This window comes from Triticum urartu, chromosome 7A (genome assembly GCF_056163025.1).
Source record: "Triticum urartu cultivar PI428250 chromosome 7A, HENAU_Tu73, whole genome shotgun sequence".
Lineage (NCBI taxonomy): Eukaryota > Viridiplantae > Streptophyta > Magnoliopsida > Poales > Poaceae > Triticum > Triticum urartu.
In genome coordinates, this window is record NC_141879.1 from 11,031,273 (window position 1) to 11,102,752 (window position 71,480).

Here is a 71,480-nt window from a genome sequence, read left to right on the forward strand (position 1 = left end):
GTGCACCGTTGCGACAGTTCGTTGTTTCGAAGCACCACGTGATGATCGGGTGTGATAGATTCCAACGTTCACATACAACGAGTGTAAGACAGATTTACACATGCAAACACTTAGGTTGACTTGACGAGCCTAGCATGTACAGACATGGCCTCGGAACACAGAAGACCGAAAGGTCGAGCATGAGTTGTATAGAAGATACGATCAACATGAAGATCTTCACCGACGTTGACTAGTCCGTCTCACGTGATGATCGGACACGGCCTAGTTAACTCGGATCATGTTATAGTTAGATGACTGGAGGGATGTCTATCTGAGTGGGAGTTCATTGAATAATTTGATTAGATGAACTTAATTATCATGAACTTAGTCTAAAATATTTACAATATGTCTTGTAGATCAAATGGCCAACGTTTTCCTCAACTTCAACGCGTTCCTAGAGAAAACCAAGCTGAAAGACGATGGTAGCAACTATACGGACTGGGTCTGGAACCTGAGGATCATCCTCATAGCTGCCAAGAAAGATTATGTCCTACAAGCACCGCTAGGTGAAGCACCTGTTCTCCCTGCTGAACAAGACGTTATGAACGCTTGGCAGACACGTTTCGATGATTACTCCCTCGTTCAGTACGGCATGCTTTACAGCTTAGAGCCGGGGCTCCAAAAGTGTTTTGAGAGACACGGAGCATATGAGATGTTCGAAGAGCTGAAAATGGTTTTTCAAGCTCATGCCTGGGTCGAGAGATATGAAGTCTCCGACAAGTTCTTCAGCTGTAAGATGGAGGAAAATAGTTCTGTCAGCGAGCACATACTCACTATGTCTGAGTTACATAACCGCCTGACTCAGCTGGGAGTTAATCTCCCGGATGACGCGGTCATTGACAGAATCCTCCAGTCGCTTCCACCGAGCTACAAGAGCTTTGTGATGAACTTCAATATGCAGGGGATGGAAAAAGACCATTCCTGAAGTATTTGCAATGCTGAAATCAGCAGAGGTAGAAGTCAAAAAGGAACATCAAGTGTTGATGGTGAATAAAACCACTAAGTTCAGGAAAGGCAAGGGTAAGAAAAACTTCAAGAAGGACGGCAAGGGAGTTGCCGCGCCCGGCAAGCAAGCTGCCGGGAAGAAGCCAAAGAATGGACCCAAGCCCGAGACTGAGTGTTTTTATTGCAAGGGAAGTGGTCAAAGCGGAACTGCCCCAAATACTTAGCGGACAAGAAGGCCGGCATCACGAAAGGTATATGTGATATACATGTAATTGATGTGTACCTTACCAGTACTCATAGTAGCTCTTGGGTATTTGATACCGGTGCAGTTGCTCATATTTGTAACTCAAAGCAGGAGCTGCGGAATAAGCGGAGACTAGCGAAGGACGAGGTGACGATGCACGTCGGGAATGGTTCCAAGGTCGATGTGATCGCCGTCGGCACGCTACCTCTACATTTACCTACGGGATTAGTTTTGAACCTCAATAATTGTTATTTGGTGCCAAGTTTGAGCATGAACATTGTATCAGGATCTCGTTTAATACGAGATGGCTACTCATTTAAATCTGAGAATAATGGTTGTTCTATTTATATGAGAGATATGTTTTATGTTCATGCTCCGATGGTGAATGGTTTATTCTTAATGAATCTCGAGCGTAATGCTACACATATTCATAGTGTGAATACCAAAAGATGTAAGATTGATAATGATAGTCCCACATACTTGTGGCACTGCCGCCTTGGTCACATAGGTGTCAAACGCATGAAGAAGCTCCATGCAGATGGACTTTTAGAGTCTCTTGATTACGAATCATTTGACACGTGCGAACCATGCCTCATGGGTAAAATGACCAAGACTCCGTTCTCAGGAACAATGGAGCGAGCAACCAACTTATTGGAAATCATACATACTGATGTGTGCGGTCCAATGAGTGTTGAGGCTCGCGGTGGCTATCATTATGTCCTCACCCTCACTGATGACTTGAGCAGGTATGGGTATATCTATTTAATGAAACACAAGTCTGAGACCTTTGAAAAGTTCAAGGAATTTCAGAGTGAGGTTGAGAATCAACGTGACAGGAAAATCAAGTTCTTGCGATCAGATCATGGAGGAGAATACTTGAGTCACGAATTTGGCACACACTTAAGAAAATGTGGAATAGTTTCACAACTAACGCCGCCTGGAACACCTCAGCGTAATGGTGTGTCCGAACATCGTAATCGCACTCTATTAGATATGGTGCGATCTATGATGTCTCTTACCGACTTATCGCTATCATTTTGGGGCTATGCTTTAGAGACTGCCGCATTCACTTTAAATAGGGCTCCGCCAAAATCCGTTGAGACGACACCGTATGAATTATGGTTTGGGAAGAAACCTAAGCTGTCATTTCTAAAAGTTTGGGGATGCGATGCTTATGTCAAGAAACTTCAACCTGAAAAGCTCGAACCCAAATCGGAAAAATGCGTCTTCATAGGATACCCTAAAGAAACTATTGGGTATACCTTCTACCTCAGATCCGAAGGCACGATCTTTGTTGCCAAGAATGGGTCCTTTCTAGAGAAAGAGTTTCTCTCGAAAGAAGTAAGTGGGAGGAAAGTAGAACTTGATGAAGTATTACCTCTTGAACCAGAAAATGGCGCAACTCAAGAAAATGTTCCTGAGGTGCCTGCACCGACTAGAGAGGAAATTAATGATGATGATCATGAAACTTCAGATCAAGTTGCTACTGAACTATGTAGGTCCACCAGGACACGTTCCGCACTAGAGTGGTACGGCAACCCTGTCTTGGAAATCATGTTGTTAGACAACGGTGAACCTTCGAACTATGAAGAAGCTATGGCGGGCCCGGATTCTGACAAATGGCTAGAAGCCATGAAATCCGAGATAGGATCCATATATGAAAATGAATTATGGACTTTGACTGACTTGCCCGTTGAGAGGCGAGCCATAGAAAATAAATGGATCTTTAAGAAGAAGACAGACGCGGATGGTAATGTGACCATCTATAAAGCTCGGCTTGTCGCTAAGGGTTATCGACAAGTTCAAGGGATTGACTACGATGAGACTTTCTCACCGGTAGCGAAGCTAAAGTCCGTCCGAATCATGTTAGCAATTGCCGCATTCTATGATTATGAGATATGGCAAATGGACGTCAAAACGGCATTCCTTAATGGTTTCCTTAAGGAAGAATTGTATATGATGCAGCCAGAAGGTTTTATCGATCCTAAGAATGCTGACAAGGTGCGCAAGCTCCAACGCTCGATTTATGGGCTGGTGCAAGCATCTCGGAGTTGGAACATTCGCTTTGATGAGATGATCAAAGTGTTTGGGTTTACGCAGACTTATGGAGAAGCCTGCGTTTACAAAAAAGTGAGTGGGAGCTCTGTAGAATTTCTCATATTATATGTAGATGACATACTTTTGACGGGAAATGATATAGAACTCTTGGACATCATTAAGGCCTACTTGAATAAGAGTTTTTCAATGAAGGACCTTGGAGAAGATGCATATATATTAGGCATCAAGATCTATAGAGATAGATCAAGACACCTCATAGGTCTTTCACAAAGCACATACCTTGATAAGATATTGAAGAAGTTCAATATGGATCAGTCTAAGAAGGGGTTCTTGCCTATGTTGCAAGGTGTGAAATTGAGCTCAGCTCAATGTCTGACCACGGCAGAAGATATAGAAGAGATGAGCGTCATCCCCTATGCCTCAGCCATAGGTTCTATTATGTATGCCATGCTGTGTACCAGACCTGATGTAAACCTTGCCGTAAGTTTGGTAGGTAGGTACCAAAGTAATCCCGGCAAGGAACACTGGACAGCGGTCAAGAATATCCTGAAGTACCTGAAAAGGACTAAGGAAATGTTTCTCGTTTATGGAGGTGACGAAGAGCTCGTCGTAAAGGGTTACGTCGACGCTAGCTTCGACACAGATCTGGATGACTCAAAGTCACAAACCGGATATGTGTATATTTTGAATGGTGGGGCAGTAAGCTGGTGCAGTTGCAAGCAAAGCGTCGTGGCGGGATCTACATGTGAAGCAGAGTACATGGAAGCCTCGGAGGTAGCACATGAAGCAATTTGGGTGAAGGAGTTCATCACCGACCTAGGAGTCATACCCAATGCGTCGGGGCCAATCAAACTCTTCTGTGACAACACTGGAGCTATTGCACTTGCCAAGGAGCCCAGGTTTCACAAGAAGACCAGGCACATCAAGCGTCGCTTCAACTCCATTCATGAAAATGTTCAAGATGGAGACATAGATATTTGTAATGTACATACGGACCTGAATGTAGCAGATCCGTTGACTAAACCTCTCCCTAGAGCAAAACATGATCAACACCAGAATTCCATGGGTGTTCGATTCATCACAATGTAACTAGATTATTGACTCTAGTGCAAGTGGGAGACTGTTGGAAATATGCCCTAGAGGCAATAATAAAAGCATTATTATTATGTTTCCTTGTTCATGATAATTGTCCTTTATTCATGCTATAATTGTGTTATCCGGAAATCGTAATACATGTGTGAATAAATAGACACCAACATGTCCCTAGTAAGCCTCTAGTTGACTAGCTCGTTGATCAACAGATAGTCGTGGTTTCCTGACTATGGACATTGGATGTCATTGATAACGAGATCACATCATTAGGAGAATGATGTGATGGACAAGACCCAATCCTAAACATAGCACAAGATCATATAGTTCATTTGCTAGAGTTTTTCCAATGTCAAGTATCCTTTCCTTAGACCATGAGATCGTGTAACTCCCGGACACCGTAGGAGTGCTTTGGGTGTACCAAACGTCTCAACGTAACTAGGTGACTATAAAGGTATACTACGGGTATCTCCGAAAGTGTCTGTTGGGTTGACACGGATCAAGACTAGGATTTGTCACTCCGTATGACGGAGAGGTATCTCTGGGCCCACTCGGTAATGCATGATCACAATGAGCTCAAAGTGACCAGGTGTTTGGTCACGGGATCATGCATTACGGTACGAGTAAAGTGACTTGCCGGTAACGAGATTGAACGAGGTATTGGGATACCGACGATCGAATCTCGGGCAAGTAACGTACCGATTGACAAAGGGAATTGTATACGGGGTTGCTTGAATCCTCGACATCGTGGTTCATCCGATGAGATCATCGAGGAGCATGTGGGAGCCAACATGGGTATCCAGATCCAGCTGTTGGTTATTGACCGGAGAGTCTTCTCGGTCATGTCTACATGTCTCCCGAACCCGTAGGGTCTACACACTTAAGGTTCGGTGACGCTAGGGTTGTTAGGAAGACTTGTATGTGATTACCGAATGTTCTTCGGAGTCTCGGATGAGATCCCGGACGTCATGAGGAGTTCCGGAATGGTCCGGAGGTAAAGATTTATATATGGGAAGTTATCATACGGTCGCCGGAAAGGTTCGGGGGCATATCGGTATTGTACCGGGGCCACCGGAGGGGTTCCGGGGGTCCACCGGGAGGGGCCACCTCTCCCGGAGGGCCTTATGGGCTGTATGAGGAAGGGATCCAGCCCAAAGTGGGCTGGGGCGCCACTTTCCCCTAGGGCCCATGCGCCTAGGGTGGGGAAACCCTAAAGGGGGCGCCCCCCTTGCTTGGGGGGCAAGCCCCCTCCCCTTGGCCGCCGCCCCCCCTAGGAGATTGCATCTCCTAGGGCCGGCGCCCCCCCTAGGCCCCCTATATATAGTGGGGGGAGGAAGGGCCTCACACCCTTGCCCCTGGCGCCTCCCTCTCCCCTCCAACACCTCCTCCTCCTCCATAGAGCTCGGCGAAGCCCTGTCGGAGTACTGCATCTCCACCATCACCACGCCGCCGTGCTGCTGCTGGAGCCATCTTCCATAACCTCTCCTTCCCCCTTGCTGGATCAAGAAGGAGGAGACGTCACGCTGACCGTACGTGTGTTGAACGCGGAGGTGCCGTCCGTTCGGTGCTAGGATCTCCGGTGATTTGGATCACGTCGAGTACGACTACCTCATCCCCGTTCTTTGAACGCTTCCGCTCGTGATCTACAAAGGTATGTAGATGCATCCAATCACTCGTTGCTAGATGAAGTCATAGATGGATCTTGGTGAAACCGTTGGAAAATTTGTGTTTTCTACAACGTTCCCCAACAATAGGTTTCTAGCAAGAACGTTTCTTACCTACGCCAAAACCACAACGTGAATTGCCAATTTCTATTTACCCTTCATAAGGACCCTGTTCATCGAATCCGATCCGACTAAAGTGGGAGAGACAGACACCCGCCAGCCACCTTATGCAACTAGTGCATGTCAGTCGGTGGAACCGGTCTCACGTAAGCGTACGTGTAAGGTTGGTCCGGGCCGCTTCATCCCACAATGCCGCTGAATCAACATAAGACTAGTAACGGCAAGTAAATTGACAAAATCGACGCCCACAACTACTTTGTGTTCTACTCGTGCATAGAAAATACGCGTAGACCTAGCTCATGATGGCACTGTTGGGGAACGTAGCAGAAATTCAAAATTTTCTACGCATCACCAAGATCAATCTATGGAGTAATCTAGCAACGAAGGGAAGGAGAGTGCATCTACATACCCTTGTAGATCGCTAAGCGGAAGCGTTCAAGTGAACGGGGTTGATGGAGTCGTACTCGTCGTGATCCAAATCACCGATGATCCTAGTGCCGAACGGACGGCACCTCCATGTTCAACACACGTACAGCCCGGTGACATCTCCTACGCCTTGATCCAGCAAGGGGAGAAGGAGAGGTTGGGGAAGACTCCATCCAGCAACAGCACGACGGCGTGGTGGTGGTGGAGGAGCGTGGTACTCTAGTAGGGCTTCGCCAAGCACCGCAAGAGACGAGGAGGGAGAGGGGTAGGGCTGCGCCAAGGAGATTGATTCGTCTCTATGGCAGCCCAAAACCTCAAGTATATATAGGGGAAGGGGAGGGGCTGCGCCCCCACCTAGGTTTCCACCCCTAGGGGTGGCGGCCAGCCCTAGATCCCATCTAGGGGGGCGGCCAAGGGGGGAGAGAGGGGGGCGCACCACTAGGTGGGCCTTAGGCCCATCTGAGCCTAGGGTTTGCCCCTTCCACTCTCCCTTGCGCCTTGGGCCTTGGTGGGGGCGCACTGAAGGAAATATGCCCTAGAGGCAATAATAAAGTTATTATTTATTTCCTTATAATCATGATAAATGTTTATTATTCATGCTAGAATTGTATTAACCGGAAACATAATACATGTGTGAATACATAGACAAACAAAGTGTCACTAGTATGCCTCTACTTGATTAGCTCGTTAATCAAAGATGGTTATGTTTCCTAACCATGAACAATGAGTTGTTATTTGATTAACGGGATCACATCATTAAGAGAATGATCTGATTGACGTGACCCATTCCATTAGCTTAGCACCCGATCGTTTAGTATGTTGCTATTGCTTTCTTCATGACTTATACATGTTCCTATAACTATGAGATTATGCAACTCCCGTTTACCGGAGGAACACTTTGGGTACTACCAAACGTCACAACGTAACTGGGTGATTATAAAGGAGTACTACAGGTGTCTCCAAAGGTACATGTTGGGTTGGCGTATTTCGAGATTAGGTTTTGTCACTCCGATTGTCGGAGAGGTATCTCTGGGCCCTCTCGGTAATGCACATCACATAAGCCTTGCAAGCATTGCAACTAATGAGTTAGTTGCGAGATGATGTATTACAGAACGAGTAAAGAGACTTGCCGGTAACGAGATTGAACTAGGTATTGGATACCGACGATCGAATCTCGGGCAAGTAACATACCGATGACAAAGGGAACAACGTATGTTGTTATGCGGTCTGACCGATAAAGATCTTCGTAGAATATGTAGGAGCCAATATGGGCATCCAGGTCCCACTATTGGTTATTGACCGGAGACGTGTCTCGGTCATGTCTACATTGTTCTCGAACCCGTAGGGTCCGCACGCTTAAGGTTACGATGACAGTTATATTATGAGTTTATGCATTTTGATGTGCCGAAGGTTGTTCGGAGTCCCGGATGTGATCACGGACATGACGAGGAGTCTCTAAATGGTCGAGACATAAATATTGATATATTGGAAGCCTATATTTGGACATCGGAAGTGTTCCGGGTGAAATCGGGATTTTACCGGAGTACCGGGAGGTTACCGGAACCCCCCGGGAGCCATATGGGCCTTAATGGGCTTTAGTGGAAAGGAGAAAGGGGCAGCCCAAGGTGGCCGCGTGCCTCCCCCCTCCCCTAGTCCTATTAGGACTAGGAGAGGTGGCCGGCCCCCCACTCCCTCTTTCCCCCTCGGGGAATCCTAGTCCAACTAGGATTGGGGGGGGAGTCCTACTCCTGGGAGGAGTAGGACTCCTCCTGCACCCACCTCCTGGCCGGCGGCCCCCTCCCCCTTGGCTCCTTTATATACTGAGGCAGAGGCACCCCAGAAACATACAAGTTGATCCATGTGATCTATTCCTTAGCCGTGTGCGGTGCCCCCTGCCACCATAGTCCTCGATAATACTGTAGCGGAGTTTAGGCGAAGCCCTGCTGCTGTAGTGCATCAAGATCGTCACCACGCCTTCGTGCTGACGGAACTCTTCCCCGACACTTTGCTGGATCGGAGTCCGGGGATCGTCATCGAGCTGAACGTGTGCTCGAACTCAGAGGTGTCGTAGTTTCGGTGCTTGATCGGTTGGATCGTGAAGACGTACGACTACTTCCTCTACGTCGTGTCAACGCTTCTGCAGTCGGTCTGCATGGTACGTAGACAGCACTCTCCCCTCTCGTTGCTATGCATCACATGATCTTGCGTGTGCGTAGGAATTTTTTTGAAATTACTACGAAACCCAACAGTGGCATCCGAGCCTAGGTTATTTATGTTGATGTTATATGCACGAGTAGAACACAAGTGAGTTGTGGGCGATATAAGTCATATTGCCTACCAGCATGTCATACTTTGGTTCGGCGGCATTGTTGGACGCGACGACCCGGACCAACATTACGCGTACGCTTACGCGAGACCGGTTCCCCCGACGTGCTTTGCACATAGGTGGCTTGCGGGCGACTGTCTCTCCAACTTTAGTTGAACCAAGTATGGCTACGCCCGGTCCTTGCGAAGGTTAAAACGGAGTCTATTTGACAAACTATCGTTGTGGTTTTGATGCGTAGGTGATATTGGTTCTTGCTTAAGCCCGTAGCAGCCACGTAAAACTTGCAACAACAAAGTAGAGGACGTCTAACTTGTTTTTGCAGGGCATGCTGTTATGTGATATGGTCAAGACGTGATGCTGAATTTTATTGTATGAGATGATCATGTTTTGTAACCGAGTTATCGGCAACTGGCAGGAGCCTTATGGTTGTCGTTTTATTGTATGCAATGCAATCGCGATGTAATGCTTTACTTTATTACTAAGCGGTAGTGATAGTCGTGGAAGCATAAGATTGGCGAGACGACAACGATGCTACGATGGAGATCAAGGTGTCGCGCCGGTGACGATGGTGATCACGACGGTGCTTCGAAGATGGAGATCACAAGCACAAGATGATGATGGCCATATCATATCACTTATATTGATTGCATGTGATGTTTATCTTTTATGCATCTTATCTTGCTTTGATTGACGGTAGCATTATAAGATGATCTCTCACTAAATTATCAAGAAGTGTTCTCCCTGAGTATGCACCATTGCCAAAGTTCGTCGTGCCCAGACACCACGTGATGATCGGGTGTGATAAGCTCTACGTCCATCTACAACGGGTGCAAGCCAGTTTTTGCACACGCAGAATACTCAGGTTAAACTTGACGAGCCTAGCATATGCAGATATGGCCTTGGAACACGGAGACCGAAAGATCGAGCGTGAATCATATAGAAGATATGATCAACATAACGATGTTCACCATTGAAAACTACTCCATCTCACGTGATGATCGGTTATGGTTTAGTTGATTTGGATCACGTGATCACTTAGAAGATTAGAGGGATGTCTATCTAAGTGGGAGTTCTTAAGTAATATGATTAATTGAACTTAAATTTATCATGAACTTAGTCCCTGATAGTATCTTGCTTGTTTATGTTGATTGTAGATAGATGGCTCGTGCTATTGTTCCGTTGAATTTTAATGCGTTCCTTGAGAAAGCAAAGTTGAAAGATGATGGTAGCAATTACACGGACTGGGTCCGTAACTTGAGGATTATCCTCATTGCTGCACAGAAGAATTACGTCCTGGAAAGCACCGCTGGGTGCCAGGCCTGCTGCTGGAGTAACACCAGATGTTATGAACGTCTGGCAGAGCAAAGCTGATGACTACTCGATAGTTCAGCGTGCCATGCTTTACGGCTTAGAATTGGGACTTCAACGACGTTTTGAACGTCATGGAGCATATGAGATGTTTCAGGAGTTGAAGTTAATATTTCAAGCAAATGCCCGGATTGAGAGATATGAAGTCTCCAATAAGTTCTATAGCTGCAAGATGGAGGAGAACAGTTCTGTCAGTGAGCATATCCTCAAAATGTCTGGGTATAATAATCACTTGATTCAATTGGGAGTTAATCTTCCAGATGATTGCGTCATTGACAGAATTCTCCAATCACTGCCACCAAGCTACAAGAGCTTCGTGATGAACTATAATATGCAAGGGATGAACAAGACTATTCCCAAGCTCTTCGCAATGCTGAAAGCTGCGGAGGTAGAAATCAAGAAGGAGCATCAAGTGTTGATGGTCAACAAGACCACTAGTTTCAAGAAAAAGGGCAAAGGGAAGAAGAAGGGGAACTTCAAGAAGAACAGCAAACAAGTTGCTGCTCAGGAGAAGAAACCCAAGTCTGGACCTAAGCCTGAAACTGAGTGCTTCTACTACAAGCAGACTGGTCACTAGAAGCGGAACTGCCCCAAGTATTTGGCGGATAAGAAGGATGGCAAGGTGAACAAAGGTATATGTGATATACATGTTATTGATGTGTACCTTACTAGAGCTCGCAGTAGCACCTGGGTATTTGATACTGGTTCTGTTGCTAATATTTGCAACTCGAAACAGGGACTACGAAATAAGCGGGCACTAGCAAAGGACGAGGTGACGATGCGCGTGGGAAACGGTTCCAAAGTCGACGTGATCGCGGTCGGCACGCTACCTCTACATCTACCTTCGGGATTAATATTAGACCTAAATAATTGTATTTGGTGCCAGCGTTGAGCATGAACATTATATCTGGATCTTGTTTGATGCGAGACGGTTATTCATTTAAATCAGAGAATAATGGTTGTTCTATTTATATGAGTAATATCTTTTATGGTCATGCACCTTTGAAAAGTGGTCTATTTTTGATGAATCTCGATAGTAGTGATACACATATTCATAATGTTGAAGCCAAAAGATGCAGAGTTAATAATGAAAGTGCAACTTATTTGTGGCACTGTCGTTTAGGTTATATCGGTGTAAAGCGCATGAAGAAACTCCATACTGATGGACTTTTGGAACCACTTGATTATGAATCACTTGGTACTTGCGAACCGTGCCTCATGGGCAAGATGACAAAAACACCATTCTCCGGAACTATGGAGAGAGCAACAGATTTGTTGGAGATCATACATACAGATGTATGTGGTCCGATGAATATTGAGGCTCGTGGCGGATATCGTTATTTTCTCACCTTCACAGATGACTTAAGCAGATATGGGTATATCTACTTAATGAAACACAAGTCTGAAACATTCAAAAAGTTCAAAGAATTTCAGAGTGAAGTTGAAAATCATCGTAACAAGAAAATAAAGTTTCTACGATCTGATCGTGGAGGAGAATATTTGAGTTACGAGTTTGGTGTACATTTGAAAAATTGTGGAATAGTTTCACAACTCACGCCACCCGGAACACCACAGCGTAATGGTGTGTCCGAACGTCGTAATCGTACTTTACTAGATATGGTGCGATCTATGATGTCTCTTACTGATTTACCGCTATCGTTTTGGGGATACGCTCTAGAGACGGCCACATTCACGTTAAATAGGGCACCATCAAAATCCGTTGAGACGACGCCTTATGAACTGTGGTTTGGCAAGAAACCAAAGTTGTCGTTTCTTAAAGTTTGGGGCTGCGATGCTTATGTGAAAAAGCTTCAACCTGATAAGCTCGAACCCAAATCGGAGAAATGTGTCTTCATAGGATACCCAAAGGAGACTGTTGGGTACACCTTCTATCACAGATCCGACGGCAAGACATTTGTTGCTAAGAATGGATCCTTTCTAGAGAAGGAGTTTCTCTCGAAAGAAGTGAGTGGGAGGAAAGTAGAACTTGACGAGGTAACTGTACCTGCTCCTTTATTGGAAAGTAGTACATCACAGAAAATTGTTTCTGCGACACCTACACCAATAAGTGAGGAAGCTAATGATGATAGTCATGAAACTTCAGATCAAGATACTACTGAACCTCGTAGATCAACCAGAGTAAGATCCGCGCCAGAGTGGTACGGTAATCCTGTTCTGGAAATCATGCTACTAGATCATAATGAACCTACGAACTATGAAGAAGCGATGGTGAGCCCAGATTCCGCAAAGTGGCTTGAAGCCATGAAATCTGAGATGGGATCCATGTATGAGAACAAAGTATGGACTTTGGTTGACTTGCCCGATGATCGGCAAGCAATTGAGAATAAATGGATCTTTAAGAAGAAGACTGACGCTGCTGGTAATGTTACTGTCTACAAAGCTCGACTTGTCGCGAAAGGTTTTCGGCAAGTTCAAGGGATTGACTACGATGAGACCTTCTCACCCGTAGCGATGCTTAAGTCCGTCCGAATCATGTTAGAGATTGCCGCATTTTATGATTATGAAATTTGGCAAATGGATGTCAAAACTGCATTCCTGAATGGATTTCTGGAAGAAGAGTTGTATATGATGCAACCAGAAGGTTTTGTCGATCCAAAAGGAGCTAACAAAGTGTGCAAGCTCCAGCGATCCATTTATGGACTGGTGCAAGCCTCTCGGAGTTGGAATAAACGCTTTGATAGTGTGATCAAAGCATTTGGTTTTATACAGACTTTCGGAGAAGCCTGTATTTACAAGAAAGTGAGTGGGAGCTCTGTAGCATTTCTGATATTATATGTGGATGACATATTACTGATTGGAAATGATATAGAATTTCTGGATAGCATAAAGGGATACTTGAATAAGAGTTTTTCAATGAAAGACCTCAGTGAAGCTGCTTACATATTAGGCATAAAGATCTATAGAGATAGATCAAGACGCTTAATTGGACTTTCACAAAGCACATACCTTGACAAGATTTTGAAGAAGTTCAAAATGGATCAAGCAAAGAAAGGGTTCTTGCCTGTGTTACAAGGTGTGAAGTTGAGTCAGACTCAATGCCCGACCACTGCAGAAGATAGAGAGAAAATGAAAGATGTTCCCTATGCTTCAGCCATAGGCTCTATCATGTATGCAATGCTGTGTACCAGACCTGATGTGTGCCTTGCTATAAGTTTAGCAGGGAGGTACCAAAGTAATCCAGGAGTGGATCACTTGACAGCGGTCAAGAACATCCTGAAGTACCTGAAAAGGACTAAGGATATGTTTCTCGTATATGGAGGTGACAAAGAGCTCATTGTAAACGGTTACGTTGATGCAAGCTTTGACACTGATCCGGACGATTCTAAATCGCAAACCGGATACGTGTTTACATTAAACGGTGGAGCTGTCAGTTGGTGCAGTTCTAAACAAAGCGTCGTGGCGGGATCTACATGTGAAGCGGAGCACATAGCTGCTTCGGAAGCAGCAAATGAAAGAGTCTGGATGAAGGAGTTCATATCCGATCTAGGTGTCATACCTAGTGCATCGGGTCCAATGAAAATCTTTTGTGACAATACTGGTGCAATTGCCTTGGCAAAGGAATCCAGATTTCACAAAAGAACGAAGCACATCAAGAGACGCTTCAATTCCATCCGGGATCTAGTCCAGGTGGGAGACATAGAGATTTGCAAGATACATACGGATCTGAATGTTGCAGACCCGTTGACTAAGCCTCTTCCACGAGCAAAACATGATCAGCACCAAGGCTCCATGGGTGTTAGAATCATTACGGTGTAATCTAGATTATTGACTCTAGTGCAAGTGGGAGACTGAAGGAAATATGCCCTAGAGGCAATAATAAAGTTATTATTTATTTCCTTATAATCATGATAAATGTTTATTATTCATGCTAGAATTGTATTAACCGGAAACATAATACATGTGTGAATACATAGACAAACAAAGTGTCACTAGTATGCCTCTACTTGACTAGCTCGTTAATCAAAGATGGTTATGTTTCCTAACCATGAACAATGAGTTGTTATTTGATTAACGGGATCACATCATTAAGAGAATGATCTGATTGACATGACCCATTCCATTAGCGTAGCACCCGATCGTTTAGTATGTTGCTATTGCTTTCTTCATGACTTATACATGTTCCTATAACTATGAGATTATGCAACTCCCGTTTACCGGAGGAACACTTTGGGTACTACCAAACGTCACAACGTAACTGGGTGATTATAAAGGAGTACTACAGGTGTCTCCAAAGGTACATGTTGGGTTGGCGTATTTCGAGATTAGGTTTTGTCACTCCGATTGTCGGAGAGGTATCTCTGGGCCCTCTCGGTAATGCACATCACATAAGCCTTGCAAGCATTGCAACTAATGAGTTAGTTGCGAGATGATGTATTACAGAACGAGTAAAGAGACTTGCCGGTAACGGGATTGAACTAGGTATTGGATACCGACGATCGAATCTCGGGCAAGTAACATACCGATGACAAAGGGAACAACGTATGTTGTTATGCGGTCTGACCGATAAAGATCTTCGTAGAATATGTAGGAGCCAATATGGGCATCCAGGTCCCGCTATTGGTTATTGACCGGAGACGTGTCTCGGTCATGTCTACATTGTTCTAGAACCCGTAGGGTCCGCACGCTTAAGGTTACGATGACAGTTATATTATGAGTTTATGCATTTTGATGTACCGAAGGTTGTTCGGAGTCCCGGATGTGATCACGGACATGACGAGGAGTCTCGAAATGGTCGAGACATAAAGATTGATATATTGGAAGCCTATATTTGGACATCGGAAGTGTTCCGGGTGAAATCGGGATTTTACCGGAGTACCGGGAGGTTACCGGAACCCCCCGGGAGCCATATGGGCCTTAATGGGCTTTAGTGGAAAGGAGAAAGGGGCAGCCCAAGGTGGCCGCGCGCCTCCCCCCTCCCCTAGTCCTATTAGGACTAGGAGAGGTGGCCGGGCCCCCTCTCCCTCTTTCCCCCTCGGGGAATCCTAGTCCAACTAGGATTGGGGGGGGAGTCCTACTCCCGGGAGGAGTAGGACTCCTCCTGCGCCCACCTCCTGGCCGGCGGCCCCCTCCCCCTTGGCTCCTTTATATACTGAGGCAGAGGCACCCCAGAAACACACAAGTTGATCCACGTGATCTATTCCTTAGCCGTGTGCGGTGCCCCCTGCCACCATAGTCCTCGATAATACTGTAGCGGAGTTTAGGCGAAGCCCTGCTGCTGTAGTGCATCAAGATCGTCACCACGCCATCGTGCTGACGGAACTCTTCCCCGACACTTTGCTGGATCGGAGTCCGGGGATCGTCATCGAGCTGAACGTGTGCTCGAACTCGGAGGTGCCGTAGTTTCGGTGCTTGATCGGTTGGATCGTGAAGACGTACGACTACTTCCTCTACGTCGTGTCAACGCTTCCGCAGTCGGTCTGCGTGGGTACGTAGACAGCACTCTCCCCTCTCGTTGCTATGCATCACATGATCTTGCGTGTGCGTAGGAAATTTTTTGAAATTACTACGAAACCCAACACGCACCAGCCCACCAAGGGCTGGTCCCCTCTCACACTTGGCCCATGCAGCCCTCCGGGGCTGGTGGCCCCACTTGGTGGACCACCGGGACCCTCCCGTTGGTCCCGGTACATTACCGATAAAACCCGAAACCTTTCCGGTGACCAAAACAGGACTTCCCATATATAAATCTTTACCTCTGGACCATTCCGGAACTCCTCGTGATGTCCGGGATCTCATCCAGGACTCCGAACAACATTCGGTAACCACGTATATCTATTCCATATAACCCTAGCGTCATCGAACCTTAAGTGTGTAGACCCTACGGGTTCGGGAACCATGCAGACATGACCGAGATAACTCTCCGGTCAATAACCAACAGCGGGATCTGGATACGCATGTTGGCTCCCACATGTTCCACGATGATCTCATCGGATGAACCACGATGTCAAGGACTTAATCAATCCCGTATACAATTCCCTTTGTCTAGCGGTACGATACTTGCCCAAGATTCGATCGTCGGTATCCCGATACCTTGTTCAATCTCGTTACCGGCAAGTCTCTTTTACTTGTTCCGTAACACATCATCCCGTGATCAACTCCTTGATCACATTGTGCACATTATGATGATGTCCTACCGAGTGGGCACAGAGATACCTCTCCATTTACACGGAGTGACAAATCCCAGTCTCGATTCGTGCCAACCCAAAAGACACTTTCGGAGATACCTGTAGTGTACCTTTATAGCCACCCAGTTACGTTGTGACGTTTGGCACACCCAAAGCAATCCTACGGTATCCGGGAGTTGCACAATCTCATGGTCTAAGGAAGTGATACTTGACATTAGAAAAGCTTCAGCATATGAACTACATGATCTTGTGCTAGGCTTAGGATTGGGTCTTGTCCATCACATCATTCTCCTAATGATGTGATCCCGTTATCAACGACATCCAATGTCCATGGTCAGGAAACCGTAACCATCTATTGATCAACGAGCTAGTCAACTAGAGGCTTACTAGGGACATGGTGTTGTCTGTGTATCCACACATGTATCTGAGTTTCCTATCAATACAATTCTAGCATGGATAATAAACGATTATCATGAACAAGGAAATATAATAATAACCAATTTATTATTGCCTCTAGGGCATATTTCCAACAGGAAGTAGATCACATTGTCTTCCCAACTAGCATGACTGGCTCAAAGCCAAAGGCCAGGTCAACCGCTTCAGAACTGAAGAAGACGAGGACTGCTGAGGCTGAAGCCAGAAAGAGGAAACATTTTGAAGCCTCTGATGCTGCTCCCTCCAAGAAGAAGCGGAAGACCAAGAAGGAACGGGTTGCTCCCACAGAGCCCTTAGTTGTTGAACCCATCTCCATGGTCCGCCCTGCCGCTGAACATCAAGAGCGCCAACTGACTGTCCATGAGCCTGCTTCCACAGAGGCTCATGAAGCTAAATACTTTCCAGCAGCTGATCCCACCGCTGCTGAAGACATTGGTCACCATGACCATGTTGAAGATGATGCACTTCTTCCTCAGATCGAGCACCAACAGGTATCATCGCCTGTGCTTACGCACAGCGAACTCATTAGCATTGGTCGTCCCTTGACGCCAATTGCTCAGGATACAACATGGGCTGATCACCCATAAGCACAAGAAGAACATGACTTTGAGGCCCAGCCAACTCTAACTCCACAGTCGTCGCCAGCGTTGCGCAGGCTTCGCAAAGGACCAAGGCCTCCAGTCTCCGAGTCTGAAGCTAAAGCTGCTGAAGACATTCCGGCTGCATCAACCGATGAAGAAGAAACCCCAAGAGTTGCTACACCCCCATCTCACCAAGAAGCTGTTCTTGAGGAGAACGTGACTGTGACCGACCCTCCAGCTCATCAAGTGGAGGGTGAGAATCTTGAGGCTGCCACCACCCAAACAAATGAAGCCACTGACGCTGTCATGGCTGAAGCAAATGTGGAGCCTCCACCAACCCAAGAACCAGAAGTCAGCGAAGCCAATGATGCTACTGCTTCTGTCCCTGCGCCTGCTGCTAGTCCTCAGTTTGACTATCATGTTGAGCATAGGCCTCAGGTACAGAAGCCAATTCCAAGGTTGCCTAGGTTTCCAGGTCTTGCATCCGCACCTGGATCCTTCAATGTCAACGGCTTCCAAGCAGACAACACTTTCTTCAATAGCTCCAAGAACCCCTACACAAGGGAAAGAATATCTTCTGATCGGTTCTGGAGCTATCCGCAGCGAAGCTATTACTCCTGCATTCCGTACAATCAAGGTCGCATCTTCCCACATAAGCGTTTTGACACCGAAGCAATAGCTGGTCTGCCCTATCTAGAAGAAGCTCTGGATTGCTTCAAAGAGGTTGGATTGTTGCCGTTTGTCACCGACCAAGAGCACTGGAATGAAGAGTTGCTGCTCCAATTCTATGCCACACTTCACATCCGTGGGTACAACAGAGATCCGAAGACTTGGGTCCTGGAGTGGATGACAGGAAATATTCATCACGAAGCCAAAGCCTTTGATATCATTGAGCTCACTGGTCTGCCCACTCCTGGCGATCTCTATGAACCTGGCTGTCAGCTTCACAGTGAAGCTATGGAGAGCATCTTTCAGAAGCCTGAACCAAACATGAGTCAGATGCTCAGTATGATGAAGCCCTTGCCACAAGATGCTGCATATCCTAAGGAGTTCTTTGTTGAAGACCTTGAGTATCTGCCAAGGACTATCTATCACATCATAAGGCGAACTCTCTGGCCCATCAAAAGACATTCCCCACATGCCAAGCTCGAAGGTGCAATGAAGACTTTGGTCTTCTATATTCTTCATGGCAAATGCTTCAATGCACAGGACTTCTTCATTCGCCAACTTGCTGCATCAGGCTCTGATCTTTTTGGCTTGAAGTTCTACGCTCCATGGATAATACGGCTGATTAAACTCCACTCCGCTATCTCATATCAGCCATCTGCTCGCAATCATCGGATCTTTCTGCCTGATGTGGATATGTCCATTGAAGCCATTTATCTTGAGCCTGCCAAGGAACCTCTTAGTCTTCAGAATGTGGAGCATCAAAGTTTCTCTCAGAACATTGAAGGAGTTGAAGCAGTCACTCGTGTTTATCCTCTGGCTGGAACTACCCGTGCACCACATCCTGCCCTTACTGAAGCCACCGAAAGCACAATTGCCCAACGACCCAAGAAGCGAACTCGTGTTCTCAATGACCGAGAGCTTCTAGTGGCTCTTCATCAGAAACAGGATAGACATCATGACTGGCTGAAGCGCCAAATGCAAAGCCTCTTGGTGGATGTCAACCGCATTCGCAATCTTGCCACCAAGAATGCCTTTGTTGCCCATGAAACCTCTCGACGCACATGGAAAGGGCTGACGCTTATGTGCTCTGAAGATGATCTTCAAGAGGATGGCTTCTCTGAACGCTTCAAGTTTGACTCCACACCTCCTCGAAGGGCTGTGCTGCGACGAACCCCATCTCTTGAAGACTCTGAGTTCTCTTCCTCTGCGGCAACCGTGAATGCCAGAGTGATTGAGGACGAAGACGATGCTACTTCACCGCCCCCTCCTTTAGCACGCTTCGACACTGCTCCAAGTTCTTCTGCACCGCCGAACACCACCGACGACCCTGCTGCTTCACCTACTCTTCATGGGAACGAGTAGATGCTCTATGTCTTCAAACCTTTTTGGTCCTTACTAACAAAAGGGGGAGAAGCATATGAGTTTGATAGTCTTCAAGCGGGTCCATATGGGCGGTTGCTTTATATTCTGCCTAGTGTTTACAACTCTCGTTTTGATACATTTGGTTCTTTGAGTTGTAACACTTAAACTCGATGGTCGTCTGCTACTTATTTGCTACCTTGTGATGCGAAGATAAATTCCGCATGTGCGACGATAAATTCCGCACTTAGATCATTTTGCAGACGTCCATTTTCCATTATGCATGTCATTATCTTCACATACCTTCACATGCATAATGGATTGTCATCATAAGTTGAAGAGGATCTCCACAAGTACAACCTGCCATATGCATTTGCATTCCAAAAGAAAATTACTTATATGCACATCTTCAGGGGGAGCCCTTACAACTTATGAAGACAATTCCTTATCCTTTACAATTTCACATATTGTATTCCCCGTTGAAAACTTCAACTAGTTTATCATCAATCACCAAAAAGGGGGAGATTGTAAGTGCATCTAGTGCCACCCCTAGTTGGTTTTGGAGTATTGACGACAAACCTAGTTGAGGGACTAATGTGTTTGTGAGAATTGCAGGATAACACAGGTAGAAGTCCCTCATTGATTCGGTTTTCCTACCAGAGATGACCCCTAAAAATGTATGAAGACATTGAAGTCAAAGGTGGTATGTGAAGATATTCACATTGAAGACTATGACAAGAGAAGACATCGCATGAAGCCTATGGAGCTCGAAGACTCAGATCTTTCGTAGTTCTTTTTCTTCTTTATTGAGTCATAGGAATCACCGTACTGTTAAGTGGGGTCCAAGAGAACCAGTCAGAATGACTGAAGTGATGCTTAACCAAAACCTATGTCTTCGAGTGAAGACTATGAGAGCGAATCTTGTCCAGAGTCGGACAAGTCAGCTTTGCTTGTAGCCCAAGTAAAGTTGCCGCATGTGTTTGAAATCTGACCATTGGAACACGTGTCAGTTCCTTAGTGACCCAGGATCATTTCGGACAAATCAGGTCGGGTTGCCTAGTAGGTATAAATAGCCCACCCCCTACAACCAGAAATGGTTGGCTGCTCAGAGTTAGAATACGGCTTTTGTCGTTTGAGAGCAACCCACCTCGAAGCCTTTGAGAGAGAATTCCTTGCGAGGATAAAGCCCTAACCACCCAGAGCCAAAGAGTGTTAGGCATCACTTAAGTCTTCTTGTCTGTGTGATCTGAAGACTTATTACACTTGAGGACTGTGAATCCTCCAGCCGGTTAGGCATCGCGTTCTGAGCATCCAAGAGCCATTGTGGATCGCCGGTGAACGAAGTCTGTGAAGGTTTGGGAGTCTACCTTGAAGACTTACCAGAGTGATTGAGCGAGGTCTGTGTGACCTTAGCTCAAGGGGTATACGGTGAGGACCGGGTGTCCTGAGCTGCGTGTTCAGGACTGGGTGTCCGGGACTGTGTGTCCTCAGGTTTAAATACCTAGCCGCCCTAACCAGACGTACAGTTGTCACAGCAACTGGAACTGGTCCAACAAATCATTGTCTTCAACGAGTCACTGGTTTCATCCTTCCCTTCCCTTTACTTACTGTTGCTCCTTGTGAAGTCATCATATGATTGCACTATCTTTTGTCTTCACTGAGTAACTGCTTGTTCTGATTGGCTTCATAATATCTTCCTACCTGATCCTTACTACCTAGCTGCTATTAGTCATTGTGATTTCACTTCATTGAATACTTGACTATGGTTTGCCTAGTGTAGTCTACCTTCCGCTGCATGGTAATAGGTTTATTTCTATCGTTTGTCTTCGAAACTTTCACGTTTTGAAGACTTCCATAAAAATCGCCTATTCACCCTCCTCTAGTCGATATAACGCACTTTCACTAACAAGACTTGTATGGTCAATAAGATACATAACTAATCTCTCTCATTGCTAATTGACCTTTCATGTCGGATTTTTTTATTAGCTAGCACTTTTAGATCTAGTACATGTCAACATGCATGATAGAGAGATTGTATTGTTTTTCCCATTGATATGCGTTTGGGACTTCTACAAATAGAATATATTTCTTAGTCCCAGCTTTAATCATGCTGTATTTTATACTGTTTCCATGTGAAGCAAGTTCATTAGTACTATGCTAATTAGCACTAAAATCCACGAATGGCTGCCCAAACCTTGTCCACATGGCCACGTCCATGAGCCCACAACGACAAATGCCAAAGCCCACGCTAAAAACATCTCTGGTCGCAGCAGGAAGCACAACACTTCTCTTCCTTTAGTCCCACCTCGCTAACCGAGGAGGCATTCGACCAGATTAAATACCTGTCTCCACTCTCTTCATTCGCCGAGCTCAGTTGCGAGAGCTTGTAACCCGAGTGGGGGCATTAAGGTGATGTGGACGTTGTTGTAGCGTTGCGGGCCTGGTCTGGGTGTGCTATTGCTGGCCCGCCCGTTCCAAGTTGCGTAGTGGACTCGTTGGGCCTATGCGTGCTGCGCTCCTGGGCCACCTGGGCCGCCACCTGGGCCTTGTAGCCTACTCCAACGAACCATCACTTTTTTTAGGTTATCTTTTTTCCAACCATCAAGGTGGTGGTTGTGAGGTTGAGTTTCGCCTAGTTAGTGTTTCATGTTTCAACTTTCCGTGCTTCTGATCTTCTTCTTGTTACACCTTCATTATAATGTCTTGTTCATCACTCACACTCAGCTTTCCTGGTTCATGGAATGCAAATGATTAGCATAAATGTGACACCTCAAGAAAAATGGAGAGGTCCTATGACCAATCACAGAAGACAGCCATGCATTAAATTTTCACCAAAAAAAAGTGTAGAGCACAGGTGTTCAGCCAAAGACCAGTCAAGGCCAACCACCAGACTGCAGCACCCACTTCATTGGACAGGAAATTAAAACTGATTAGCAGCAAGCATGAGACAGGAACCTTCTGACAGCCCCCAATTAACAAGCATAATCACACAATCAACAAACATAATCAGAGATGCTTCTTCATGGACAGATTAATACTCTGGATCCGGGGACATGACAGGTTGGCAGCCATTCTCTGCTCTGCACATGTACGTCATACATGTACTAGACACCACAGGTGTCCAAAATTGGCAAATCATTTGGCCTGGCAGGTGCATAGTGTTTCAAGAGTCAAAGATTGGCAGATAACACAGGGACAAACAGCCCCAAATCATGAATGGAACAAAACACATCAACAGAAGCTTTCCCATACCAACAGACAGACACTAGAGTCTACATGCAGGGTTGCATTTAAAAAACGAACATCGTCAAATACAGTCGATGGCAAAGGAGCAACAATCTAGCTGGCATGTCTTGGATCCGGATACAACTCCCTGAAGCTTTATAAGTAGACCACCACGCAGGGAGCAAAGAGCAGGCAAGCAAGCAACCAAGGAAACTCACAGAAAGACAACTTCACCACCATGGGCAAGAAAGTTTGCGCCGGCGATCTCATCGGAGTCTACAAGGGTGAAAGGCGCAGCGAGGTTCGGCCGCGGCCGCGTCGCGGGCAGATAAAGCTGAGGATAGTGCACATCGTGATGCACTCCGTCGCTTCGGCGCTCCTCAAGACTACATCGCAGCTTTCAGTTCTGGATTACAAGTGAATGTGACTGACTTTGTACATATTAGGATTCGTTGTAAACTGCTCATCACAGTGTGACTATATTGATCTGGTTCCTTCTCACTTTCCGTCAGTTGCTCGTCTTGCATCCTTTTGGTCCTCATTCCGATCACCACCAGACTCCCGATTCACTCTCGTCGTCAGATGTTTCATCATCTGAACTCGACGACGCCTCGTTCATAAGACTCGTCGATGGCTTCATACCGGCATCTGATGGTGTACCAGTCAAATATGTAGAGGCAGCTTTACATGCCGTAAGAATCTCCTTTTTTTTGCTTGTCTGAACTGTTTGGAGAGGATTGGAGAAGAAGAGAGACTAGTGAACAATGAGGTGGACGCGGCTGTCATTAATCTCTCTCTTCACTAATTAACCTTCCGCATCGAATATTTTACTAGCAGAAGCACACCACTTTTGGATATAGTACACGCTACCAAGTGAAATATGCACTGTTTATCGCAGTTCATATATTGATTCCCTTTCTGCTAAGCAAGTTCGATGTGGTAATTTTTTTTAGGGGGTTCGCTGTGCTAATTAGCACTCTGTTCGAAAACCAGCAAGTGACTGCCCAAACCATGTCCACATGGGCACATAGCCACGTTCACGAGCCCAAAACGACAAAGGCCGAAGGCAGAGAAGCCCACGCTAAAAAAGCTTCTTTCAGCCGACAACGCTCCGCCTCATTCCGCAGCTGAATCACTACACTTCACTTGTTTTAGTCCCATCTCGCCAACCGAGGAAGTGTTCGACCAGCTTAAATACCTGTCTCCTCTCTCTTCACTCGCCGAGCTTAGTTGCGTGAGCTTATAACCCGTGTGGGGGCATTAAGGTGATGTGGACGCTGTTGTAGTGTTGCGGGCCTGTTTGGGTGTGCTATTGATGGCCTGCCCGTTCCAAGTTGCATAGTGGACCGCTTGGGGCCTATGCGAAAGTTGGGCCTCACGATCCATAATGTGGCAGGCACAGCATCGGTGGAAGGATAACAGGCCGCTGCACTCCGGGACCATCATTTTTTTCTTTGTGATGCGTATAAAGTATCCTCCTACATACTCTTTTGGCTCTTGAATATAAACCGCGGGTGTTTCTTCTTTTTTGTGCAGCACGTAATAGGTTTATTTGCTTACTCTTTTGCCTTGAGTGTAAACTGTCAGTTTTTGTGTGTTGCACATTAAAGATTTCTTTGCTTCTTTTTTTTGGCGGGTGAGAAATTTATTTGCTTCTTACAATTTTCACTCTTCAGTATAAATTTTGACTCAAGAATATAAAATGTGAGTATTCTTTTTTTTGTGTGTGTGCGCTGAACATGCATAGGAGTAATATTTGTTTGCACTTTTCACTCTTGAATATAAATTGTGAAAAAAAAATCTTGCTGCACATAACAAGTTTATTTGCTTAACTTTTTGTGCTTCTGATCATTTTATCCGATAATACAGGAACAAAGCAGCAGTTCGACGGTCTGCCTTGCAATGCCTAGGATAAACATTGATGATTACAACAAAGCGACAATTCTGAATTTGCAATTCTTTTTGCATTGAAACAGTAAGTATGTTACCCACAACGACCTTTTTTACTTCTAAAGTTATCAAGGCAGACACTCGACAACACGCTCCTTATTGTTACAGTTGTCACTTAGAGATCCAATAGCCTCATCACTTGGTGCAGCAAGAAGCTCGATACTATATAGTTGAGCTACTCTGTCCCAGCCACTGAAGAAGCAGCCGGTGCGATCGAGTATGAGCACTGTTGCACTGTGATCTGGTTGACGGCGAGCGTGTTGGTGGGGAATGGGCAGGCGCCGCCGTGGCTGCCCTGCAGCAGCGCGCATGGCGCCGGGGTGACGCCGGCCGAGACGCCCTCGACGTCAGCGCAGTTCCATGACACCTTCTCTGATCCTTGGTCATCTCTGCGGTAATGTTGGCCATGCAAATGCCCTTGAAGGGCGCGCCCTGGATGCCCTGCATCCTCGCCGCCTCCTTCCATACGTCGGTGGCCACCACGTCCTGGTAGCTGATGTTCTCCACCACGGGCACGGCCGTCTTGACTCGGGGTGGGACTTGTAGTCGCCGGTCATCCAGAAGACGCTCTACACCGGGTGGATGTTCCACGCCGGCGAGTTCAGGAGCGTGAGGTTGGAGATGAAGACGCCGTCGGTGTTCATAAAATGCAGATGATTGATCTATCATCAGAAGGTTGACTGGACTGGAATGTCATCCATACAGATACAGGTGTTGAACCAAGAGCAGTCAGTGCAAATGATTAGCAACAAAGTGCTGGGTGCATAACAAGCATAAGCACAGATTACTTACTAATGCTCTGAATCTGGGGACATCACAGGTTGGCAATCAGCAGAAGCTTCTTCTACCAAAAATGCATCTGATAAGCTGCTTGTTGAGCCACCTGCAACCGATGGTGTACTTGACGATGCATCACTCAAATATGTGGAGGCAGCTTTACATGCAGTAAAAATATCTTTTTTTTTCTTTTTGCTTGTTTGGGCTGTTTGGAGAGGGTTGCAGAAGCGAAGACTACTCAACAAGGCGGAAAAAATATCCCAGCTTTCAACATGCAGCAATTTATATTTCTTTCCATTCCTGCTAAGCAAGTTCACTATGCTAATTAGCACTAAAACCCACGAATGGCTGCCAAAGCCTTGCCCACATGGCCACGTCCATGAGCCCAAAACGACAAATGCTAAAGCTGCCAAAGCCCATACTAAAAACATCTCCCACACAGCACTCCTCTTTCTTTAGTCCCACCTCGCCAACCGAGGAGGCACTCGACCAGCTTAAATAGCCACCTCCACTTGCTTCATTCGCCGAGCTCAGTTGCGAGAGCTTGTAACCCGAGTGGGGGCATTAAGGTGATGTGGACACTGTTGTAGTGCTGCGGGCTTGGTCTAGGTGTGCTACTGCTGGCCCGCCCGTTCCAAGTTGTGTAGTGGACCATCTGGGGCCTATGCGAAAGCTGGGCCTCACGATCCATAATGTGGCAGGCACAGCGTGAGGCTGGCTTCACAGAGCAGCGACAACTGCCCGCTTCCAACGGTGGAAGGATAACGGGCCGCTGCACTCCTTGGCCGCTTGGGCCTCGCAGCCTACTCCAGTGGACCATCATTTTTTTGTGCGTGTCTTTTTTCCAACCATCACGACAGTGGTTGTGAGGTTGATTTTGACCTAGTTAGTGTTTCTTCTATTTCACCTTCTTGTGCTTTGGATCTTTTTCTTTTTACACTCTGTTTAAAAAGAGTCTACTTTGTTAGACCAGAGTAAGCATTATTTATACTACCTTGGAGAGGCCCTTGAGATGTGTCTTCAGTCAATAACACGCTCCTTACTGTTACAGTTCTCACTTAGAGATCCAGTAGCCTCGTCACTTGGTACAGCAAGAAGCTGCATACAATCTAATTGAGCTACTTTGTCCCAGCCTTTATCATAATTTCTTGTTTCATCACTCGCACTCAGCTTTCCTGGTTCATGGAATACAAATGATTAGCATAAATATGACACCTCAAGAAAAATGCAGAGGTCTTATGACCAATCACAGGAGACAGCCAGCCATGCATTAATTTTTCAACAGAATGTTGACCAAAAAAATTGCCTTCCATTGCTACAATAGCACAGCAAGTGTTCAGCCAAGACCAGTCAAGGCCAACCACCAGACTGCAGCACCCACTTTGTCAGACAGGAAATTAAAACTGATTAGCAGCAAGCATGAGACAGGAACCTTCTGACAGCCCCCAATTAACAAGCATAATCACACAATCAACAAACATAATCAGAGATGCTTCTTCATGGACAGATTAATACTCTGGATCCGGGGACATGACAGGTTGGCAGCCATTCTCTGCTCTGCACATGTACGTCATACATGTACTAGACACCACAGGTGTCCAAAATTGGCAAATCATTTGGCCTGGCAGGTGCATAGTGTTTCAAGAGTCAAAGATTGGCAGATAACACAGGGACAAACAGCCCCAAATCATGAATGGAACAAAACACATCAACAGAAGCTTTCCCATACCAACAGACAGACACTAGAGTCTACATGCAGGGTTGCATTTAAAAAACGAACATCATCCAAATACATTCGATGGCAAAGGAGCAACAATCTAGCTGGCATGTCTTGGATCCGGATAGAACTCCCTGAAGCTTTATAAATAGACCACCACGCAGGGAGCAGACATCAGGCATAAGTGCAAGCAAGCAACCAAGGAAGCTCACAGAAAGACATCTCCTTCACCACCATGGGCGAGAAAGTTTGTGCCAGCGATCTCGTCAGAGTCTACAAGGGTGAAAGGCGGAGCGGGGTTCGGCCGCTGCCATGTCGTGGGCAGATAAAGCTGAGGATCGCACACATCGTGATGCACTCCGTCGCTTCGGCGCTCCTCCTCAGGACTACTACGTCGCAGCTTCCAGTTCTTGACGACAAGTGAATGTAACTGACTCTGTACATGTTAGGATTTGTTCTAAACCGCTCCCCCTTGTAACCATTTTTATCGGTTCAAGAAAGTTGCTTCTCTTTCTGCACATCATGGTGTGGGCTTCATGAATGATGATTGGGTGGTTCGTTCTCGCTTTTTGTGCCTTGATCTTCTTGTCTTGCATCCTTTTCGCCCTCATTTTGATCCCTACCAGGCTGTTTACCATCTGTCTTGCTCTTGTCATCAGATGTTTCATCATCTGAACTTGACGATGCATCATTCATAAGGCTCTTCGATGGCTTCATACTGATGCCAATAATGCTTCTGATCCATGCCCCCTCGAAAAGAGTATTGCTTGCTGAGCCAGCTGTATCATCCGCATCTGATGGTGTACTCGAAGGCGAACCAGTCAAATATGTGGATGCAGCTTTGCATGCAGTAAAAATCTCCTTTTTCGCCTGTTTGAGCTGTTTGAAAGATCAAAAGGTCAGCATCTAATCAATGTATGCGTCTCAATACATAAAGTGACAACACTCAGATTGTATCCAAGCCGGCACAGCAGATAAGGCTATTGCTATTGTTCCTAGGTCTGAAGCTTTCGTCAGAAGTACCTTTCTGAACCTGAGTGACGGAGAACAACAATTTCAAAAAGAAATTCTTCTTTCCGACACATAACATGAATATTTATTGTTCAGTGTTCCACAGTGTTTCTGATTTAAAATGGCCATATTCAGTGATTTATTTAAAGGTTGATTAACAGGGTCATACGATTCTTGCTGTGAAGTTGCCCAGCTATGAGGTTCTGAAAAATTCTAGTAATATATGGGACTAGGGAGACTTACGAGGGCAAACATGACAAATTCTAGTGATAGTGCAAGTAGCCAGAAAATCCTAGACAGGACATAAAACTAGCAGAAAATCCCAGAAGGTATGCACACCTTTTCCGCTGTAGTTTCAGCAGCCTCCAGAGCTGCGTCTCCAGCATTAGCAAAGCGATTGACCCAACCTGAACATGTACATAGTTAGAACTTTGTTGCAAAATCTGAAGCAATTGACTAGAATTTTTTAAAATCATTCTTCATCATAAACATGGGTATAGTAAGGTAATCACTTGGATTAATACATAAGTTGAAGACAACACAGCATTAGAATTCTAGCTTCGACAGGTTATCTTTGGCTACAGAGTTTTCCTAAAAGGATCTTTTGCTTTCGGCAACCATCATCAAACAGGAACAAGTGCGTAATGTATCTGAGAATAAATAAATCATCAAACAACAGAAAAGAACCTGGAAGTTTTGGCACGCCGAGCTTGTCGCAAAACTCGTTGCAGAAGTGGTTGCAGTTCCTCGAGAGGAGCTCGTATGAGGCTCCAGGCCATTCCCGGCTGAGCTCCCGTGCTATCTGATTTACTGTGCGTGGCGAGCAGCTCGTCTTCCCCAGCACAATGGACTCGCGGAATGTGTACATGGGGTTCTTGGCCGGGGGGCAGCTGAAAACCCCGCTGCCGTTCTCGCAGTAGCCGAATGACCATTCCTCGTTACCATAGACCTGTTGGCGACACGCAGCGAATCGATCAATAACTAGGCCTAGGCGCACGACTTATCTATGAGCCTCGGGTAACCAAGAACCAACATGCAGTAAGGTACAATTAACCAAGACTTGATTGCACATTATAGCTGCTCTGAATCAGAACATTTCATAAAAGTAGCCACAAATAGATCAATGTATATTTCTGTCCAAAGATGACAGGTAAAATGTTTTCCGCGTGATCGCTATCAGACTGACACTTGTTCCACCAATAACCTCAATGTTTTCTGCATTTCTGACTGAAAATGTTTTCTGCATTTCTGACTGACTGAACATAAGACCTCAAAGTTCCCATTGAGCAATTCAATTTATGAAAACACGCATCAAGTAAATCTGTCACGGCCACATATATCAACGAGACGGAAGCAGATTTTCTACACATTCCCAATTCCATACCAAGAAACCACCCAGGTTGTGCAAAACCTGTACAGTTTTTTTTGGGACGGACTGTACCAAGAAACCACAGTTTAGGCGGCGGATGGATTCGCCTGAGATCCAATCTCCTTGGCATCCGAGGCAGCGCGGAGGGCATAGAAACGAAGAGGGAAGATGGGGCGGCGGCGGGGAGGGGAACGGGACGGGAGACCTGGATGGCGGTGTGGAAGATGCCGCCGAGGCCGATGCCATCCTTGAAGATGCGGTTGATCTGGAGGACGGTGGCGCCGCCGCCCCCGGCGCCGTCGGGGCCGCTGCAGGCGACGTCGTAGACGTGCGCCACCACCTCCTGCTCCTTCCCCTGCTCCGGCTCCGGCTCCGGCTCCTTGCCGGAGACGACCGCGGATCGCTGCAGCTGCAATGTCACGCCGGTGGTGGGGTCCGCCCGTCGGTGACTGGCCGGGTCCGGCTCCGGCCCCGTGTGGCTCTCTGCACATTCTGTTTTGTTCGCCATTTAATTTTGCACTGGCTGTAAGTAACCCCTACAAATTTATCTGCAGTTAGGCCTCTATCCTTTTCATTCAGAAGACTGAATAGAATGGAATTTTTTCTTCTTCTTCTTTTACTCCTTCTATACCACATGACACAAACATAAACACGGTGTATCAACTAAAAATCAATCGGGTCGGTAGCCGTCTGATCCGCCAGTAACCATTAGATGGGGGCCAATGCACCATTATTCCTCTCTCAAGTCAGCGAACACAATATCACACGATGAAACTAGTACCATGGCAGCATGGCCCACGATGTAGCGTCGCCCTGTTTGGTCGTTTGGTGGAGTATTGGTCATTCGCTCGCAGCAGCCCGCCATACTCTCGTTGCTTCGTAGTAGCCGACCTTGCAGCAGCAGACCACCACCAACAAGGGCGCGGCTCCGGCCTACGAGCAATGTGATATCGCCGCCCGCCCCACAGCATCACCGATGCTGGCGTGTGTTGCATGGCAGTACCGATAGCTGTAGACAATAGATGCATCGTACCACCAGTGACCCGCTGCGGCGTCCCGGTCCCATGTGGCTTGCGGCCATCTGCGAGTGTTGCATCATAGCACTGGTGACCCTGTAGTCGTCGCTGGCTGCTGCATCGCCGATGCCTCTCTGCATGTTGCAACCCATCAAGCTTAAAGCCCTCAGCCTCACAACATAGGCGACACCGATGAATGATGGATTGACGCAGGGTGCTTGAGGAAACAACACTCATGGCAGCGTGGTCGGGCTTGGAGCACCGCCGTCATCTTTCTTTTGCGGCAAACCCCAACCCACTCCCTCCTCCCCCGGCACATCTCTCTCTTTTGTGTCACGAGATTTTTGCAGTAGAGCTATGTATTTGGATGGTGTGTGGCGTGCTTGTGGAGTTGGGAGAGTGGGTGAGAGGAATGGTTTTGACGGAGGCCACAGCCATGTGATGGTGATTATTTTCGTTGAGAGAGAGGTGAGAAGAGATGGGATGGAGGGCGCGCACTGGGAAAGAAGTGGAGAAGATGGGATAGTTCTAGTGTGGATATAAGGTTGGATGATGCGGGATCATGTGGGTCCCATTCGATACGTGGTAAGCTACGAAGTCGGTTGACAGCGCGAGTGATTAATCAGTCGAATGTAATCGAGAGTTTTCTAAAACATACAGGATTTACACTTGAAGTGCACATGATAAAATGGATGGCAGTAGAGAATAATCCACAAAAAAATTCCTTTCTCTTTTTCAAAAAATAGTTTACTACGTGTGCAACATTGCTAAACTAATTTTTGGTTACATATAATTATACAAGTCGTACTCTCTTGGATACAGCTTGCATCATAGCACTGGCGACCCTGTAGCCGCCGCTGACTGCTGCATCGCCGATGCCTCTCTGCATGTTGCGACCCATCAAGCTTAAAGCCCTCAGCCTCACAACATAGGCGACACCGATGAATGATGGAGCGACGCAGGGTGCTTGAGGAAACAACACTCATGGCAGCGTGGTCGGGCTTGGAGCACTGATGCATCTTTCTTTTGCGGCAAACCCCAACCCACTCCCCTCCCCCCGGCACATCTCTCTCTCTTTTGTGTCACAGGATTTTTGCAGCAGAGCTATGTATTTGGATGGTGTGTGGCGTGCTTGTGGAGTTGGGAGAGTGGGTGAGAGGGATGGTTTTGACGAAGACCGCAGCCATGTGATGGTGATTATTTTCGTTGAGAGAGAGGTCAGAAGAGATGGGATGGAGGGCGCGCACCGGGAAAGAAGTGGAGAAGATGGGATAGTTCTAGTGTGGATATAAGGTTGGATGATGCGGGATCATGTGGGTCCCATTCGATACGTGGCAAGTTACGAAGTCGGTTAACAACGCGAGTGATTAATCAGTCGAATGTAATCGAGAGTTTTTTAAAATATAAAGGAAGTGCACATGCCAAAATGTATGGCAGTAGAGAATAATCCAAAAAAAATTCCTTTCTCTTTTTCAAAAAATAGTTTACTGTGTGTGCAACATTGCTAAACTAAATTTTGGTTACATATAATTATACAAGTCGTACTCTCTTGGATACATATAAATGGCGAACAATCTTAGCTCTTTTGTCAAATTTGACAAAAAATATAGGTGACGGAATTATTGTCATGCTTTTCTAGAAAACTTGGTATCCAATGAAAGGTTTTCACACTAATGGCATATTTTGATCTCCTCCAGCTCCATGCTTCACAAACTCCACAGATGAAATTGTCCCGAACGTTTGGACTGTGAGAAGTTGGCTTCTCGAAGCTACGCCCGATGGCAGTGCAAAATCGTGAAGCAGCCTCGACCCAGCTCCACCGATACGGAAAGCTGGAGTTAGCCAATATTAAAATTGAACTGCCACCGCCAAGTCAAGCCTTCGAACCGGTACGCTCGCTGGGACATATCCCTCCTCGTTCCCTCGCTCGTGCCCCCTCACTGTTACTGCAGGTGGCTCGATTTGGGCTGCCTCTAGTCGGCCCAACTAGCCCGAGCAGGCCACAACCCTCCCAGCTGGGCTGTAGCACTGGGAGAAGCTGCAAATCGAGCCAAACAGATTTTTCATCGCCGCTTGGAGTTAGAAACCACTGTGAGAAGCTGGATTTGTGAAGTTTTGAGAAGCTAGAGGAGATCAGAACATGCCCTAAATGTAAACTTTAAATGAAAACTGTGTAACTTGTATAGATTTGGTTTTCCATACAAACACAAGGAATCTTTTCGCCCCAGCCTGGCAACCATTCAAAAGAGAGAGAAAGATGAAGTTGGCCGAGTTGTAAAGGCACAATTGTACGTAAAAAACAAATCTTGACGTTCAAATTTACACATATACAACTACATTCAGTAAAGTAAAAAATAATGAATATACCTTGAACCTCTGGCTTAGGTGGTCAGAAAACACATAAACACAATTATGTATCATGCGCCCATGGTGTATGCACCCGAATGCATGTACCTTATAATCGAAAGTAAAAAAAAGAACTACAACGAGTGGCCTGGCAAGATAAAAAAAAGTGTTGGGAGAAAATAAAATAATGAATTATCTGCCTACCAAACAAGAATGTAAAAGAATTGTGCATTTGTTTGAATGGAAAAAAAAGAGGAAAAGAGAAAACAAGACTTGTGCTAGGTTGGGTTGGGGTTGGATACTTGGAGTGTTGGACAGTGCAACCACCCTCACGCGCCCAGCACGTGCCCCCACCCGGACCCCAAAATTCCCCAATCCGCCCAGCGGCCCCGGTCTCCGCAGCTTCTCCGTACCCGCACCGCCAAATCCTCCTCGAATTCCGCCGATCCGGTCGCCCCCTCGTCGGAACCGCCCGCCCCGCGCACCTACGATCCCCGCCGCCGGTGGTCGCCCGCGAGGCGAGTCCAGGCGAGTCGGCGGTCCGTCACCCGCCCCCGCGCCGTCGCCGGCTCTACCAAGGTAATCTCCTCGCTCCGTACGGGCCTAATTCGTACAGATCGATGGGTAGTTTCACTGAATTAGCGGGGAATTTCATCGGAATCTTGCCGTCTTCGTTCCAGATTTCCGTTTTCCACGCCAGATTCTCTGTGGACCGTGGAAAGGCGCGGTCTTCGCGCGGTTTCGCCGCTGATCTGCTCGCCTGTCTGGCCGATCTGATGGGCTTAGATGCCGTATCGTGTGGCAATTAGATTGTTTTGTTCCTGCCCCGGATCAACATGGTTTGAACTCCACGGGTGCCAATTGCCTGATCAACTTCGGCTTCTAACCGTCAATCTAGAGGACTTTGGGTTGATCTGTTGTTAAGGAATGATGATGATACGTATGTTCCTGTATATTGATATGCAATTAGACAGCATGAAAAGCTTATGATGCCGTTTGCACGACAAATCGGTGTGCTACCGTGGAGCTTTCGTTCTGATCTAATCGGTGCCGCTAGATTCACAAACGGGCAACGTTTGTAAACTTGTAGGGAGAGTCCAGCATTTGCCACGGTAGCCATGAGCCATTTTCAGGAGTTTTCCATAGGGATGCAAGTGGCTCGCTGCATATCCTGCATCCTCATACTACACATTAGTGTGTTGGTTTTTGCGGCCGTTAGCGCACTAATAGGAGTGTTTTGTGGGCCAAGCACACTTGCATCCCCAGTTTTCCACTTTGGACTAGTTTGCACTTATAACTTGTGTTGTAGCAAATGCAGAATTTTGCTGTTAATTGCACAGAAAGGCCACTTTGTTCAGTGCTGTTCACTTTGCCGCTAAGTTTGGCCGTTTACTAGTGGATCAGATTATCTTTATTACTGTATGCCACGTTTTTAATTGGATGAGACCGGACTGCAAAATACTCTGTATAGTTATGTTATGTCTGCTATTGAACTATACGATGCTTTGATCTTTCTGAGTTATTTTCTGCAAAATGGATCATCATCCATGTTTTTACTATAAGTTTACTTGATTTACTTATATATTCCTTGGATTACCGAGAAGGGAATATGTCTTGCGTGCATTGAATCTTCGTTTCTAACCTGAACTTTCTTCTTTTCTCGATACAGGAGAAGATCCTTATGAGTTGGTTGGCTGTGAATTCATATAAATTCTGGTACTGTGAAAATGGGTCAAAAGGTGGCAGGAAGTTCGTGACGAGATTAACCATAGACGATTGAGGCCTGAGTGGATTTAGGTATTCTGTTGTGACAGCTTAAGTGGCTCTTCAACTTGAAGACGTTGCTGTTGCCTTAGGATATGCTCTTTTCAGCGAGGAGTACAGCCACACACTCTTAGATTGTAATTTTTCTTAATTGGATTAGTACAGGAAGATCAGATACAGTGAAAAGGGAGCGCAGTCGTGATGGACAGAGCTGGCGGTAACCAAGCAGGCCAAGTGTCGAAGAAAGGAAAGAAGAAGCACGCGAAAGACGAGTCAGACCGGCAGAAGCAGGCTGAGAAGAAGAGGCGCCGGCTGGAGAAAGCGCTCGCAAACTCTGCTGCCATCATCTCGGAGCTGGAGAAGAAGCGGCAGCAGAAACAGGAGGAGCAGAGGAGGCTGGACGATGAAGGGGCCGCGATAGCCGAGGCGGTGGCCCTTCATGTCCTCATAGGCGAAGACTGCGATGAACCCCGTCAGCTGAGGTGGAACGGCCATAGAGGCCGCGGCCATCGGGACGATTTCGTGGACCACGAACCGGCTCTAGGCGCGCAAGGAGCAGGAGCAGATACCTATCCATATGGAAGCCGGTCGCCGCTGGCACGGGCCTCTCGTTCCCACATGCCCCAGTGGAGGCTCACCGACTGTGGCATGTCCGGGCCGTTCTCGTTCTCATCGTGGGAGCGAATGGGCGATTTTGAGGGGCTATACTGCAAAGGGACACCCTGCCAGACAGACCAAGACACTTACTGCCATGGCCTGGTAGCAGCAACCCAGGCCGCCTCTCCATTCGGATACGGTTCGGAGGATCCATTCCCTGCCCATGGAACGGAGGGGGCTTCCTCCATCAACATCATGCTGGGCGGTGGCACCAGCAACAGCCTGAACATCTACAGAAGACAATTCTAGATCATAGTTACTTTCTTTTTACACCAAAGGTCGATCTTTTCATTTGCTGTGATACTTAGCTTTTCGTCGAGAAACCGAAAGTGGATATAGGGAATATAGGAGAGCCGTCTTACTGTCGAGTCGAAGAAGCGGTGTGTATTTGGCGTCAGTTACAGACAGTGGGTTTTTGTGATGAATTATTAAATATATGTTTTTGCTTTTACCAGAGGCTGCTTGATGTGTATGTGTAGGTCAATTTGTTGTTGCATGCTCCAGTCCCAGTGTGTTTGCACCGGATGGAGATGAGATTTGGTTGTGGTAGTGCAGGTCGGTCACAAGTTGTTCTGCGTTTGGCTGGTCGCCACCTCAGTGTGGTGGTATATTATTGTTGTTCTTTTTGCAGTGTGAGATCTGAATGGTGTGAGTGTGTGTGTGGTACCAGTTGATCTCTTTTTGCCCACCTTTTCTGTGGATTAGCCCATTGTGGATTGGATGGGGTCTCCCCAAACTTGGCACCACCATTGCTGTCATGAGCATGCATGCATGAAAAGTAAGTTGTGTCGCGCGTGTGTAGGACGAGCTGGAGTTGCATGCCTGTTAGATTCTCACTGAAGCATTAGAAGTAGGCCATCCATGTGTTTGCCATTGCTGAATTTTGTTCGATTTTCTGAATTTTGTGTTGATTTGGAGAAGTGATCTCCTTGTCTGCTCGATGTTCCAAATTTTGTTTGTTTTGGTTCTGTTGTACGCTTGTGCTGTTAATGTGTAAGTGCAAGTTATGTTTTTGCTGCGTACTCCCTCCGAATTTGAACTAAAACCATGACATTTATTTTGTATCGGAGGGAGTACTGCATTGTGCACTATAATGTTTTTTTTTGAGAGCATGCAAATTGCATGTCTTAGCATTATAAAAGGCCGAGGGTAAATTGCAAGAAAGACTGACAAGCTCCCACCGTAACCCGGTGACAAGCAAATCCACTCCAACTTGAACCTCATAATTTTTTTCTCAGGAACCAACATAGCTCCGTCGTTGCTTGAGCGCCTAAAAGAGTTTGCAAGTGAGTGGCTGGACTCGGACAACCCTGAGAAAGCCATTTTCTTAGACTCACTTGTGATGGCGTACATAGTGTCCTTGAATCATAATCGAGAACAGCGGCGACCACCAAAGGAACGCAAAATACAACCACCAAGCCATGTCTCCGCAAACAATGCTTCCAACAAAGGGACGATGTTGAGGACGCCGCCATCGACGATCCAGAACCGAAGCTAGGCTTTCACCCTGAGATAACAAACCATGTGAGTGAGAGCGAGGTGTCGACCCAGCACATTGACACCTCCAAGAAGGGAACGATACCCCTGGGCATCGTCGCCGGTAGCACCGTCTGGAGACGCGCCGGACTTTCATCCATATCATCACATACCTACATCCCTGCCCACCGGAAAGGGCAACACCGCTAATGTTTGTTCACTTTGATGTCGTCGCCGCCGCACCACCACGTTGTTGAAGCCGCGTTGACATGTCCCTCCAGTACCACCAACACGTCGAGCCGAGCTACCTGCACCATCACAACGCCCATCATCCGCCGAGCCTCAGCGACACCACGTCAGCAACTATGGCATGCGCCTACGAGGCAACACCACACCCGCAGGCAACCACGTGGCGTGTTCCTCCAACCAACCCAGATCCAGATAGGGTGGATCGAGAGCTCCCAGCCGCTGCTGTAGTCAATGGAGGAGCCAGGAATTTCCCCCTTGGTATTCATTTGTGCAATGCAATAGTAATATGACAATAAATATACAATAAGTTAGCAACAATATATCAACAGATCGGCAATTCTTTGGTATTTCGTAGAATGCCCAGGAAGACCCTTGGCGCCGCCACTGGGTGCAGTCGAGGGCTAGCCATTGGGCAGAGCTTGTCCCACCACCACCGCCACTGAGCAGCGTCGCCAAGACCGCCTCATCGTCGTCATAGAGAAGGAAGCCACATCCAGGAAGGTCTCGCTGCCGCCGTCACTGTCCAGGCTTCGTCTGATAGAGACCCTCGACTGCAGAAGGTGGGGGTTAGGGTTCCTTTGTGTTGCCATAGCAGGTTGGGGCGCGTGGTCGGTTTTCACTGACTGATCTCGATTTTTTGATTGACTGACACGGTGATGTACGGTTAAGTATACTTTCATCTAGAGAATCGGCAAAAGGGTTGGATTAAACTCAATCTATAGGGTGGGAAAATAAACACGTGATAGTTGGATTATATCAATAAAAAAATGTGCGCTGGTTGTGTTTGAAGGGAGCCCTCGGCAGAGTCCCTATCATTGATAGGATGGGCAGTGGGTGGGCAGGTGCCGATGCCGGCGATGGCATTGTGCTAGATAATTGGAAAAGTCTTTTTTAAACCCTGAATTGGTAGATATCCGGCGAAATGAACCCAACGTCCAAATCCCTATCGATTGCACCCTAATCTATTCGATCCCGGTCCAAATCAAACCTTGGGGTACTATGCCAAACGAGGATTGTGACGTGGCAAGGCGTGGGCTGGATTAGTTGGCGCGCGAGATAGAAATATGGCCCACTGAGGCCGGCCCATTCGGCGGCCCAGGAGAAAGAGTACCCATATGTCAACCCTGCCAACAGGGCCCATGGGCAGTTCACCTCGAGCACTCCGTGCCCTCCTGCCTTCCACCTCTCTCCCGCGACAACAATGGCGACTGATACGTCTCCAACGTATCTATAATTTTTGATTGTTTCATGCTGTATTATATTCTGTTTTGGACATTATTGGGCTTTATTATACGCTTTTATATTATTTTTGGGACTAACCTATTAACCGGAGGCCCAGCCCAGAATTGTTGTTTCTTTTGCCTATTTTAGGGTTTCGCAGAAAACGAATATCAAACGGAGTCCAAACGGAATGAAACCTTCGGGAACGTGATTTTTGGAACGAACATGATCCAGAGGACTTGGACCCTATGTCAAGACATCAACCAGGAGGCCACGAGGTAGGGGGCGCGCCCTCCACCCTCGTGGGCCCCCTGTTGCTCCACCGACGTACTCCTTCCTCCTATATATACCTACGTACCCCCAACCTACCAGATACGGAGCCAAAACCCTAATTCCGCAGCCGTAACTTTCTGTATCCACGAGATCCCATCTTGGGGCCTGTTCCGGAACTCCGCCGGAGGGGGCATCGATCACGGAGGGCTTCTACATCAACACCATAGCCCTTCCGATGAAGTGTGAGTAGTTTACCTCAGACCTATGGGTCCATAGTTATTAGCTAGATGGCTTCTTCTGTCTTTTTGGATCTCAATACAAAGTTCTCCCCCTCTCTTGTGGAGATCTATTCGATGTAATCTTATTTTGCGGTGTGTTTGTTGAGACCGATGAATTGTGGGTTTATGATCAAGTTTATCTATGAACAATATTTGAATCTTCTCTGAATTCTTTTATGTATGATTGGTTATCTTTGCAAGTCTCTTTGAATTATCAGTTTGGTTTGGCCTACTAGATTGATCTTTTTTGCAATGGGAGAAGTGCTTAGCTTTGGGTTCAATCTTACGCTGTCCTTTCCCAGTGATAGTAGGGGCAGCAAGGCACGTATTGTATTGTTGCCATCGAGGATAACAAGATAGGGTTTTCATCATATTGCATGAGTTTATCCCTCTACATTATGTCATCTTGCTTAAAGCGTTACTCTGTTCTCTTGAACTTAATACTCTAGATGCGTGCTGGATAGCGGTCTATGTGTGGAGTAATAGTAGTAGATGCAGGCAGGAGTCGGTCTACTTGTCTCGGACGTGATGCCTATATACATGATCATACCTAGATATTCTCATAATTATGCTCAATTCTGTCAATTGCTCAACAGTAATTTGTTTACCCTCCATGAATACTTATGCTCTCGAGAGAAGCCACTAGTGAAACCTATGGCCCCCAGGTCTATCTTCCATCATATTAATCTTCCAATACTTAGTTGTTTTTATTGCCTTTTATTTTACTTTGCATCTTTATCATAAAAATGCCAAAAATATTATCTTATCATATCTATCAGATCTCACTCTTGTAAGTGACCGTGTAGGGATTGACAACCCCTTATCGCGTTGGTTGTGAGGATTTATTTGTTTGTGTAGGTACGTTTGGGTTTCGTAGCAATTTCAAAAAATTTCCTACGCACACGCAAGATCATGGTGATGCATAGCAACGAGAGGGGAGAGTGTTGTCTACGTACCCTCGTAGACCGCAACGGAAGCGTTGACGCAACGTAGAGGAAGTAGTCGTACGTCTTCCCGATCCGATCGATCCAAGCACCGTTACTCCGGCACCTCCGAGTTCTTAGCACACGTACAGCTCGATGACGCTCCCCGGGCTCCGATCCAGCAAAGCTTCGGGGATGAGTTCCATCAGCACGACGGCATGGTGACGATGATGATGTTCTACCGACACAGGGCTTCGCCTAAGCACTGCAACGATATGACCGAGGTGGAATATGGTGGAGGGGGGCATCGCACACGGCTAAGGAACGATCACGAAGATCAACTTGTGTGTTCTAGGGTGCCCCCCTGCCTCCGTATATAAAGGATCCAAGGGGGGGGGGGTGCGGCCGGCCTAGATGAGGCGCGCAGGAGGAGTCCTACTCCTACCGGGAGTAGGACTCCCCTCCCGTTCCTTGTCCAACTAGGAGAGGTGGAGGGAGAAAAGGAAAGGGGGGGCGCCGCCCCTCCCTCCTTGTCGAATTCGGACTAGGGGGAGAGGGGGCGCGCGGCCTGCCCTGGCAGCCCCTTCCTCTTCTCCACATTAGGCCCATAAGGCCCATTAATCCCCCGGGGGGTTCCGGTAACCCCCCGGTGCTCCGGTTTTATCCGAAACTTCCCCGGAACCCTTCCGGTGTCCGAATATAGTCATCCAATATATCAATCTTTATGTCTCGACCATTTCGAGACTCCTCGTCATGTCCGTGATCACATCCGGGACTCCGAACTAACTTCGGTACATCAAAATGCATAAACTCATAATAACTGTCATCGTAACGTTAAGCGTGCGGACCCTACGGTTCGAGAACAATGTAGACATGACTGAGACAAATCTCCGGTCAATAACCAATAGCGGGACCTGGATGCCCATATTGGCTCCTACATATTCTACGAAGATCTTTATCGGTCAGACCGCATAACAACATACGTTGTTCCCTTTGTCATCGGTATGTTACTTGCCCGAGATTCGATCGTCGGTATCCAATACCTAGTTCAATCTCGTTACCGGCAAGTCTCTTTACTCGTTCTGTAATACATCATCCCGCAACTGACTCATTAGTTGCATTGCTTGCAAGGCTTAAGTGATGTGCATTACCGAGAGGGCCCAGAGATACCTCTCCGACAATCGGAGTGACAAATCCTAATCTCGAAATACGCCAACCCAACATCTACCTTTGGAGACACCTGTAGAGCACCTTTATAATCACCCATTTACGTTGTGACGTTTGGTAGCACACAAAGTGTTCCTCCGGCAAACGGGAGTTGCATAATCTCATAGTCATATGAACATGTATAAGTCATGAAGAAAGCAATAGCAACATACTAAACGATCGGGTGCTAAGCTAATGGAATGGGTCATGTCAATCAGATCATTCACCTAATGATGTGATCCCGTTAATCAAATAACAACTCTTTGTTCATGGTTAGGAAACATAACCATCTTTGATTAACGAGCTAGTCAAGTAGAGGCATACTAGTGACACTCTGTTTGTCTATGTATTCACACATGTATTATGTTTCCGGTTAATACAATTCTAGCATGAATAATAAAAATTTATCATGATATAAGGAAATAAATAATCACTTTATTATTGCCTCTAGGGCATATTTCCTTCAGTCTCCCACTTGCACTAGAGTCAATAATCTAGATCACATCACCATGTGATTAACATCGATAGTTCACATCATCATGTGATTAACACCCATAGTTCACATCGCCATGTGACCAACACCCAAAGGGTTTACTAGATTCAGTAATCTGGTTCACATCGCTATGTGATTAACACCCAAAGAGTACTAAGGTGTGATCATGTTTTGCTTGTGAGAGAATCTTAGTCAATGGGTCTGCCACATTCAGATCCACATGTATTTTGCAAATTTCTATGTCAACAATGCTCTGCATGGAGCTACTCTAGCTAATTTCTCCCACTTTCAATATGTATCTAGACCGAGACTTAGAGTCATCTAGATTAGTGTCAAAACTTGCATCGGCGTAATCCTTTACGACGAACCTTTTGTCACGTCCATAATCGAGAAACATATCCTTATTTCACTAAGGATAATTCTGACCGCTGTCCAGTGATCTACTCCTAGATCACTATTGTACTCCCTTGCCAAATTAGTGCAGGGTATACAATAGATCTGGTATACAGTATGGCATACTTTATAGAACCTATGACCGAGGCATAGGGAATGACTTTCATTCTCTTTCTATCTTCTGCCGTGGTCGGGCTTTGAGTCTTACTCAATTTCACACCTTGTAACACAGGCAAGAACTCTTTCTTTGACTGTTCCATTTTGAACTACGTCAAAATCTTGTCAAGGTATGTACTTATTGAAAAAACTTATCAAGCGTCTTGATCTATCTCTATAGATCTTGATGCTCAATATGTAAGCAGCTTCACCAAAGTCTTTCTTTGAAAAACTCCTTTCAAACACTCCTTTATGCTTTACAGAATAATTCTACATTATTTCCGATCAACAATATGTCATTCACATATACTTATCAGAAATGCCGTAGTGCTCCCACTCACTTTCTTGTAAATACAGGCTTCACCGCAAGTCTGTATAAAACTATATGCTTTGATCAACTCATCAAAGCGTATATTCCGACTCCGAGATGCTTGCACCAGTCCACAGATGGATCGCTGGAGCTTGGACATTTTGTTAGCACCTTTCGGATTGACAAAACCTTCTAGTTGCATCGTATACAACTCTTCTTTAATAAATCCATTAAGGAATTCAGTTTTGTTTATCCATTTGCCAGATTTCATAAAATGCGGCAATGCTAACATGATTCGGACAGACTTAAGCATAGATACGAGTGAGAATCTCTCATCGTAGTCAACACCTTGAATTTGTCAAAAACCTTTTGCGACAATTCTAGCTTTGTAGATAATAACACTACTATCAGCGTCCGTCTTCCTCTTGAAGATCCATTTATTTTTATGGCTTGCCGATCATCGGGCAAATCCATCAAAGTCCATACTTTGTTCTCATACATGGATCATATCTCAGATTTCATGGCCTCAAACCATTTCGCGGAATCTGGGCTCATCATCGCTTCCTCATAGTTCGCAAGTTCGTCATGGTCTAGTAACATGACTTCCAGAACAGGATTAGCGTACCACTCTGGTGCGGATCTTACTCTGGTTTACCTACGAGATTCGGTAGTAACTTTATCTGAAGTTACATGATCATCATCATTAGCTTCCTCACTAATTGGTGTAGTAGTCACAAGAACAGATTTCTGTGATGAACTACTTCCCAATAAGGGAGAAGATACAATTACCTTATCAAGTTTTCTACTTTCCTCCCACTCACTTCTTTCGAGAGAAACTCCTTCTCTAGAAAGTTTCCGAATTTAGCAACAAAAGTCTTGCCTTCGGATCTGTGATAGAAGGTGTATCCAATAGTTTCCTTTGGATATCCTATGAAGACACATTTCTCCGATTTGGGTTTGAGCTTATCAGGTTGAAACTTTTTCACATAAGCATTGCAACCTCAAACTTTAAGAAACGACAGCTTAGGTTTCTTGCCAAACCATAGTTCATACGGTGTCGTCTCAACGGATTTAGATGGTGCCCTATTTAACGTGAATGCAGCTGTCTTTAATGCATAACCCCAAAACGATAGTGGTAAATCGGTAAGAAATATCATAGGTCGCACCATATCTAATAAAGTACGGTTATGACGTTCGGACACACCATTACATTGTGGTGTTCCAGGTGGCGTGAATAGTGAAACTATTTCACATTGTTTTTAACTGAAGGCCAAACTCATAACTCAAATACTATTCTCTATGATCAGATCGTAGAAACTTTATTTTCTTGTTACGATGATTTTTCACTTTACTCTGAAATTCTTTGAACTTTTCAAATGTTTCAGACTTATGTTTCATCAAGTAGATATACTCATATCTGCTCAAATCATCTGTGAAGATCAGAAAATAATGATACCTGTCGCGAGCCTCAATATTCATCGGACCACATACATCAGTATGTATGATTTCCAACAAATCTGTTGCTCGCTCCATTGTTCCGAAGAACGGAGTCTTAGTCATCTTGCCCATGAGGCATGGTTCACAAGCATCAACTGATTCATAATCAAGTGATTCCAAAAGCCCATCAGCATGGAGTTTCTTCATGCACTTTACATCAATATGACCTAAACGGCAGTGCCACAAATAAGTTGCACTATCATTATTAACTTTGCATCTTTTGGTTTCAATATTATGATTATGTGTATCACTATGATCGAGATCCAACGAACTATTTTCATTGGGTGTGTAACCATATAAGGTTTTATTCATGTAAACAGAACAACTATTTATTCTCTTACTTAAATGAATAACCGTATTACAATAAACATGATCAAATCATATTCATGCTCAACGCAAACACCAAATAACACTTATTTAGGTTCAACACTAATCCCGAAATTATAGGGAGTGTGCGATGATGATCATATCAATCTTGGAACCACTTCCAACACACATCGTCACTTCACCCTTAACTAGTCTCTGTTTATTCTGCAACTCCCGTTTCGAGTTACTAAACTTAGCAACTGAACTAGTATAAAATACTGAGGGGTTGCTATAAACACTTGTAAAGTACACATCAATAAGATGTATATCAAATATACTTATGTTCACTTTGCCATCCTTCTTATCCGCCAATCACTTGGGGTAGTTCCGCTTCTAGTGACCAGTCCCTTTGCAGTAGAAACACTTAGTCTTAGGCTTAGGACCAGACTTGGGCTTCTTCACTTGAGCAGCAACTTGCTTGCCGTTCTTCTTGAAGTTCCCCTTCTTCCCTTTGCCCTTTTCTTGAAACTAGTGGTCTTGTTAACCATCAACACTTGATGTTTTTCTTGATTTCTACCTTCGTCGATTTCAGCATCACGGAGAGCTTGGGAATTACTTTTGTCATCCCTTGCATATTATAGTTCATCACGAAGTTCTACTAACTTGGTGATGGTGACTAGAGAATTCTGTCAATCACTATTTTATCTGGAAGATTAACTCCCACTTGATTCAAGCGATTGTAGTACCCAGACAATCTGAGCACATGCTCACTAGTTGAGCGATTCTCCTCCATCTTTTAGCTATAGAACTTGTTGGAGACTTCATATCTCTCAACTCGGGTATTTGCTTGAAATATTAACTTCAACTCCTGGAACATCTCATATGGTCCATGACGTTCAAAACGTCTTTGAAGTCCCGATTCTAAGCTGTTAAGCATGGTGCACTAAACTGTCAAGTAGTCATCATATTGAGCTAGCCAAACGTTCATAACTTCTGCATCTGCTCCTGCAATAGGCCCGTCACCTAGCGGTGCATCAAGGACATAATTCTTCTGTGCAGCAATGAGGATAAACCTCAGATCACGGATCCAATCCGCATCATTGCTACTAACATCTTTCAACACAATTTTCTCTAGGAACATATCAAAATAAACATAGGGAAGCAACAACGCGAGCTATTGATCTACAACATAATTTGTAAAATACTACCAGGACTAAGTTCATGATAAATTTAAGTTCAATTTAATCATATTACTTAAGAACTCCCACTTAGATAGACATCCCTCTAATCCTCTAAGTGATCACGTGATCCAAATCAACTAAACCATGTCCGATCATCACGTGAGATGGAGTAGTTTCATTGGTGAACATCACTATGTTGATCATATCTACTATATGATTCACGCTCGACCTTTCGGTCTCCGTGTTCCGAGGCCATATCTGTATATGCTTGGCTCGTCAAGTATAACCTGAGTATTCTGCGTGTGCAACTGTTTTGCACCCGTTGTATTTGAACGTAGAGCCTATCACACCCGATCATCACGTGGTGTCTCAGCACGAAGAACTTTCGCAATGGTGCATACTCAGGGAGAACACTTCTTGATAATTTAGTGAGAGATCATCTTATAATGCTACCGTCAATCAAAGCAAGATAAGATGCATAAAAGATAAATATCACATGCAATCAATATAAGTGATATGATATGGCCATCATCATCTTGTGCCTGTGATCTCCATCTCCGAAGCACCGTCATGATCACCATCGTCACCGGCGCGAAACCTTGATCTCCATCGTAGCATCGTTATCGTCTCGCCAATCTTATGCTTCCACGACCATCGCTACCGCTTAGTGATAAAGTAAAGCATTACAGCGCGATTGCATTGCATACAATAAAGCGACAACCATATGGCTCCTGCCGGTTGCCGATAACTCGGTTACAAAACATGATCATCTCATACAATAAAATTTAGCATCATGTCTTGACCATATCACATCACAACATGCCCTGCAAAAACAAGTTAGACGTCCTCTACTTTGTTGTTGCAAGTTTTACGTGGCTGCTACGGGCTTAAGCAAGAACCAATCTTACCTACGCATCAAAACCACAACGATAGTTTGTCAAGTTGGTGTTGTTTTAACCTTCGCAAGGACCGGGCGTAGCCACACTCGGTTAAACTAAAATTGGAGAAACTGTCACCCGCAAGCCACCTCTGTGCAAAGCACGTCGGAAGAACCGGTCTCGCGTAAGCGTACGCGTAATGTTGGTCCGGGCCGCTTCGTCCAACAATACCGCTGAACCAAAGTATGACATGCTGGTAAGCAGTATGACTTATATCGCCCATAACTCACTTGTGTTCTACTCATGCATATAACATCAACATATAAAACCTAGGCTCTGATACCACTGTTGGGTTTCGTAGCAATTTCAAAAAATTTCCTACGCACACGCAAGATCATGGTGATGCATAGCAACGAGAGGGGAGAGTGTTGTCTACGTACCCTCGCAGACCGCAACGGAAGCGTTGACGCAACGTAGAGGAAGTAGTCATACGTCTTCCCGATCCGACCGATCCAAGCACCGTTACTCCAGCACCTCCGAGTTCTTAGCACACGTACAGCTCGATGATGCTCCCCGGGCTCCGATCCAGCAAAGTTTCGGGGATGAGTTCCGTCAGCACGACGGCGTGGTGACGATGATGATGTTCTACCGACACAGGGCTTCGCCTAAGAACTGCAATGATATGACCGAGGTGGAATATGGTGGAGGGGGGCACCGCACACGGCTAAGGAACGATCGAAGATCAACTTGTGTGTTCTAGGGTGCCCCCCTGCCTCCGTATATAAAGGATCCAAGGGGGGGGGGTGCGGCCGGCCTAGATGAGGCGCGCAGGAGGAGTCCTACTCCTACCGGGAGTAGGACTCCCCTCCCGTTCCTTGTCCAACTAGGAGAGGTGGAGGGAGAAAAGGAAAGGGGGGGCGCCGCCCCTCCCTCCTTGTCCAATTCGGACTAGGGGGAGAGGGGGCGCGCGGCCTGCCCTGGCAGCCCCTTCCTCTTCTCCACATTAGGCCCATAAGGCCCATTAACCCCCCGGGGGGTTCCGGTAACCCCCCGGTGCTCCGGTTTTATCCGAAACTTCCCCGGAACCCTTCCGGTGTCCGAATATAGTCATCCAATATATCAATCTTTATGTCTCGACCATTTCGAGACTCCTCGTCATGTCCGTGATCACATCCGGGACTCCGAACTAACTTCGGTACATCAAAATGCATAAACTCATAATAACTGTCATCGTAACGTTAAGCGTGCGGACCCTACGGTTCGAGAACAATGTAGACATGACTGAGACAAATCTCCGGTCAATAACCAATAGCGGGACCTGGATGCCCATATTGGCTCCTACATATTCTACGAAGATCTTTATCGGTCAGACCGCATAACAACATACGTTGTTCCCTTTGTCATCGGTATGTTACTTGCCCGAGATTCGATCGTCGGTATCCAATACCTAGTTCAATCTCGTTACCGGCAAGTCTCTTTACTCGTTCTGTAATACATCATCCCGCAACTGACTCATTAGTTGCATTGCTTGCAAGGCTTAAGTGATGTGCATTACCGAGAGGGCCCAGAGATACCTCTCCGACAATCGGAGTGACAAATCCTAATCTCGAAATACGCCAACCCAACATCTACCTTTGGAGACACCTGTAGAGCACCTTTATAATCACCCATTTACGTTGTGACGTTTGGTAGCACACAAAGTGTTCCTCCGGCAAACGGGAGTTGCATAATCTCATAGTCATATGAACATGTATAAGTCATGAAGAAAGCAATAGCAACATACTAAACGATCGGGTGCTAAGCTAATGGAATGGGTCATGTCAATCAGATCATTCACCTAATGATGTGATCCCGTTAATCAAATAACAACTCTTTGTTCATGGTTAGGAAACATAACCATCTTTGATTAACGAGCTAGTCAAGTAGAGGCATACTAGTGACACTCTGTTTGTCTATGTATTCACACATGTATTATGTTTCCGGTTAATACAATTCTAGCATGAATAATAAAAATTTATCATGATATAAGGAAATAAATAATCACTTTATTATTGCCTCTAGGGCATATTTCCTTCAGGTACAAGGGACTCGTGCGTGGCCTCCTACTGGATTGATACCTTGGTTCTCAAAAACTGAGGGAAATACTTATGCTACTCTGCTGCATCACCCTTTCCTCTTTAAGGGAAAACCAACGCAAGTGCTCAAGAGGTAGCAGCGACCGACGGATGATTGACGAGGCGACGACGATCGTGACGGCGCGGCGGCGTGAACATCTGAAGGTAATCATCTAGTGCCATCCTAGTCCGATGCCCGTAGTTTAGCCCGTGATTGCGCCAGTATGGTTAGGGTTTTACCGAGATTGTGGTGGTGATTTTGCTTGCGAAAATATATGATATTTGTGTGATTTAGCCATAGATTTATTCCTAGGCAAGAAAGATTGGTTAATTTGGTTCTGCTTATTTGTCTATTTCAGTGAAATCATGGACCCGACCGAGATTTTGAATGTCTGTTTCCGTTTGGGTGGTGAGTTCATCTGAATTGGTCCTAGTTTGCAGTATGTTGGGGGAAAGGAAGCTATGTCAGAGATAGAAAGAGACAAACTGTCGCTGCAGGAAGTGAAGGGCCATTTGAAGGATCACATGGCACTGAAGGAATCAAGGAAGTTCAATTTTCTGATTCCTGGTCAAGAACTTATCAATGGTTTGATGTTTCTGAATGATGACAACAAGTGTGTGCAGATGGAAGATTATGTATGTGTTGGTGCAGTTGCAGATCGCCAATTCCATGATGCTCCCCACCGGGAGTGAGTAATTCCTTCGTAGGCTCACTGGTCGGTGAGGAGTTGGATGAGATTCATCATGTAATCGAGTTAGTTTTGTTAGGGCTTGATCCCTAGTATCCACTATGTTCTGAGATTGATGTTGCTATGACTTTGCCATGCTTAATGCTTGTCACTTTGGCCCCGGGTGCCGTGATTTCAGATCTGAACCGTTTATGTTATCACCATTATATCTATGTTCTAGATCCGATCTTGCAAGTTATAGTCACCTACTACGTGTTATGATTCGGCAACCCTGGAGTGACAATAGTCGGGCCCACTCCCGGTGATGGCCGTAGTTTGAGGAGTTCATGTATTCACCATGTGTCAATTCTTTGTTCCGGTTCTCTATTAAAAGGAGACCTTAATATCCCTTAGTTTCCAATTGGACCCCGCTGCCACGGGAGGGTAGGACAAAAGATGTCATGCAAGTTCTTTCCATGAGCACGTATGACTATTTACGGAATACATGCCTACATTATATTTATGAACTGGAGCTAGTGCCGTATCGCCCTAGGTTATGGCTGTTACATGATGAATATCATACAACAAATTACCGATCCAATGCCTACAAAATTATCTTATATTGCTTCTGCTAAGTTACTACTGCTATCGCTACTATTGCACTTGTTACAAAATCACTGCTATCACTGTTACCGTTACTATTGCTGCTGTCACTATTATCAAAACTATCACACTACTTTGCTACTGCTCACTTTTCTGCAGATAATTAATCTTCAGGTGTGGTTGAATTGACAACTCAGCTGCTAATACTTGCAAATATTCTTTGGCTCCCTCTGTGTCGAATCTATAAATTTGGGTTGAATACTCTACCCTCGAAAACTGTTGCGATCCCCTATACTTGTGGGTTATCAGATCCAGAGAGTGATTTTGAGTACATTCCACATAGTGATGATAGTGGAGAAGGTTCATAGGTGGTGGAGCTAAGGAGGCATGCTAGAAAGTTCAAGAAAAGAATGAAACAGAGCATGAGCTGGATTGGAAGAGATGCGTCTGGTCCAGTACCAATTGAGCTCATTGCCAACATGGAGCAACAAATAGCAGGAGAAGAAGAGGATTGGAAGTACGACTCTTCTGATGAGGACTACAGTTATAAGGAAGATTATGATGGAGAGGTAGTTAAGAGAAAGAGCATATTTCCAAGGTATAACAATGACACTGAGATACCACATTTTGCATTGTCCATGGTTTTCAGAAGCAAGAACCAGCTTTGTAAAGCTCTGACAAGGTATGGTCTGGTTACTAAGAGGAGCATCAGGTTCATCAAATCAGAAAGTGACAGAGTTAGGGCCAAGTGTGGATGGGATGGTTGCCCTTGGCTTATCTATGCAGCCAAAAGATCAAGAACATCCACATTCCAAGTTATTACTTTCAATGATGAGCATGAATGTGCACAAAATAGGTGCAACAGGCTTGTGACTGCTAAGTTGATTGCACAGAGGTATGAGCACTTCATACTAGCTAAGACTATGTGGAAAATATAAAGCATGAAAGCCACTGTATTGCAAGACATGTTTCCTGATGTTTGAACCTCAAAGTGCAAACATGCAAAGGCAATTGTGATGTACAGATTGATGAGTGGTATGAAGAGTGAGTATACCAGAGTGTTTGATTACCAATTAGAGCAGCTTAGGAGCAACCCTGGAAGCACTGTTATTGTGTGTTTGGATCCAACAAACATGGTCCAAAATATATTTGAGGGTTTCTGTGTTTTCTTCAATGCAATGAAACAAGGATTCAAGGCTGGATGCAGGAAAGTGATAGGCCTTGATGGATGTTTCTTCAAAGGGGCAGTGAATGGTGAGCTCTCGTGTGCCATAGGTAGGGATGCTAACAATCAAATGTATCCACTAGCTTGGGTTGTAGTTGAGCAGGAAACCAATGCAACTTGGAAATGGTTTGTTGGGCTACTCATCAAGGATCTTGACATCAACAACAATGGAGCTGGCTGGGTGTTTATCTCTGATCAACAAAAGTGCATACTCAATGCCATGCAGGACTATCTACCAGCTGTAGAGCACAGGATGTGTGCTAGGCACATATATGGTAACTGGAGGAAGAAGCACAAAGCTCATGATTGGCAGAAAAATTGTTGGGCTGTTGCCAAAGCTTCCAATAAGCAAGATTTCAACTATTACAGAGCCAAGCTTTCCCAATAGACACCTGAAGGGGCTAAGGACATGATGAGGACAGAGCCTGTGCATTGGGCAAGGGTTTTCTTTCCAATGTGACCATGCCATTTTTTATGCTAGGTTCTATCCAATTATTTCTATGCGAGAGAATATTAGGAAGAAAATATTGGTGAGAATTCAAGAACAGAAAGAGAAGGGTGAGAAAATGACATGGAAAATATGCCCTGGTATATTTAAAAAGATCAAGAAATATATTGCTTGGACACAATATCTTGAGTTGCTTTGGAATGGAGAAAATGGGTTTGAAGTGTAGCATATCAATGGTAGGGGAAGGCAATACACTGTTGATCTGGAAAAAAGGACATGGTCCTGTGGCTATTTCTAGTTGGCTGGTCTATCACCATGCCATTAGTGCTATCTACAAGTCTAAGAAGAATATTGAAGATTTCATTCATCCTTGCTACTTTGTTGAGGTGTTCAAAAAATATATGAGCATTGCTTGCAGCCTGTAGAAGGTGAAGAGATGTGTCCTGTGTCTGCAAATCCTAGGCCTGTAGCTCCTAAATATGTGAGAATGCCATGAAGTCCTAAGAAAAATGACAGGCAAAGAGAAGAAAAAAAGCTCCTAAGGGAAAGAAAATGAGCAAGCATGGATCCATAATTAAATGCTCTATGTGTGGAAATCCTGGACACAACAAGACATGGTGCAAGAAGAACCCTGAGAGAGGCAAGAAGAAGAATGCACATCTCACCAAGACTAGCAAGAAAAAGAGCACAACTGAGGTATTCCATAATTTTACATGATTGCACATGATTACTTGGTCATTTTAGTTGATTTTAAATGCTTACACATGATATATTTCCTCACTATTCTCTCCTTTTCTGCCTTGGAAAATGCCAGCAAACTGCAACAGCTAGAAACAGTGCTTGTGGCTCTGCATCTCAAGCTCAATCACAACCAGCTCCTAGAACCAGTTCTTGTGGCTCTGCATCTCAAGCTCAATCACAAGTAGCTTCTAGAACCATTGCTTCTGGCTCTACATCTCAAGTTCCACAAGCCTCTACACCTGGTACCAATGCCAGCAACTTCAAGCCTCCAAGAAAGAGAGCTGCAACTGCTGAAGCTGGATCATCTTCTTCAGTGAGAGGAACTGGAGCTAAGAGAGTAAGAAGAAAGACTGCATCCTCAGTGCCAAGCTACAAATACTTCACTTGCAGTGGAAACTACTAGTTATGGATCCAACTTGCCAGTTCTAGTACTTTTGTTGATGTTGCAGTGTTTAAAACATTTTCAATGTAATGGTGCAAATATCTCTTTTGAGAATGCCCAAAAACAATAATGTATCAGGTTTTCTACATGTTGCAAACATGCCCAGGTTTATCTATGGAATTCATTTGGTATGGATGCTATATCTCCAGGTTTATGTGTTATTTTGTTTGCCAGTTTGATTTGAGTTAGATGGATTTAGTAAACAAATGCCATTAAGCAAGAACTGAAGACAACTCATTTGCAATGATTTCATAATTCAAACTTTCTAAAAAGATTCAAACCATTTAGCACAAACTCAATCTCATTGCATACAAAAGACAACTTAACTGATCCATTACACATTAAGCAAGAGCTAACTTAACTTGTCCAGTACACATTCAACTAAACCAGACACTCAATTGCAATTAGATTTGGCTGCAACTAAACCAAGAACTAACTTAACATCTTGCTTGCAACTAAACCAAGCACAAATATAGTAAAAAGAAACACCACATTATGATATTTGGCCCTAATCCCAGCTATCTCTTCATTCTTCTCTCTCAGTTGATCTAGCAGAGACAGAACCATGGCCTCCCTTGTGGCTTGATCTTCACTGGGAGCTACCATTGCAAATTGACCTTCAGATCGAGCAACGGTTGCAGCGCCTTTAAGCCTCCAGACTTCATCACGCAGATCCCCAATCAGCTCACTCCAAAATTTCGGCAAAGGATCATCATGCCACTCCACAAATCCACAACCACCATGCTGTTAAGATGCACAAAATATTTCCAAAAAAGAAATCATTTCACAGAGGAGAAGAAATACGAGAAGAATTCAATTACACAGAAGAAAATTAGGAAAAAATTGATTCTCACCATAGCATCCACGCAGCAATAGTACCTCCTGCCAGGGTTCTGCCGGCTCCAGGAGATCCATCTTGGCGCCTTCCTCGGAGGATTGCAGTGGCACATTGGATTCTCGCGGTAGCGCACCGGCGAGCGCGACTCCTCCCCCCTCCTTCCTGCAGCTCGACGGTATCCGGGAGCGGACGCATCACTCGACGACCACGACATCCTCCTCTCTGTCGCCACGCTCAGATTTCTCCTCCGCTCCACTCTGATTTCACACAGCGCGAACGAACCCTAGTTTCGTTCCCCACTCGCTCGATACATGCGGGCTGGTGCCATTAAGACTTGGTCTTCGTCAACGATAGCGGCCCCACCAGTCAGAATCCTGGTTGACCACTGCCACGTCAGCGCCTATTAGCATAAAACCACCCCAAGGTTTGATTTGGACCGGGATCGAATAGATTAGGGTGCAATCGGCAGGGATTTGAACGTTGGGGTTCATTTCGCCGGATCTCTACCAATTCAGGGTTTGAAATAGACTTTTTCCTAGATAATTTGGACGTGGAGCCTCGGCGACACTGCGTCAGCAGCTATTGCATGAGCCCCGCAGGCAGCAAAGCCCCAAGCCGCAGCCGGTGCTGCGACGAGGCAACATCACACCCGTAGGCAACCACGTGTTGAGTTCCTCCGGCCAACGCAGATCCAGATCGGGTGGATCGAGAGCTCCTAGCCACCGCTTCAGTCAGCGGCGGAGCCAGGATCTCCCCCCTTGGTACTCATTTGTGCAATGCAATAGCAATATACACAGCAAGCTAGCAATAGTGTACCAATGGGTCAACAATTCTTTGGTATTCCATGGAATGCTCAGGAAGACTCCCGGCGTCGTCACAGGTGGCTGCGTCGAGGGCGAACCACCGGGCATAGCTTCTTCCACCACCATCGCCAAGACGACAGCGTCATCATCATGGAGAGGGAAGCCGCATCCAGGGGAGGTCTAGCCGCTGCCGTCACTGTCCGGGCTTCATCCGATAGCGACCCTCGACGGCGGCAGCGAGGGAAGCAGCGGGTGGGGGTTAGGTCCCCTTGTGACCCCACAGCAGGGCGGGGCGCGTGGTCAGTTTTCACCGACTAATCTTGTTTTTCGATTGACCGACACGGTGATGTACGGTTAATTATGCTTCCGTCTGTACTGTTTGGTATGTTTTAAGCTAGAGAAACAGCAAAAGGGTTTAGTGGTTCAGTTAAAGTCAATCTATATGGGGTAGATAAACACCTGATAGTTGGATTATATCAATTCAAATACGCGCTATGTGTGTATGAAGAAAGGGTGTGGTTGGATCTCAATCGACTAAAACTTAATCAAGCCTCGGTCAAGTGACACAACATATAAAAAAATAAAAAGAAAAATCTGCACGAATCTCCACGTAAGATCCCGTCGAAGGAAAGGACAGGATGTGTCGTGGGCCGGTGCCGGTGGCGTTGTCGTGGATAATTTGGACGTGGACGGAGTGTGTGGCACCGCTGTGCTCCTCGTGACCCTCCCCGCTTGTAAAACGTGACCATCGGCGGGGGCGGGGGCACAAGAGAGGCAGTACGCGCGCACTGATGGCACTAGAGCTGTGGCCACCCGTGAAGTTGAAGCCAAATCGAAGTGCATGCGCCCGTGACGACGAGGAAGAGGACGACAGGCCATGAGCAGCAGTGCAGCACTGCCTTCCTTGGCTGCATTGCATGGATCAAGATTAAGATTAGGCGGCGAAAAAGGCAAAAGAGGTAGAGGGGAGCGATAACGCAGCAGGAAACTAGTTAATGTCGGCTATATAAATAAATATAAATAGCACCATAATGAGAATAAAATAATGGAAAGATTTTGTAAAGTGCAATTAGTGCATTAAGATCGTGCCTCCTAGCTCAGCGCCACCCCAAGGCAATGCTGGTCTGGATTGGATGGATCTTCTTCTTCCTCTCCTCCTATAAATAGAGCGAGATGGGGTGGATCCTAGTCTCACAACCCAATCCGCCAATCCCTTCCGGCTTCCGCTCCGTCCTCCGGAGACAGGGGCAGAGATCCCCGTCTCGATTCTCGAGGGAGCAGCAGCAGCAGCAGCAATGGCGTCGCCGCAGGCGCCACCCCTCCTCCTCCAGGTATGTGCTTATGCTGTACCACCACCACCACCACCAACCTCGCCTCTGCTATTCATCCATCGCCGCCCATTCATGGCTTCCCTTTCGGTTTAATTTCTCCTAGCACCGCTCGCTACTCTTCTTCCTTTCTTTATGCCTGTCCGGTCCGGCCCTGCAATTAAAAGCTTCACGCTGTTTCAGTACAGTCACCACTGCAGCGCGTTTCTTCCTTGGTTTCTGTTTGATTCCCCCCCCCCCCCCCCCCCCCCCCCACCCCCCTTGTTATACTTTCGCCTCTTCTTCTTTCTCCATCGATCGCTTGGTTAGGATGCACCTTGGCGCGCATCCTGATATGCTCTAATGGCCATGAAGATACAAGGAGAAAACGACATCCTTTCTGCTCTGACAGGCACACACAAATGCCCATGCTTTGGGACTTTCTGCTCTGGCTCGAATCAGTGGCGAAAATCACAGTTGATTCATCGTTCCCCATTTGTCTTCCTGCACTCTGTTCCTGTTTCAAGTTTCAACACTTGGTCGCAGATCTCTGAGTGAGCTTCCCTCATGTGCAATCACTTGCAGATCCTCTGCTTCGCCGTCCTCCTGGCGGCGACGGCGGTGTCGGCACGCCGGCACGCGCCGCCGCAAGCGGGCGCGGCGGGGCAGAGCACCTACATGGCGCCCAGCTGCCGGGAGCACACGGCGTCGCTGCTGGACTTCGGCGGGGTGGGCGACGGAAACACCTCCAACACGGCGGCGTTCCGCAAGGCGGTGGAGCACCTGTCTCAGTACTCTGGCGAGGGCGGCGGCGGCGGCATGCTCTACGTGCCCGCCGGCCGGTGGCTCACCGCGCCCTTCAACCTCACCAGCCACTTCACGCTCTTCCTCCACGCCGACGCCGTCATCCTCGGGACACAGGACGTGGCCCAGTGGCCGGTCATCGACCCGCTGCCCTCCTACGGCCGCGGCCGGGACCACGCCGGCGGCCGGTACGCGAGCCTCGTGTCCGGGTCCAACCTCACGGACGTGGTGATCACCGGCAACAACGGCACCATCGACGGGCAGGGCGCCACGTGGTGGTCCAAGTACAAGTCCGGCAAGCTCAAGTACACGCGCGGCTACCTCATCGAGCTCATGCACACCGACGGCGTCTTCATCTCCAACGTCACGCTGGTGAACTCGCCGGCGTGGAACATCCATCCGGTCTACAGCCGCAACATCGTGGTGTCCGGGGTGACCATCCTGGCGCCCACCAAGTCGCCCAACACGGACGGCATCAACCCGGACTCGTGCTCCCAGGTGCGCATCGAGGACTGCTACGTCGTCTCCGGCGACGACTGCGTGGCCATCAAGAGCGGCTGGGACGAGTACGGCATCGCCGTCGGCATGCCCAGCGAGCACATCGTGGTCCGCCGCCTCACCTGCGTGTCGCCCACCAGCGCGGTGATCGCGCTCGGCAGCGAGATGTCCGGGGGCATCCGGGACGTGCGCGCCGAGGACATCACCGCCATCGGGACCGAGTCGGCCGTGCGGATCAAGACGGCGGTCGGCCGCGGCGCGTACGTGCGCGACGTCTACGCGCGCCGGATGAGGCTCGACGGCATGAAGCGCGTCTTCTGGATGACCGGCGACTACAAGTCCCACCCCGACGATGGCTACGACAAGACGGCCGTGCCCGTCGTCGAGAACATCAGCTACCAGGACGTGGTGGCCACCGGCGTGTGGAAGGAGGCAGCGAGGATGCAGGGCATCCAGGGCGCGCCCTTCAAGGGCATTTGCATGGCCAACGTCACCGCAGAGATGACCAAGGAGAGGAAGGTGTCGTGGAACTGCGCCGACGTCGAGGGCGTGTCGACCGGCGTCACCCCGGCGCCATGCGAGCCGCTGCAGGGCACCCACACCGGCTCCTGCCCGTTCCCCACCGACACGCTCGCCGTCGACCAGATCACCGTGCAGCAGTGCTCTTACTCTATCGGCACCCCCGCATCCCCTGGTTCTGCAGCAGCAGCAGGGATGGCCAACTAGCAGCTAGCCTGGCTAATTAAGCTCACTGGCTTAATCAGCTTCTTAAATATGTATTTCCCAAGTAAGTAAGCAGTAGATCGAGACTACTCTCCAATGAAATGAAATACAACAACAATAACAATCTTCGAGCTCAAGTTGTATGTCAACTTGGTGTTTCAACACCGTTTTGCAATGTTGTTTGATGACCTCTGGCACTCTTTACAGTGGCTGGGACAGAGCAGTTGTAGGGTAGCTTAATCAGGGCATCTCTAGCCGAATCTTTATCGTATAACTCTCTAAACACTCGCTTAAATCTTAACTCAAATATAAGAAGTTAAGAAAGTGACCGGACCTAATCGAACCTTTATATTGGACTCATTAAAATTTTATTTGTCTAATTATTTCATCCTTAGGGACATACATTTGAAACAAATGCATGTTTATTTCACCAACAATTTGAATGAAACAAATGCACCAATATGCATCAATTCAACTACAAATGTACATATAGTTGGCCCAATTCAATAATTTGACCAAATTCGACCTCACTACCATTGCCTTAATAGTCTGAGAAAGTGAGAAGAGATAACCATAGTTGACACACAAATTCGACCTCGCTACCACCACCTTAATAGTTCGAGAAGAGATAACCATAGTTGACACACAAACTCAACCTCGCTACCACTGCCTTAATAGTCTGAAAAGAGACAACCATAGATGGCACAAAAAACTCGACCTCGCCACCACCGTTCCGATAGTCGGAAAAGAGAGAAACCATAGTCACAATTAGTACCCAAGCCAAAAGATTAATCAAATCAACTGCTTATGGACAACAAAAAAGAGGGAAAAAGCAAATCAACCTCATGTGTGGAAAAGATGGTATGACAAAAAAATAAGCAATGGTCTCAATTAATATTCAAGAGTCAAAAGATTAATCAAATCAATCTCTCATTGACATGGAAAAAATTAATAAAGAAAGAAAATTAACCTCATGTGCAGAAAAGAAAAAAGTGATGGTTCGCTAGAGTAGGCTGCTGAGGCCCAAGTGCCATATTATGAACCGTGAGGCCCAGCTTTCGCATAGGCCTCAAGCGGTCCACTACTCAACTTGGTACGGGCAGGCCAGCAGTAGCACAACTAGACCAGGCCCGCAGCACTACTACAACAGCATCCACATCACTTTATTGCCTCCACTCGGGTTACAAGCTCACGCAACTAAGCTCGGCAACTGAAATGAGTGGAGACAGGTATTTAAGCTGGTCAACACCTCCTCGGGTGACTGAGGTGGGACTAAAACCAGTGGAGTGCTGTGCTTTCTGTTGGGGAATGAGGTGGAGCGTTCTGGACTGAAAGAAGTTTTTGGCGTGGGCTTCTGTGGCTACGGCCTTTGTCGTTTTGGGCCATATGGACATGGATATGGAACTGAGTGCTAATTAGCACAATGAACTTGCTTAACAGAAATGGAAACAATATTAAATACAGTATTTTATTTGTAAAATCCTAAACGCATATCAATGGGACAAACAGTACAATCTTTCTATCATCGATTTTTTACTCGGTAGCTTGCACTGTATCCAAAAGCGCGAGCTAATAAAAATATTCGCTGTGGAAGGTTAATTAGTGAAGACTGAAGACAGAGATTAATGACTGGCTCGATCCTTGTCTTCTCCTTCTCCAACTCTCCCCAGACAGCTCAAACGAGCAAAAAAAAAAAAAAGAGGAGATTCTTACTACATGTAAAGCTGCCTTCACATATTTGACTGGTGCATCGACAAGTATGAAGCCATCGACAAGTCTTACGAAGGATGCATCATTGAGTTCAAATGATGAAACATCTGACGACGAGACCGAATCGGATGGTAAACAGTCTGGTAGTGATCAGAATGAGGACCAAAAAGATTCAAGACAAGAGCAAACAACGAAAAGTAAGAACGAATCAGACAAGGGAAAGTAGTGGCTGCACCCACCTTTGGTGCACCCACGAAATGAACAGTAAATTCGAAAGAAATAGTAAAAAGATAAAAAAAAATCTGAAACTTGGTGGATGTGATTATGAGCTAATGTTTTAGGTGCTTGCAAAGTTTGGTCACCAAAAAACATCAAATGATTTCCATACAAAACGAAATACAAATGATGTTGTGCACCCACGTTACTGTTCACATGTTTTCAGCACAAACTTTGTTTTTTTTGTACAGATTTCCTCGGATGTTATTTCGCCACCAAATTTTGCAAGCGCCTAAAACATTTGCACATAATCACATCCACCAAGTTTCAGAATTTTTTGAAATGTTTTGCTAAGTTTTTTATCATGGGTGCACCGGGAGTGCAATGTGCGTGGGTGTAGAACAACCACACTCATCAGACAATCATCCATGCATGAAGCGCACACCGTGTGATGTGCAGAAAGAGGAGCAACTTTCTCAAAAACCGATAAAAACAGTTACACATGGGGAGCAGTTTACAACGAATTCTAATATGTACAGAGTCAGTCTCAGTCACATTCACTTGTGATCCAGAACTTGGTCGCGGCCGGATGAGGCTCGAGGGCATGAAGCGCGTCTTCTAGATAACCGGCAACTACAAGTTCCACCCCGAAAACGGCGGTATCGGTGGTGGAGAACATTAGCTACCAGGACATGGTGGCCACCGGCATGTGGAAGGAGGCGGTGAGGATGCAGAGCATCCCGGGCACGCCCTTCACGGGGTTCTGCATGGCCAACGTCACCGCCAAGATGACCAAGGAGAGGAAGGTGTCGTGGAAGTGCGCCGATGTCGAGGGCGTGTCGGCCGGCGTCACCCCAGCGCCCCGCAGGGCAGCCATGCCGGCTCCTGCCCATTCCCCACCGACACACTCGCCGTCGACCAGATCACCATGCAGCAGTGCTCTTACTCCATCGCACCTGCTACATCAGTGGCTGGGACAGAGTACTATCCAGCTTTTTGCTGCATCAAATGATGAGGCTATTGGATCCCTAAGCGAGAACTGTAACTATAAGTAGCGTGTTGTCGAGTGGCTTACTGTTTCAATGCATAGAGAGTTGTTGTGAGTAACGTTAGAAGTAAAAGTTGTTTGTGAGCAACTTACTGTTTCAATGCATACAGAGTCACAAATTCAGAATTGTCACTTTGTTGTTCATCAGTGTTTATCCTAGGCTTGCAAGGCAGACTGTCAAACCGCTGCTTTGTTGCCATATTATTGGATAGAAAAAATGCAAAGCTTTGTTGCCATATTATTGGATAGAAAAAAAATGCAAAGCACAGTTTATATTGAAGACTCAAAAGAGCAAGCAAATGGACCTCTTATGTGCAACACAAAAAGAATAATACTCACAAATTATATTCAAGAGTCAAAAGAGTAAGCAAATAAGCGTCTTATGTTCACCCAAAAACATACTCGCCATTTATATTCAGAGTCACAATTTCTACTGAAGAGTAAACAATGTAAGCAAATAAACCTCCTGTGTTCAGGAAAAAAAGGAATACTCGTAATTTATATTCGAGAACACAATTTATATTGAAGAGTCAAAATTGCATTCAATTAAAATTTTAATGTAAACCTCTTACATGCAGCACAAAAAATGGAGTGAGCAAATAAACCTCTTACATGCAGCACAAAAAATGGAAATACTCTTCGTTTACTTTCCAGAGCCAAAAAAGTAAGCAAAAAATATATTTATACACAGAAAAGTGTGAAAATTCCAGAGCCAAAAGAGTAAGCAAAAAAATACATTTATACACAGAATAAAGAAAAAAGTGAAAATACATTTATACATAGAATAAAGAAAAAAGTGAAAATACATTTATACACTGAATAAAGAAAAAAATGATGGTTCGCTGGAGTAGGCTATACGAGGCCCAAGCGGCCTAGGAGTGCAGCGGCCCGTTATCCTTCCACCGTTGGAAGCGGGCAGTTGTCGCTGCTCTGTGAAGGCAGCCTCACACGGTGCCTGCCACATTATGGACCGTGAGGCCCAATTTTCGCATAGGCCCCAAGCTGTCCACTACTCAACTTGGAACGGGCGGGCCAACAGTAGCACACCTAGACCAGGCTTGTAGCGCTACAACACGTCCACACCACCTTAATGCCCCCACTTGGGTTACAAGCTCTCGCAACTGAGCTCGGCGAGAGAAGAGAGTGGTGATGGGTATTTAAGCTGGTTGAACGCCTCCTGGGCTGGCGAGGTGGGATTAAAATAAGTGGAGTGTTGTGCTTAGCTAGGGAATGAGGCGGAGCGTTGTGGACTGATAGAAGATTTTAGCGTGGGCTTCTGTGGCTTCGGCCTTTGTCCTTTTGGGCTCATGGACGTGTCCATGCGGACATGGTTTGGGCAGCCATTCGCTGGTTTTGCAACGAGTGCTAATTAGCACAGAGAACTTACTTAGCAGAAGTGGAAACAATATAAATTGCCGCATGTTTAAAGCTCGACAGCTGGGTCCTCCTTTCCATCCGTTTCTTCTCTGCCTTGTTGATTAGTCTTCTCTTCTTTTCCAACCCTCTCCAAACAGATCAAACAAGCAAAAAAGAAAAGAAAAAGAAGAGATTCTTACTGCATGTAAAGCTGCCTCCACAGATTTGATTGGTGCATCATCAAGCACACACCATCAGATGCCGGTATGAAGCCATCGACGAGTCTTATGAACGCGGCATCGGCAAGTTCAAATGATGAAACATCTGAACCGCGCTCCGCCTTTCACCCTTGTGAACTCCAACAATATCGCCGGCGCAAACTCTCTCGCCCATGCTGGTGAAGGATATGTTTGTCTCTGTGAGCTGCCTTGGTTGCTTGCATGCACTTATGCTTAATGTCTGCTACCTGGGTGGTCTATTTATAAGGCTTCAGAGAGTTCTATCCGGATCCAAGACATGACAGATAGATTGTTGCTCCTTTGCCATCGACTGTATTTGGATGATGTTCATTTTTTTAATGTAGCCTTCTATGTAGACTGTAGTGTCTGTCTGTTGGTATGGGAAACTTCTGTTGATGTGTGCTGTTCCATTCTTAATTTGGGGCTGTTTATCCATGTGTTATCTGCAAATCTTTGACTCTTGAACAGACACTGTATGCACCTGTCAGGACAACTGATTTGCCAATTTTGGACACACGTGGTATCTAGTACGTATCATGTATATGTGCATAGCAGAGAATGGTTGCCAACCTGTGATGTCCCCAGATCCAGAGTATTAGTTTGTCCATGAAGAAGCATATGTGATTATGCTTGTTAACTGTGTGATTATGTTGTCTCATGCTCGCTGCTAATCATTTGTGTTAATTGTCCTGTCTGATGATGTAGCTGCTGCAGTCTGGTGGTTGGCCTTGACCGGTCTTGGTTCAACACATGTGTTAGACACAGATTCTTGGCCATCCTTTTGTTAATAAATTAATCCATGGCCGTCTCCTGTAATTGCTCATAAGCCTCTGCATTTTTCTTGAGATGGCAATTTTATGCTAATCATTTGCATTCCATAAGCCAAGAAAGCAAAGTCCGAGTGTGATTAAACAAGACATTACGATAAAAGCTGGGACAAAGTAGATCAATTATGTAGTACCCAGCTTCTTGTTTGTACGAAGTGATATGGCTATTGGATCTCTAAGTGAGAACCGATTGGCTGTCTTGGTAACTTCGAAAATCAAATTGTTTTGCGTAGCTTGCAATTTCAATGTTTACAAACTTACAAATTCAGAAATGTTATTTTGATAGTCCGAAAAGAACCATAATGGCAATTTGTAGTCAATAGATAAAGAAACGGAAAAAAATAAAAATAAAATGATGGTCCGCTAGAGTAGGTTGTGAGGCCCAAGTGGCCTACTCGACCTCGGTACCATCTCCTTGATAATCCAAAAAGAACCATAATGGCAATTTGTAGTCAACAGTCATAAGAAAAGGAAAGAAAATGATGGTTCGCTGGAGTAGCCTACTCGACCTCGCACCATCTCCTTGATAGTCCCAAAATAACTATAATGGCTGAGGGAGTCCTGGATTAGGGGGTCTGCGGACAGCCGGACTATATCCTTTGGCTGGACTGTTAGACTATGAAGATACAAGATTGAAGACTTCGTCTCATGTCCGGATGGGACTCTACTTAGCGTGGAAGGCAAGCTAGGCAATACGGATATGTATATCTCCTTCTTTGTAACCGACCTTGTGTAGCCCTAGCCCTTTCCGGTGTCTATATAAACCGGAGGGTTTTAGTCCGTAGGACAACATACAATCATACCATAGGCTAGCTTCTAGGGTTTAGCCTCTTCGATCTCGTGGTAGATCAACTCTTGTAATACTCCACTAGTAGAAAACAGGGCTATGGTCCAGGCCGGCTCAGCCCATTAGTCCCGGTTCAGTGTAGAACCGGGACCAATGTGGGCATTGGTCCCGGTTCGTGAGCCCAGGGGGCCGGCCGGGCCACGTGGGCCATTGGTCCCGATTCGTCTGGACCTTTTGGTCCCAGTTGGTGGGACGAACCGGGACCAATGGGCCTCGCTCCTGGCCCACCACCATTGGTCCCGGTTGGTGGCATGAACCGGGACTAAAGGCCCCTTTAGTCCCGGTTCATGCCACCAACCGGGACCAATGAGGTGCCTATATATACCCCCTCACGCAAGAGCAGAGCACAGTGCTCTGTTTTTTCTGGCCGAGGGGGAGAGGGCTTTGTGGTGCTCTAGCTCACCTCCTATGCACATGAGGTGTTCGATGGAATGCCCGAGCCACACTACTTAAGCTCAATGTATGGTTTAATTAATTAGATGCTCTGGAGAGCTATATATATGTTGTTAGATGAGAACTATGTATGCACTTTGGTTTTAATGTGATGATGAACTTCTATTAATTTGGACACTTAATTATATATAATGCACGCAGATGAACCGGCAATGGATGTACGGTGACAGACACACCCGCGAGTACATTAAGGGCGTGCATGAGTTTCTCGATGCGGCTGAGGCAAACAAGCAGAATGGTTTTATGTGTTGTCCATGCACTGAATGTGGGAATACGAGGTCTTACTCTAACCGGAAAATCCTTCACTCCCACCTGCTTTACAAGGGTTTCATGCCACACTATAATGTTTGGACGAGGCACGGAGAAATAGGGGTTATGATGGAAGACGGCGAAGAAGAAGAGTACGATGACAACTATGTGCCCCCTGAATACGGTGATGCTGCAACGGGGGGAGCTGGTGAAGATCAAGAGGAACCAGACGATGTGCCCAATGATGCTGCCACGGGTGAAGCTGCTGAAGATCAAGAGGAACCAGACGATGTGCCCGATGATGATGATCTCCGCCGGGTCATTGTTGATGCAAGGACGCAATGCATTAGTCAAAAGGAGAAGCTGAAGTTCGAACGCATGTTAGAGGATCACAAAAAAGGGTTATACCCCAATTGCGAAGATGGCAACACAAAGCTCGGTACCGTACTGGAATTGCTGCAGTGGAAGGCAGAGAATGCTGTGGCTGACAAAGGATTTGAGAAGCTACTGAAAATATTGAAGAAGAAGCTTCCAAAGGATAACGAATTGCCCGACAGTACATACGCAGCAAAGAAGGTCGTATGCCCTCTAGGATTGGAGGTGGAGAAGATACATGCATGCCCTAATGACTGCATCCTCTACCGCGGTGCATACAAGGATCTGAACGCATGCCCGGTATGCGGTGCGTTGCGGTATAAGATCAGACGTGATGACCCTGGTGATGTTGACGGCGAGCCCCTCAGGAAGAGGGTTCCTGCGAAGGTGATGTGGTATGCTCCTATAATACCACGGTTGAAACGTCTGTTCAGAAACGAAGAGCATGCCAAGTTGATGCGATGGCACAGTGAGAACCGAAAGAAAGATGGGAAGTTGAGAGCACCCGCTGACGGGTCGCAGTGGAGAAAAATCGAGAGAAAGTACTGGGATGAGTTTGCAAAGGACCCAAGGAATGTATGGTTTGCTTTAAGCGCGGATGGCATTAATCCTTTCGGGGATCAGAGCAGCAATCACAGCACCTGGCCCGTGACTCTATGTATGTATAACCTTCCTCCTTGGATGTGCATGAAGCGGAAGTTCATTATGATGCCAGTTCTCATCCAAGGCCCTAAGCAACCCGGCAACGAAATTGATGTGTACCTAAGGCCATTAGTTGAAGAACTTTTACAGCTGTGGAATGGAAACGGTGTACGTACGTGGGATGAGCACAGACAGGAGGAATTTAACCTTAAGGCGTTGCTGTTCGTGACCATCAATGATTGGCCCGCTCTCAGTAACCTTTCAGGACAGACAAACAAAGGATACCACGCATGCACGCACTGTTTAGATGACACTGAAAGTATATACCTGGACAAATGCAGGAAGAATGTGTACCTGGGCCATCGTCGATTTCTTCCGACCAACCTTCAATGTCGAAAGAAAGGCAAGCATTTCAAAGGCGAGGCAGATCACCGGAAGAAGCCCGCCATGCGCACCGGTGATCACGTGCTTGCTATGGTCAATGATTTACACTACGTAATCTTTGGAAAGGGTCCCGGTGGACTAGCTGTTCCGAATGACGCTGAGGGACACGCACCCATGTGGAAGAAGAAATCTATATTTTGGGACCTACCCTACTGGAAAGACCTAGAGGTCCGCTCCTCAATCGACGTGATGCACGTGACGAAGAACCTTTGCGTGAACCTGCTAGGCTTCTTGGGCGTGTATGGGAAGACAAAAGATACACCTGAGGCACGAGAGGACCTGCAACGTTTGCACGAAAAAGACGGCATGCCTCCGAAGCAGTATAAAGGTCCTGCCAGCTACGCTCTTACGAAAGAAGAGAAATAAATCTTCTTTGAATGCCTGCTCAGTATGAAGGTCACGACTGGCTTCTCGTCGAATATAAAGGGAATAATAAATATGCCAAAGAAAAAGTTTCAGAACCTAAAGTCTCATGACTGCCACGTGATTATGACGCAACTGCTTCCGGTTGCATTGAGGGGGCTTCTACCGGAAAACGTCCGATTAGCCATTGTGAAGCTATGTGCATTCCTCAATGCAATCTCTCAGAAGGTGATCGATCCAGAAATCGTACCAAGGCTAAGGAGTGATGTGGCGCAATGTCTTGTCAGTTTCGAGCTGGTGTTCCCACCATCCTTCTTCAATATCATGACGCACGTCCTAGTTCATCTAGTCGACGAGATTGTCATCCTGGGGCCCGTATTTCTACACAATATGTTCCCCTTTGAGAGGTTCATGGGAGTTCTAAAGAAATATGTCCGTAACCGCACTAGGTTAGAAGGAAGCATCTCCATGGGCCATCAAACAGAGGATGTTATCGGGTTTTGTGTTGACTTCATTCCTGGCCTTAACAAGATAGGTCTCCCTAAATCGCGGTATGAGGGGAGACTGATTGGAAAAGGCACTCTTGGAAGAGACTCAATAATATGCAGGGACGGATATTCTTGGTCTCAAGCACACTACACAGTTCTACAGAACTCTACCTTGGTGACCCCGTATGTCGATGAACACAAGAACAGTCTGCGCTCCAAACACCCGGAGCAGTGCGACGACTGGATTACATGTGAACACATCAGGACTTTTAGCAGTTGGTTGGAAACACGTCTCAGAGGTGACAACACTGTTTGTGATGAGTTGTACTTGTTGTCCAGGGGACCATCTTTGACTGTATTGACTTACAAAGGATACGAGATAAATGGGAATACATTTTACACGATCTCCCAAGATCAAAAGAGCACCAACCAAAACAGCGGTGTCCGCTTTGATGCAGCAACCGAGAGCGGAAAGGACACATATTATGGTTACATAGTGGACATATGGGAACTTGACTACGGACCTGATTTTAAGGTCCCTTTGTTTAAGTGCAAATGGGTCAATCTGTTAGGCGGCGGGGTACAGGTAGACCCACAGTACGGAATGACAACAGTGGATCTGAAAAATCTTGGGTACACTGACGAACCGTTCGTCCTAGCCAATGATGTGGCACAGGTTATCTATGTGAAGGACATGTCTACCAAACCGAGAAAAAGAAAAGATAAGGAAGCGAATACATCATACGATGAGCCAAAGCGCCACATAGTTCTTTCAGGAAAAAGGGACATCCTGGGAGTGGACGGCAAGACAGACATGTCTAAAGATTATGAAAAGTTTCATGAAATTCCTCCCTTCAATGTCAAGGCTGACCCAAGCATCCTGATAAACAATGAAGATTATCCATGGTTACGGCGCAATAAGCAAATGACACAAGCGAAGAAAAAGTGAAGACTTTCTCCCGCAACTATTATGATGATACCATGCCAAATTTGTAACAGACGAACATGCTACCATTGTCCGTTTTGTACATGCACATGCTATGTGGGTGAAATTATGATACCATCCCAACTTTCAACTTTTTCAGAGTTCATTTGAAATGCTTTCATGTCTTATGGTTTGAAACTTTGATACTTCGAAAGTGATTGTCCATTTTGTACACGAAGTGCATCAAGTTTTTGTCGTAACCCTCTCTACTTTTTGGAACATGCTATGTGGGTGAAATGATGATACCATGCCAACTTTCAACCTTTTCAGAGTTCATTTTGAAATGCTTTCCAATTTCAGAGTCATTTAGCTCAAAGAATGAATTAATAGCAAACAGAATGAACTACAAAACTTCTATGAAAATAAAAACAATCAATTAAAATATTATGTTATGATCAACTAAAATAAAACTATAATATTCTTCAATAGCAAAAAGAATTTTTTATAGTACTTAATTTTTGTGACCTAAAATCAAACTATAAGTATTTAATTGTAAGTATAAATAAAAAATAAATAGCAAAGAAGAAAAAAAATTCTATTTTTATAGTAAAGTTATTCATAAACTAGTGATTCACACAAATTTTTAAAAATTCAAATTTAAACTATTCAAAATTTAAAACTAATGGCACTAACAGAAAGTTTATAATTTTTGTGACCTAAAATCAAAAAGAAATCACTAAAAAACTATAAGTATTTAGTTGTAAGTATAAATAAAAAATAAATAGAAAAAAATTCTATTTTTGTAGTAAAGTTATTCATAAACTAGTGATTCACACAAATTTTTAAAAATTCAAATTTAAACTATTCAAAATTTAAAACTAATGGCACTAACAGAAAGTTTATAATTTTTTTGACCTAAAAGGAAAAAGAAATCACTAAAAAACTGTAAGTATTTAGTTGTAAGTAGAAATAAAAAAAATAAAAAACCAAAAAAATGTAGAAATAAAAAAGAAAAAACCAAAAAATGCCTCCTACTGGGCCTCCACGGCCTGAATACGATTAGAAACCCTACATGGGCCAGGATTCAGGCCCGCAGAAGGCCCAATAGGCCCACAGGCAGTAGCAAGTTTAGGCCCGAAAGCCTGCATTAGAGAGGAGCTCGAATGGGGAGGCACACCCGCGCTTATAAACCAGTGCCGGCGCCCTTCAGCTAGCGATGTGGGACTAAACTTTTGGGCGCGGGGCAGCAAAGGCCATTGGTCCCGGTTGGTAGCACCAACCGGGACTAAAGGGGGCATTGGTCCCGGTTCGTGGCATTAACCGGGACCAATGCCACCCTTTAGTCCCGGTTGGTGCCACCAACCGGAACCAAAGGCCGCCGCTTCCCGCCCTTTCGGCTGCTGAAAATTGGCCTTTGGTCCCGGTTCGTGGCTCCAACCGGGACTAAAGGGTGGCATTGGTCCCGGTTGATGCCACGAACCGGGACCATTGCTCTGGCTATATAAGCCAACACTTGTGAAATTTTGGCCAACCGCTCCCATTCGCCCCCAGGTCGTTCGTCGTCGTCGTCGCCGCCCCGAGCCCGTCGTCGCCCCGCGCCGTCGCCCCGAGCCCGCCGCGCGCCGCCCCGAGCCCGTCGTCGCCCCGCGCCGCCCCTTCCCTGACCCCGTCGCCGTCGCCCCGCGCCCGCCGCCGTCGCCCCGCCCCGTCCCCGAGCCCGTCGTCGAGCCCGTCGTCGCCCCGCCCCGTCCCCGAGCCTGCCCCGCCCCGTCCCTGAGCCCGCCCCGTCCCCGCGCCGTCGCCCCGCCCCGTCCCCGCGCCGTCGCCCCGCCCCGTCCCCGAGCCCGTCGTCGCCCCGCCCCGTCCCCGAGCCCGCCCCGCCGCGCGCCCGCCGCGCGCCGCCCCTTCCCTGACCCCGTCGCTGTCGCCGCGCGCGCCGCCCCTTCCCCAACTCCGTCGCCGTCGCCCCGACCACACGCCGCCACTTTTGGTCCGGCCGCCGGCGCCCTTGTTATCACTGATTTTAGGTTGATGATATGATGATGTTGATGATGTTTTTTTTTCTGTTGATGATATGATGATGTTTTTTTTTCTGTTGATCATATGATGATGTTTTTTTTTTCATATATGCATTTTTTCATATATGTACTAATTTTTTTAAGTTGTTAGTAGATATCGATTTTAGGTTAGTGCATTTTATCACTGATTTTAGGTTAGTTGATCGATTTAGTGCATTTTATGTTTGTTGCATTTTAGGTTAGTGCATTTTATGTTAGTGGAGAGGAAGAAGGAGAAGACGTCTTTTTTTTCTTCGATCTTCTCCCCCTCCCGATAGGAAGTTTTATATAGAAAGTTACAATTTTAGAAGAGTTTTATATATGCAAAAGTTACAATTTTAGAAAAAGAAGGATAGGAAAGAAGAAAATAAGAAGAGGAAAGAAAGAAGAAGAGGAGAGGAAAAGAAGAGGAGAAATAAATAAGAAGAAGAAAAAAGAAGAAAAAGAAGAGGAGAAGAAGAAAGGAATAGTGGAGAAGAAGAGAAAATAGAATATATTCTATTTTCTCTTTTCTCCTCTATTCCTTTCTTCTTCTCCTCTTTTTTTTTCTTTTTTTTCTTCGACACGTGGGGGGGGGGTCGAGAACGCCGGACATTCATGAGATGGGCGAGGAAGAAGGGGAAGAAGAGGGAGAAGAAGAGGAGAGGAAGAAGCGGAAGTCTTCTCCTCTATTCTTTCTTCTCTTTTTTTTCTTCTTCTTCCTCTTTATTTTATCGGGAACGAGGGTCGTCGAGAGGTCGAGGAGCGGTAGAGGAGAAACCCTAAATAGAAAGTATCCTCGGTGTGAGATACATGTACCGTCGGTGTCGGACACTACACCCACATCCCACAAGTGGCGCGGGCTTCGACGCCCACGTCACTTGTGGGACGTGGATGTAGTGTCCGACACCGAAGGCCACATGTATCTCACACCCACGATACTTGCTAGCTATTTAGGGTTTCCTCTACCAAAAAGAAGAGGAGAAATAAATAAGAAGAAGAAAAAAGAAGAAAAAGAAGAGGAGAAGAAGAAAGGAATAGTGGAGAAGAAGAGAAAATAGAATATATTCTATTTTCTCTTTTCTCCACTATTCCTTTCTTCTTCTCCTCTTTTTTTTCTTCTTTTCTTCTTCTTCTTCTTCTTCTTCTTCTTATTCTTATTAGCTAGAAGTAGAGAGAGGTTTCCTAGTGTCAAAGTATTGAAGAAATCCATGCCTTCATCATTAGCCGGAAGTAACCAGGGCATGTTGGTACGAAGTTCTGCAAAGTTATACTGGAATGGAGTCCCGGATAGAATAATCCGCCTTTTGGTACGAATTCAGCAAAGGCCTTCCAAATAGTGATATTCGGAAGGCTCTTGCTGAACTTTGTACCAAAAAGCGAATTATCCTATCTGGGACTCCGTTCCAGAACAACTTTGAAGAGCGTCGTACCATCATGCACATGTTACTTTCGCCTAATGATGAAGACATGGTTTTGTTGAATCCCTTGACACTAGGCAACCTCCCGAACCCTCGGCGATCCTATCAAACATGAGAGGAAGAAGAGGATAAAAAAAGAAGAGGAAGAAGGAAAAAAAGAGGAGAAGAAAGAATAGAGGAGATCTTCTCCTCTATTCTTTCTTCTCCTCTTATTTTTCTTCTTCTTCCTCTTTTTTTTATCGGGAACGAGGGTCGTCGAGGGACATAGATGTAGTGTCGTCGTTGTCGATATATACCCCCTCCCGATAGCTTACTATGATTAGGTAGCTAGTTCTACGTTTGGCACTAATATATCCATCTGTCATGTTTGAATAATAATTGCCATGTTGTAAATATTTGTAGAAACTATGGACACCGCCCTAGACGAAGCAACAAAAGAAGTGTTGTTGAGGGACATAATCGCAGAAGGAAGTGATGCCATCTCGT

General features: G+C 46.0%; 4 protein-coding genes, 2 non-coding genes and 1 pseudogene across 9 annotated transcripts; 4 read left to right on the plus strand and 3 right to left on the minus strand.

The window, feature by feature from the left end:
- The first annotated feature begins 25,944 nt into the window (after positions 1-25,944).
- Positions 25,945-26,248, plus strand: LOC147956901 (signal recognition particle RNA). Its single transcript, XR_015612433.1, has one exon.
- A 1,098-nt stretch (positions 26,249-27,346) lies between these two features.
- Positions 27,347-30,048, minus strand: LOC125529578 (uncharacterized). Its single transcript, XM_048693986.2, has 4 exons — positions 29,724-30,048; positions 28,837-29,098; positions 28,489-28,556; positions 27,347-28,017 (listed from the first exon to the last, which is right to left on the minus strand). Exons 1-4 carry the CDS (start codon positions 30,024-30,026, stop codon positions 27,673-27,675), a joined length of 978 nt encoding a protein of 325 aa, XP_048549943.2. The 5' UTR covers positions 30,027-30,048; the 3' UTR covers positions 27,347-27,672.
- Positions 30,049-33,196: 3,148 nt separating this feature from the next.
- On the plus strand, positions 33,197-35,752 carry LOC147956902 (uncharacterized). Of its 3 annotated transcripts, none has more exons than XM_087535436.1 (3): positions 33,197-33,459; positions 34,550-34,677; positions 34,805-35,752. In XM_087535436.1, the coding sequence occupies exon 3, from the start codon at positions 34,846-34,848 to the stop codon at positions 35,548-35,550; it is 705 nt and encodes a 234-aa protein (XP_087391562.1). In that variant the 5' UTR covers positions 33,197-33,459; positions 34,550-34,677; positions 34,805-34,845; the 3' UTR covers positions 35,551-35,752. The 3 variants fall into 3 exon arrangements, with proteins under 3 accessions (XP_087391562.1, XP_087391561.1, XP_087391560.1); XM_087535435.1 differs by having other exon boundaries at positions 34,810-35,752; XM_087535434.1 differs by having other exon boundaries at positions 34,550-35,752.
- Positions 35,753-48,717: 12,965 nt separating this feature from the next.
- Positions 48,718-51,139, plus strand: LOC147956903 (uncharacterized; annotated as a pseudogene).
- Positions 51,140-52,700: 1,561 nt separating this feature from the next.
- On the minus strand, positions 52,701-53,608 carry LOC147956904 (uncharacterized). The gene is made up of 2 exons (XM_087537031.1): positions 53,237-53,608; positions 52,701-53,126 (listed from the first exon to the last, which is right to left on the minus strand). Exons 1-2 carry the CDS (start codon positions 53,432-53,434, stop codon positions 52,815-52,817), a joined length of 510 nt encoding a protein of 169 aa, XP_087393157.1. The 5' UTR covers positions 53,435-53,608; the 3' UTR covers positions 52,701-52,814.
- A 1,588-nt stretch (positions 53,609-55,196) lies between these two features.
- LOC147956905 (putative polygalacturonase) lies at positions 55,197-57,492 on the plus strand. 2 transcript variants are annotated; one of them, XM_087534601.1, is made up of 2 exons: positions 55,197-55,354; positions 55,916-57,492. In XM_087534601.1, exons 1-2 carry the CDS (start codon positions 55,319-55,321, stop codon positions 57,356-57,358), a joined length of 1,479 nt encoding a protein of 492 aa, XP_087390727.1. In that variant the 5' UTR covers positions 55,197-55,318; the 3' UTR covers positions 57,359-57,492. The 2 variants fall into 2 exon arrangements, with proteins under 2 accessions (XP_087390727.1, XP_087390728.1); XM_087534602.1 differs by lacking the exon at positions 55,197-55,354 and adding an exon at positions 55,738-55,806.
- Positions 57,493-61,156: 3,664 nt separating this feature from the next.
- LOC147956906 (signal recognition particle RNA) lies at positions 61,157-61,461 on the minus strand. The gene has a single exon (XR_015612439.1).
- Between the last annotated feature and the right edge of the window lie 10,019 nt (positions 61,462-71,480).

Excerpts from the sequence above, each read along its gene's own strand:
- LOC125529578 (XM_048693986.2), bottom strand. The coding sequence starts at position 30,026 with ATGGCGAACAAAACAGAATGTGCAGAGAGCCACACGGGGCCGGAGCCG. Across the intron at positions 29,099-29,723 it reads TCTTCCACACCGCCATCCAG|GTCTATGGTAACGAGGAATG; the intron begins GTCTCCCGTCCC and ends TGTCGCCAACAG. Across the intron at positions 28,018-28,488 it reads CTGAAACTACAGCGGAAAAG|CTCAAACAGGCGAAAAAGGA; the intron begins GTGTGCATACCT and ends TCTTTCAAACAG.
- LOC147956902 (XM_087535434.1), top strand. The coding sequence starts at position 34,846 with ATGGACAGAGCTGGCGGTAACCAAGCAGGCCAAGTGTCGAAGAAAGGA.
- LOC147956904 (XM_087537031.1), bottom strand. The coding sequence starts at position 53,434 with ATGTCGTGGTCGTCGAGTGATGCGTCCGCTCCCGGATACCGTCGAGCT. Across the intron at positions 53,127-53,236 it reads ATTGCTGCGTGGATGCTATG|CATGGTGGTTGTGGATTTGT; the intron begins GTGAGAATCAAT and ends GCATCTTAACAG.
- LOC147956905 (XM_087534602.1), top strand. The coding sequence starts at position 55,753 with ATGCCCATGCTTTGGGACTTTCTGCTCTGGCTCGAATCAGTGGCGAAA. Across the intron at positions 55,807-55,915 it reads AATCAGTGGCGAAAATCACA|ATCCTCTGCTTCGCCGTCCT; the intron begins GTTGATTCATCG and ends AATCACTTGCAG.